A 58,347-nucleotide genomic window follows, 5' to 3' on the forward strand; every position below is an offset into this window, starting at 1 on the left:
GTCATTCTTTCTTCCTAATTTGTCTTTTTCTGGAAGCTCTGGTTATTTAAAATACTGGTGGCATAGCCTCAGAATCACAGCAACTCAAGCCACCACAGCACGACAGACAGACGAGTGGTGGCCATTTGGTTTTATGTTGATACTGACACTTTAAATTTCGATGTCAATCCTGATACAATCAAGATACAATCAAGATGTTCTCTCCTGATACTATCAATCATAATACAATCAAGATGTTCTCTTCCAAAATGGCGGCTGAATGTCTTGATCCAGAATACAATGGATTTCTGGATTTCCTTCAAATTCCCCAGCTGTAAACCCTCCAATCCTCCAAACATAGCTTTATATTTGTTTCAGAGTTCCAACACTATCTCATGAGCCCTCTTGGCCCGGTGTTCCATGTTGTTGTTGACTGAGCTCTGACGGAATTTAGGATTTAATTTTCAGCTTATTTCCTTTTTTTGTCTGCTTGTCCTGCCCCACAATCCCCGTTCAGGCCTTTTTTCTAGTGGTAAACAGTTCAGGGCCGACTGTGGCCATTTGGTTTTAATTGGAAACTGTCTCTTTAAATTTCGAGAAGATCTGTGCGCATGCGTAGTAGAACCCTCCAAGGGTGGGGCTAGGGTGCCCACTCGCTCAGGCACCCCTATAGTCACCAGAATGGAGGTGTGTGGACAGCAAGGGACCAATGAACAGCTACCAAAAGAAAAGAATGTCCACACCTTTATCTCTGCAGTTCTGCCAGGCGTCTGTGGCGGCTCCAATCCTTCCCCCACGTGGAAGCTATATATATTTTATATATATAGCTTTTATACATACATACATATATATATATATTGTTGTTGTTGTTAAGTGTTGTCGAGTCGATTCCGACCCATAGCGACCATGTACAGGGTTTCCGAGGGTGTAAATCTTTACGGAAGTAGAAAGCCTCATCTTTCTCCTGCGGAGCGGCTGGTAGTTTCAAACCACTGACCTTAAGGTTCGCAGCCTGATTCGTAACCACTACGCTACCAGAGCTCCTTATATGTTGTTGTTAAGTACCGTGGAGTTCTAACTCATAGTGACCTTGCACAGGGTTTCCGAGGCTACAAATCTTTACGGGAGCAGAAAGCCTCATCTTCCTCCCACGGAATGGCTGTTAGTTTCGAACTGCCGACCTTGAGGTTAGCAGGCTGATTCGTAACCACTATGTTATATATAAGGAGCTCTGGTAGCGTAGTGGTTACGAATCGGGCTGTGAACCGCAAGGTCAGCAGTTCAAAACTACCAGAGGTTCCGCGGGAGAAAGATGAGGCATTCTGCTCCCGTAAAGATTTACAGCCTCGGAAACCCTGTACAGGGTCACTATGAGTCGGAACCGACTCCACAGTACTTAAAAACAACAACAACATGCTATCTATCTATCTATCTATCTATCTATCTATCTATCTATCTATCTATACAATTTTAAAATGTGCAAAAAATTCAAATAGACATTTTCTCCAAAGAAAATGTATAAATGACTAATCATCACCATCATTATTAGTCGTTGTTGTTGTTGTTAAGTGCCCTGAAGTAGATTCTGATTCATAATGAACCTGTATAAGGTTTCCAAGGTGTGGCTGGTGGGTTTTAACCATGGACTTTTCGGTTAGCAGATAATGCCACTGCACAGTCACTAAGATGGCTACAATAGAAAAAGACAGATAGTAACAATTGTTGGCAAGGATGTGGAGAAATTGGAATCCTCATTCACTTTTGGTAGAGCTGTAAAACGGTGCAGCCAGTTTAGAAAATGGCCATTCCTCAAAGAGTTAAACATGGAATTACCATGTGATTCAGAAATTCTACTCTTAGGTATATACCAAAGAGAAGTGAAAACATATGCCCACATAAAAATCTTGTACATGTATGTTTATAGTGGCATTATTCATAATAACAAAATAAAGACATTCTAAGATGAAGAAAAACTTAGAGAATTGATATCAGACCTGATCTAAAAGAAATACTGAAGACAGTTTTTCAGGTTAAACATGAATGATGCCAGAAAGAAGATTCAAACTTCAGGAACATGGAAGGAGAACTGAAATGATAAATATTCTAGTAGATTTTTTTAGGCTAGTTTTCTTCTACTAATTTCTTTAAAATATGTGTGATTATTGAAAGTCAAAACTATAACATTTTCTGGTAGGGTTTTAAATGTATTTAAATATACTTATGATTTAGGGTCCATGGGTGGTACAAAGAGTTTTTACTTGACACTAACCTAAAGGTTGGTGGTTTGAAATGTCTGGTGATTTGCGTCCATAAGCTTTATAGCCAAGAAAACCCTATGGAGTCTCAAGGGACACTATGGTCAATGAGTGTAACAAAGTCCACAAAGACTGTTCTGCATCCTACTTTGATGAGTAGTGACTGAGATCTTAAAAGCTCATGAACATCCACCTAAGCCACAACTCTTGGTCTTTCCCTGTCTAGAGGAAAGAAGTATGATGAAAATTGAAGACTCTTGCAAACAATTAGTCCAGTGGACTAATGGACCATGTGATCATCCATCTCCAAAATCCTGAGACAAGAAGAACTAAATGGTGCCTGCTGCCACTACCAAGTGCTCTGAAAGGGATCACATTAGAAGGTCCTAGACAGAGTGGGAGAAAATGTGGAACAAAATTCATGCTCATAAAAAAAGATCAAACTCACTGTTGTAACCCGAGACTATGGCCCTGAACTCACCCCCATGGTTCAATTTTCAGCCCAACAATAGATAAGTCTGTAGGTGGGACAACAACGCTAGTGAGGCACGTACACCACAGATAAACTTGTCAGCCATTTGAGATCAAAATGGCAACATTTACCCAAAGACAAAGTTCAGTAGAATTGGGAAAGGAAGATGGAAGCAAGAATCATAGGAAAGAAATGGAGTAACTGATGTTACATGGAAGGAACTGCAATCACTGAGATGAAGAGAAGTGTATGATTTGTTGACTGTAAAACTGATGATCTACACTGTAGACCTCCACTCAATTCACAATACAAGGTCAAAAATAAATAAAAAGATCTGGGGTTATCATGAGTTAGAATTGGCTTGATGGCAATGCGTTTGTATTTGTATTTATATTTGATAACTGTAACGAAAACATCAGTGGGAGGGTGTTATGATTGAAAGGCCTCACTTTACAAAATGTATATGTAGTAGTAAATTTCACTCTTTAATGTGCGGCTCTGAGTTTTGACAAATTCATGCAGGTCCAAAATAATTATCCCCAAAAGTTCTTCTTGTTGTTATTGTTAATAAGTGCTGTCGAGTCTGTATAGGGTTTCCGAGGAGGGGCTGGTGAATTTGCTTCGCTCCCAACCTTGCATTTCAAACCAACCTTGTGGTCCAGCTCAATATCTCACAGTGCCAAACCAGGACTCCAAAGTTTCCTTGGACCTGTTTGTAATCCTATCATTTCTCTCCTCCTCTTGTTCCGCCTGGCAACCAGTTATACACTTTCTGTCACTGTATGGTGGTGGTGGTGTGCTTTGGAGTCGGTTCCGACTCATAGTGACCTTGCATAGGATTTTCGAGGCTGTAAGTCTTTACGGGAGCAGAAAGCCTCGTCTTTCTCCCGCTGAATGGCTGGCAGTTTTGAACTGCTGCTGACTTTGAGGTTAGCATCCTGCCTCATAACCACTATGCTACCAGAGCTCCTTTGTCACTGTATAGTAGCTTTCATTTTCTAGATTTTATATAACTGGAATCATGCATGCATGCACTCTTTTACTTTGGGGTGGGGGTGGGAGCGGGGGCGGGGAGGATCCTGGAGTCTGTCATTCAGCATAATTATCTTGAGATTAATTCACATCAGTGTGTCTATTAAAAAAGATATACTGATCCAGATTGGTGCTTTGGATTTCTTTGGGAAAAAAGACTATGTCTACCTACAGGTTAATGCGCTGGACTGTAAAGTTATTTGAACAACAAGGTTGGCAGTTCAAGCTCACCAGCCGCACCTGGAAAACCCTATACAGGGTCACTATGGGTCGGAACCGACTCGACGGCATTTTACAACAACAACAACAGTCTACACATTGGAGTCCTGATATGGCGCTGTGGGTTAACGTTCTGGACAGAAAGGCTGTCGGTTCAAGCTCGTTAGTTGCTCCTCAGAAACCCTATATAGAGGGTTGCTATGAGGTGGAACCAAGGAGCTCTGGTAGCTTAGTGGTTACAAATCTGGCTGCGAACCGGAAAGTCAGCAGTTCGAAACTAACAGCTGTTCCGCGGGACAAAGATGAGGCTTTCTGCTCCCGTAAAGATTTACAGCCTCGGAAACCCTGTACAAGGTCGCTATGCGTCGAAACCGACTCCACGGCACATAACAACAACAACAATGAGTCGGAACCAACTGGACGGCATTCAACAACAGTAACAACACCTACGCATTACATGTGCACGTGAGATTTAAATTAGCGATGTGACGATTACGAAAGCATGACTCCTCTTCTTGGAGGCAGCATGTTTTCATGGACAAGATCCAGGTTTGGGAGTCCAATAGGCATGATTAGCCTTGATCCATCACTTAATGGGTAACTGGTAACATAGTGGTTACGAGGCAGGCTGCTAACCTCAAGGTCAGCAGTTCGAAACTACCAGCCATTCCGCGGAAGACAAATGGGGCGTTCTGCTCCCGTAAAGATTTACAGCCTTGGCAACCCTATGCAGGGTCGCTCTGAGTGGGAACCGACTCCACGGCACACAACCACCACCATAGCAACTGGATGTACCTGGCTCTCGGAGGGCTAGTTAATGACTGGATGTGGCGCTGTGTGTTAATGCGCGGACTGCAAAGTCGGTTTGGACCGCAAGGTCGGTGGTTTAAACTCACAAGCTGCTCCTTGGAAACCCTCGACAGGGTCGCTATGAGTTGGAACTGACTCAATGGCACTTAACAACAACAACTCTTAATCAAGGTAAGTTTTTCTGTCACTTAGTATCCTTATCTTTGAAAAGCCTAGCTAATGAGTAGTAAGTACTCCCTATGGTTGTTATGGACATTAAAATGAGGTCGTGTATGTGAAGCACTGAGCATGGAGTCTGACACATAGCTAGTTCTTTAAAAAAAAAAAGAGTTCCTTTCCTTTAGATGCGTTTTTTATTTAGCAAATAAATTTCTCATCCATAAAAGATTTAAGTTCTATTGTAATATCATAGTGCCATCTGGTGACCATATTAAACTATTACATTACCTATATGGGCTACTTGATTTCTAACAGAGATGGGCAATATGGAAACATGGCAACATATAAGTAACTATATTCAAGATGGCATCTCCTGTGTGTTCTGGAGACAAGATTGAGGATTGGACTACTAGCTTGGAGACTTCTCCTCCACCTACGCATCGTTTCAGGTCAGGAGTCAAGGCTCAATGAAAAATGAGTGTAGCTTCCCCCATAGCCTACTTTGTCCAAATATCCGCAGTAAGATTGAACAGAGGCAGGACTAAAATCAAGATCTCTGTACTTCTAGTCGTGATGATTCTGTTAACAATCAAAAGACTTTTATCTTTCCTAAAATGGGCAGATGGTAGCTTAAGCATAGAAACTAAATAAATGACTTCTTCACATTCATTTGGGCCCAAGGGAGACACTGGAAGGGAGGAGTTGAGGTTTTCTCGTGTTGAAAGGTTTGACCTTTGCCCAGAGGGGTTTCAAAATTGTGGTGCCCAAATACTACCAAATGGCCCCTAAATCCAGAATAAAAGAAGGTCTACCTCTATGTCCCCAGTAACCCCACTACTCGGACAAAGAACAGTACGATGAGGAGACCATCAAGTTCTTTAAATCCAGCAGACCTGTGCCTAGGTCCAGGTTTCACAAGTTCCCCACTCCCACCTCCATGGCTACGGAATAAGTCTCAAGAGATGGCCTCTCTTGCAATTTCTCCTGTGTCATCAATTCATGTCAAGACAAGTTAATTGATTGAATTTGAACTTTATTATGCTTTATATAAGACAGTGTGAGTTTTCATAGAAGTTACAGAGTGAAAGACATAGTAAGAAATGAGTATAAAATGTTTTTAAAAAGTGAATACATGGCAAACTAGACTAACTGCTACAGCTATAATTCTTTTGCATCATGGCAGAAGCATTGAAAAATTATTGGTTGGAGAGGAGGAGTTGGGGTGCAATTAGGGAAGGCTTCATGGAGGAGGTGGTATTTGTGCTGGGCCTTGAAGGACGAGTAGAATGTTGATAGATGAAGATGGAGGGAAGAACATTTCAGCTTCACTGACTCTAGAGAAAAATTCTGAAAACAAGAGGGCAAACAAACACCCCCGGGAAGTGATGCTTCCCAACTAAGGGGAAAACCTGAGGGGCCTGGGCTGGGACACAAGGTCTCAAGCCCCCAGATGGGCCTTCAGTACCAATGATATTCGGAGGCACAGGACAATGGGCTTGTTTGTAAACCTAGCAGCAGCAGGAGGTTTCACATTGCAGTCAGGGGCCCCAAACTGGCTGTACTTTGCCCAGATGTAGTCTCTCATCCTTTTAGGGAATGGCAATTCCTCTTCCTTTCTTTTGCCCACTGACGGCCTGAATGGTAGTTCATGTGCGCCCAAGTGCACACGTGTGAGTGTATGTGTGTGTGTGTGTGTGGGTGGGGGACTGAGGTTATGTCTCCCACTGTAGCTTCTTCCATGTTTCCCTCTTGTGGCACACAGCTGGCTTCCAATGAACTGGAGCTCGGGCCCTTTGAATCATCAAGGCCTTGTTTGCCCAGAGACACTGGCTGCCGACTCTAATCTTACATTGAACTCCAGTTCCTGATTAAGCACCGAGGAAGCGTCCTCAACATGAAGGGAAAACATACTGTGGGGACTGACTTGAGTTAAGACAGGACTACATTTTCTGGAGGTGGTGGTGGTGAAGATTGTGTGGTGGCAAGGGTTGGGTACTTATGAGCAGGCTCTGGCTGCTGGTTGAAATGCTGCTGGGAAGTCTGCAGGGTTCAGTCAGGAGCTGAGATGTCAGGCTAGACCAGCTTGGCCTTGATCACTCCTCCTCCTTCCTCAACATGCCCTACAGGGAGATATAGTGGGCATGTGGAAGCAGCAAAGACATCTGTAGAACGCCCAAGCCCTTGTTATTGTCCTGCTTGAATCTCACCCCCGGAAGCCCCAGCGATCTTTTGTTGTTGTTAGGATCTTCAGATAGGACTGTCTCCTCACCCTGACCAGCTGCTGGAGGTATATAGGTTATGTAGCTACGGATGCTACTTGGATTGGGAGGTATGGGGGACTATTCAGAAGAGAGAAAAAGTTACTATTACTATGAGTTTGTTTCTTTCTAAAGATTGTAAATCTGAGATAAGACTAGACACCTGACAAGAATTCAATGCTCTATCAGGATTCTCTGGCATGAGAGATTTAGAGCTCAGTGAGATCCTCGCTGGAAATGACTCTGAAGCTGATATGGCCTTGTGTGACTTTGGCAGTTGGACCACCCTTCTTACGCAGGTACAGAGACTTCACATCACGGCAGTCACTGGGGTCAGCATCCAGAGTAACCTGCCCCAAGAACTGGTCACAGAATTTACGTTTGTTCCACACCTGGGGAGACAAGTCAAGGGAATGAAGAAGAGTCACCTTCTGTGAAACTGGTCTTTGACCAGTGCTGTCTAAATCCTAATGCTGAGCTTGAAAAGGCCTCTTGAAAAGTCAAGAGAGTATCTGATGCCTTTGACTGAGATGAGGATACCTCAAAGAATACAGACACAAAAGCAAGAGATCAGAGCTCGGGATCATCATTGACCTGTGGGATGGTCAGTTAAAGGCAGCTGGTTAGACACATTCAGTCAGAACACTATGCCAGTCAAAAGCGATCCATCCTGACCTAGCAATATGAGTGTCTGAACTGGCATATATTTCCCCTCCTGTGGTGTTGTGATATATGCCCACAATGAAAGGGAAAAGAGCATATTTAGGGTGAAGATTAAGGAAGTGTCTGTGCCTTATGAGAAGTGTCTTTGAGTACAAAACAAGCAAACAGGATAACCCTTGGTCCGCATCCTATTCTTAACTGAGATACTTGCAATAATCTAGGATCTGCTATTGAATATGAGCCATCCTGGGGTCCACTTTTGGTATTCTTACCTGTACTATAATAGGAATGTCAGTGGTCCTTCGGTAGAAAATGGCCTGGATGTCAAAAATGGCATGAACAGTATTCTTCTGGACAGGGGAACGGACTTCCTCCTTTCCACACTTGATGATCAAATATGGGTTTACAGCTGAAACAAATGAATGTTTGTTTTTAATATAGTGATGACTAAAGTTCCCTTTCTAGACATGCAAAAGACTATCTCAATAAGTCTATTCTGGGACTTTCTAAACACCCCAAGCACCAGTATAACTTAGGACTACTTCCCTTCCCTTTCCACACCATAAAGATGAATATTATGTAGGCCATGCCCAATGAAGTTTACATCCCATTCTCTGCCATAGTTGATATCTACCCTCACCTCCCTAGACTGAAATACTATAAGAGAGAACCATATAGACAAGAAATGAAGCTGTGTTTGCTTTCCAAGACTCTTCTGCAGTTCTTACATTCACTGGCATATTTCCTCTCCAGACCCTCAGCACTGTGAACGGTGATCTGGGTAATAACCTTAGGGTAACCACGAGCCAGGTTCCAGCAGGACATCTTGGGCATGTCCATAGTCAGTTCCCTGGAACATCAATAAGAAGATAAGTTATCTGATGATGAATGCCTGATGAGGCAACAGGTCTACAAAAGCGACACTGTTGTTAAAAACAGGAGATGCCGAGGGACCTAGCTCATTCCTCCCAAGACATGGCCTATATTTTATGAATACGTCGTCCTTTCACCTTACTTTTAAAGGACCAACAGATAAAGATCTGACTAAGCCGAATGAGGTGAGAAAGTAGCACTAGTGACCCAGTACCTACAACATAATGGAAGAGCAGTGAGGAGTAGCAGATGTTTAAGAAAAGGGCGAGTCAACCAGACAATAGAAGATAAACTAAGTGAAAGAGTTTGGGCTATAGGCATGCTCCATAGAAATGGCAGCGCAGAGCTCTAAAGCTCAAACCTCCACAGGGGAAGGTTCCAAAATCCCACAGTTAAGTATGACTTGAACAAAATGCCCCTAAGGGCAGAAGGGTCAAAGGAGTTGTGACTGGAGGCAAAGCAATGAGTAGGAGTTGGCAGGGGCTGGCCAAGGAAAGAACCTGAGCTTGACAGGCACTTCAGAGAAGATTCTCAGGAGAAATTCGCTGGTGCGGCCATGCTGGAACATGGTTGGGACAAGCACATAGTTGCCCTTCTTCAGGTACTTGCTCAGAAACACAGTGCGGGTGTCAATATAGGTGGAAGTCCCAGCCCGTTCCTGGATGTAGAGGTGGTGAAGGCGGAATTTGCGGTTTATCTCCACCTGGAAATGAGATAGGATGAGATACTCCAACCTGTTCAAATCAGAGAACGTTTATGGTGGACAATCGGCCTTTTTATAATTCCTCCAAAGCCTACACCTTTCTAATTTGGATTCTGTTTGCCATCATGCTCTCTGTTCCAAATGCCCAATCTTACCTTGAAGAGTTCAAAGCCAATGATGTAATTGTCAGGTCTGCCCAATCTGCGATAAGTACGCCGGTCCTTTTGCTGCAGTGACATGATGACTTTGTGCTCATCATCCGGCACAGTGAAGATGTACTAAGAGAAAGAGGTCACCAAAAAAGCTTACTTAGAGCTTCCATTTCAGATGTAGATTTCAGGGAAGGAAACTACATTGGGAAGCATAGAAACTTAGGTGATTTTTCATGGTTTTGCTCTTGACCAGACAATGAGACCTTGGATAACCAGTGACTTGCTAAGTGTTAATCATAGCACTTACCCCTCCCTAAGGCATTCAGGATGTGTTGAAGGACAATTTCATATATAGCTCTTCAGTGCTGAAGAGGGCATGTTTTGTTTTAGTATGTTCCTCATATGATCTTGTTTTCTTATAATTTCCTCTTGTTCTTAAAATTTATATTAAAAAATCCCAGAATCCAGACAAACCAAAAATGTTCTTGTTTGATTCAACCTGATGCTAGTCTCCTACTGTCCAGATGCGTGGTTTGTAGAAAGGCTCAATCTACTGCCTCCAAAATTTGATGCTCTCCTCAGTAGGCATTTTAGAGGAGCTGCAGGCCTGGGCCAGAGACTTTGCAACATGGTGTGGAAAATCATGCTGCGATTAGGAGCTAAAACTAAAGGCATCATCTTTCTTTGTTTCTTTTCCTCTTCCTTTTCTCTCCCCCTCTCTCCTCCTTTTCCTTCCCCTCCCCCTCCCTTTAAAAAGAAACAGGAAACAGATGCAGAGCCATAGGCTCACAAGCCCCCTCCCCCCAAAGGTAAATCATGTGAAGCTTGAAGGGCCATTTCCCCAGTTTGGTATCTATGCCTGATACTTGAGACATTTCCAGGGTTGTAAATGTGAGTGAGGTGTGGGAATAATAGGAGTTGTTTCTGTTCTTTAGGGACAATTAAAATGGAAGAGATGGAAGGAAAGCGTGAGTTAAGTAAATCAGCTAGCCAGCCTTAAAATCCTCCCAAATGCCTGGCCAATTAGTTCCATGGTTAGTGTCTTAGTTATCTAGTGCTGTTAGGATAGAAATCCTAGGACAGTGGATGGCTTTAGCAAACAGAAATGTATTCTCTCATGGTTAAGGAGGCTAGAAGTCTGAATTCAAGGCACCAGCTCCGAGGGAAGGCTAGGGGGAGGGTGTCATAACGATAAAACTTCCAAATCAATGAGAATCATGACACTGCCAAGTCGACACATATTTGGGGTGGGGTGGGGGACATAGTTCAATCATGACAGTTAGTAAAGCAATCATACAGTCAGGAGTAGCTCCTGTAAGTTGACTCATTAGCAAATTTGGATATAAAACCATCTAGATACAGGCTTTGGACATTTCGATTTTTGTTTTGTTTTGAGGTGTGCCTGGGCTTGATGGCTAATGTGACACCTGAAGTAGTACTATAAGAGGAGATGGACAAGATAGAATCAAAATCCTAAAAAAAATTTTTTTTTAATGACCTGGTTCAAGATGAGAAAAGGGAGGCCTAGTGAATGGGTTTCAGAGCAGGCACTTGGCTTGAGAAAGAGGATACATAGAGCCAGTGTGTACTCAAGACAACAGTTGGGTGGTAAAGAGAAGGGAGAACATATTGAGAAAGTGTCTGGGCACAGAACTTTTCTCTCCAATATGGAAACCATTAGAAGGAAGTAAAGGATGTCAAAGAACCAAACCAGGCAATATGGCAGGGAGAGAGGCAGCCAGAGGAGGTGACTCAGATTTAATAATATTGCCAAAGTATGTCTGTTAAGAGATACAGTCTCTGCTGTATCCCTAGGGATCCTGATAGATCAATATTACACAATAGCTGCAAATGCAAGAACAAAAACCAGCACTAAAAAAAAAAAAAAAAAAAAAAAAAAACCACCCTTAATGAAATACTCCAGAGAGGACCAGGATGAGACCTGTTTTCTGAATAACTCAGAGGCAAAGAAATACAATGGATTCAAACCTGGGGGTTCTGCAGGAAGGTTTCACGATTGTTATAGCATCCCCCAGAGCGGTTCATCAGGGGATCATCATCCACAGTCCAGCATCCCACCATTGATACCAGCATCTTGCGACCACAAACAGGGTTGTTCACATTGCGGCAGACATACAGTTGATGAAAGTTGCGGCAAAAGTCCTCCAGGCTTATCCTAAATGAAAGGAACACAGGAAAGAAATGAAGATGATAGTTAGTTAATATCTACTCCTGTAGTTCCATGTAGAAACCCCAATATCTGAAGTTCAGAAAACCACTCCTCACCAGAACTCTCCATCATCAGACATAATAAGACCCAGGGTCTTGCGATCTGCTGCAGTCAGTTGCTGCCATTCTTCAGAGCTAAAGGGAAATAAAGGGCAAAGGATTGAACTCTTCTGCTTGTTGCTGACTTTCTACAGCAAACGCGGTGCTAAAGGAGCAGAGTGTATGAGGATTAGGCCTGTTTTATCTCACTTCTGGCTGAGTCACAGATCTGATGGCTGGCAAGAACCCACTGATGTCACTGAGCCCTCTAGATGTTTGGAGGGCTTTGGAGAAGTAGTGGTCAAAATAGAATGCTACTTACATTTCACTCCAGGGGCCACTCCATTCCTGTCTTCCAAAGGGGTTCCTCAGGCGAATCATGTAGAGCTTCTCAGTACTGAAGACCTCCACAAGTCTCTCTCCAAGACGGATCTTACGAATATCAGTCATGGTATAGGTATGACCCTTCAGCAGACCCCAATCAGTTTCAACTTCCTGTTCCTCCTGAGAGGGAGACTAAGAGCAAAGAAAGATACATACATCAGGGCACAGGAATGGGGAGACTCAGACCCCCGTGTGCCCTCTTTCTAAGTTTTCCTATGCAGATAAAAAATTGATCCTGATACCTAAAGCAGACACAAAAATAAGTGAAGTAAAGGAAATTATAAAGAGTGTACCATGAAAACCTCACTTAAACAATTCCGATTCAAACTACCCACAGTTGTGCATTGATACAAATGGCCTCAGAATTTGATGAGGTCGGTTCATTCCTTGAGGAAGCAGCTGTAACTTCAATGTGGAGCAGAGAACAGGAATCAAGAGGACGGGCTATTTACATCAACTAGGATGCTGTACTACCCGGGGAATGATTAGTACAAAAGAACATAATGACTTTTCATGGGACTCGAGGTTAAAGCTATGATTTTGACTAAAATGTCTAGCAGTCTCTGCCAGGAGTGAGCATCGAGTGGCTGTTTCTTGTTGAACACAAACCTCAATAGTACAGCAGATAAGACCTCCTTTGGTAAATGTCTTGTATAGTTCTTTGAATAGGGTGTACTTCTCCTCAACAAGCTCAGTGTATCTTCCCTTATGCATGTCAATAGTTTCAGCCAAAGTGCCAGTGAAGTCCGTGATGATATCAGTGGTGGTCAAACTATCTAGGGCTTCATAGCAGCCAAGCAGCCTGGGTACAAAAGATGCAAGGTTATCTTTCTGAAATTATTTTTACAGTTCAAGAATGTTATGTTCCTAAGAATTAGAACAGCCCCTCCCCATATTTTACCAGCTGGATTTTCTCTAGGTATGGCATGAGAGCTTTTGAGATCCTAATCAGAGAATTCTAGGTTTAAGCTATCTATGCTGATTAAAGATAGGCCCTGAAGAAATGCCTTTCTACCAGTAGGTGTTAGACCAGAAGAAAATTTGAGGCCTTAATGCCACGTGAAAGAAGGCAGGGATTTAATAGAATTCTGAACAGCAGATTTATTTTAGCTTGGATTTCTGATGGCCAGTCCTAGGCACAAAATAATGCCTCAGATCTCCCAGATTCTAACTAATTTAAAATCAGGGTTTGTGCTGGAAGAGAATGAACTCCTAAGGATGAATGTAACTTTCCTTTTTTCTTGTGCCCTGACCACAGACTGGTCAATGTCCCTCCTTACTTTGCATAAGCTTTTTCCAGTAGAGCATTCCAAAACTCATTCATGGAGGTGGAGAAGGAGAAGACCAGATCTCCATTGATGGTGGGCAGCAAATCATCAATCACCACTTCGGTCCATTCTCCAAAATGCCAGAAACGGAAGCGAAATATTCCAGCATATTTATTTGGTTTTCGTGGGTCCCATTCTTGCTCCTTAGGGTTAGGAATTGTCTGGAGAAGTAGAGAACATTTCATCAAATGTTATTCAGCAGACCATATCCAGACATTGATATGATTAGCTTCTGGCAAGTCCATGTGGTAAAAGGAAGCACACCAAACCTGATTTGGGACTGCCTTAGCCAGTTTTAGGTAGCATATTTTCTCCACAACTTTTACTTCCCCAATTCAGTTTTGCTAAGGATGCTATTACCATGCCTGTCCCAAATGAACAAGGGAATAGATAGGGTAACTGAGGAAGGTCAGTAAGGGGTAAATAATTCCTATCAACTAAATAGTGAGAAATGGACTGACATCATGTATTTATCAAAACCCATAGTGCTGCAAGAGAAAAAGACTGAGCCCTAATGGTAGCTATGGATTTTTGTTAATAATAATGGATCAATATTGGCTCATCATCCATTGTAGAAAACGCACTACACTAATGCAAGATGTTAGTAATAGTTACAGTGAATGGACGAGATAGGGGGTATATGAGAACTCGCTGTACAAATTTCCTGTAAACCTAAATCTGTTTTCTTAAAACAGTAAAATCTATTAAAAAGAAAGAAGAAAAAAAGAACGAGTAAATATGGCAAAGTAAGTAGAGTACAAAATTACTGGTAGAATCTAGGTGGGTATATGAATTTCCAATATAAAATTCTTTCAACTCTTTTGTAGTTGTGAACGTTTTCAAAGTAAAATGGAAGAGAGAGTTGCATATTCATACCTCTGCCATCAGGAAATAAAACCATCAAAGAAAATCATGAGCTGACTTTTCCTGAAGTTATTTAGGAAGACAAGAAGTTGGAGGAGAGGGGATACCTTTGTCCAGTTGGACTCTTGAACAGCCAAACAGGAAAATGCAGCGATCATTGGCTTGTGTCCCAGTCTACCTTGGGTCAGCTGATGGTTGCTGATGTTGCCCACAATCAAATGGGGGTCATCACAGATGTCCTGTGGGTAGAATAATAGATTATAAGAGAATTTCCCAAGAGTCATGATGAGCTGAGCTAGCCATGGCAGGCTTCATAGAGGACATGGAGTTTGAAAGATGACTACGATTTAAGTGGACTGAAGGGAAATTTTAGGAGGTTGTGAAGAAAAGGGTTATGTGGGGAAGTGGCAGAAGAAATGTAAGAAGAAGTAGCTTGGAACCAAGGGATACAAAGATAGGTTGAGGCTTGCTAGTGGGGGCCCTTAAGTGTAACTATCATTGAGGTTTGGAAGACTGTTTGCCACATCAGAGAGCTTTTAAAGTAGAGGACTAGAAATTATTACAGTGCATTATGACCCTATTTTGTTAGGATGAAAATTTTTTGAAGCGTCTCTGCTTGGAAAGATAATTGAATCTAAGAGACAAGGTCTGATGGAGGTGAACATTAATGCTTTTTCCCACTAGGAAAATGAGTAAGGAGACCTTACACATGAAGCCCTTTTCTAACATAAAGCAAAGGCAACAGTGGTCTCCATGACAACCAGATTTTTTTTTTTTCCACATCTTTGGATGAATATAGATGGTAGAAGCATTAATGGCAGCTAATAATAGAACACTCACAAAAGTACTTCAGCCGTCACTCTTTTTCGTATAGGGGATGCTCCAAGGGTTCTGAGCAGAGAGAAGGGGCAGTATTTGTTTGGGGTATATGTGTGTGACTTTCACCACTGTACTATTTCCACCATGAATAAGAAAATGAGATCATATAATGTAATTTAATCCAATTTGATGAGAGCACAGTAGAGAGCAAGGTAGTCAGAATAGTTTCCACAGAGGTGGTGATGCTTGAGTTGAAACTTTGAAGCTTACGAGTTAGGAAGTTGGACAAAAGAGGGAGATAGAGGCATTAACAGAGACAAGCATGGATGAAGACATAGTAGTAGTAAACATGATGCCATCTAACTGAAGACAATGATTGTGTTACTCAGACTATCAGTACTTGCAGAGTTCAATGGCAGAGAATAACAATGAAGTCTTGAGTAGATGGAGAAAGTTTCATGGAGGAGGCCTTTGGCTAGTACCTTGACATTCTGCTTATTCGGAAAAAAATAAATCCTAGTCTCAAATGAAAATAGAACCTAGAAAAATATCCTTCTTAGAAATTATTAAATCAAGCCAGTGATATTTTTTTTCATTCTCTTTGATGAAGGGTCTGGTTTACAGAATGAAACATTCCATATGTTCTTTAAAAGCCAAAATCACTCTGGAAAGGAATAGGCATTCTGAGCAGGGACAATTTCAAACTGAGGATTAATTGGGCATCCCTCTGCCAAAAGGCAACGGTTAGGTAGGTTGTCAGCTTAGACTTTTCTGGTCTTTTATATATATATATATATATAATTTTTTTTTTTTTCTTAAGGTGTCTAATCACTTCATTTAGTTTGAGGAGAAGACTGTTTTAGAGTTTGGGAGTGTTGCCTGTTTTTTAGCTTACAGGACATAAAACAAGTATGTTGGGTGAATTAGACCCTGATAGTCTTGCTCTTCTCGTGGCTTCTTTGCCTTTTCTAAGATCCTAAGCACAGTTTTTCCTCCACCGGTCAGGGTGTTACCATTTTATTTGGAGCAAGATATAAAGTTATACAATGATTTCTTGGATCTCAGTGATGCATAGCATCATTTCCAAGAATGGAAAAACAATAAAGTGGACATTTTATATGTGAAAAAGTGTGCTTTTGGATGATTAAGGTAAATCATTTGCTGGTTTTATGTAGAGTTACTAGTGGCTGAGTTTACATTACAGTGTCTTATATTTCCACAAGGTTTTCATTTCACAGCAGGGATCTAGGCTCAGCCAACACTCTGGCATGTCAGCTTGTATTCAAGGCATAAAATCTTACATAAATGAGCAAAAAGATATATAAACAAAATTCAAATCCTGGAATTGGGTAATTATTCTCATGTGGACCTAAGTTGGATGCGGTTGTGTGTGTGTGTGTAATCATGTGTGAAATCATGGGAGAATGCAAATTTGGGTAAAAACTCATTTTTCCATTCTAAACTATAGCCCACGACCATTTTACTCCACCACTCCTCATATATGATGCCTATGTAACAATGGGTTTAAGCATAATGAATTTAGTCATAGAATGCCAAAGTTGGAAGGAATCTTAGAGATCATCTAGTTCATTCTACAGATGAGGAAGCAGGCTCAGAGAAGATAAGTAACATGCCTCTGGTCATCTTGCTAGTTAATAGGAGCCACTGGTAGCGTAGTGGTTACGAATCGGGCTGCGAACCTTAAGGTCAGCAGTTCAAAACTACCAGCCGCTCCGCGGGAGAAAGATGAGGCTTTCTACTCCCGTAAAGATTTACACCTTCGGAAACCCTGTACAGGGTCACTATGGGTCGGAACCGACTCGATGGCACTTAACTACAACAACAAGAGGACTTAAGTTTACAGTTCTTCAGAACCACATACAGTTAAAGACACCTCAAGGCCTCATCTGACCCATCCTTCAGTCTCTAGGCTGATCAGTGAAGCTCTGTGGGGACAGAGATACTATAACACCTCTCTCCGTCACTCCTGCTGCTTTACTCACCTAAAAGCTCTTCCACCTTTCGAGAAGACTTTCTTGAGTCATCTGTTAGAGTACTCCTCCCCCAAGACTCACTATTTTCAATAAGCTTCAATCTTCTCAATTAAATTCACTATGTAGCTATCAATCCCTTGCTATATGTCACCATGATGTGAAATATGGGAGATGAATCCTTATTAAGTTACATTTTTTACATCTTTAATAAATTAAGGAATTAACAGACTAGACATCAGTGAAGGAGGTAAAAAGGGTAACGAGCCAATGAAAATCTAACAGCCAAACAGACTTTTTGGTGACAAATTTGGAAACAATAAAATGGATGCTTTATTGACTTTCACCCTAGATTTGGACACACTGCATGGCTTCCTGTGGAGGATAAAGAAGCAAGACTGGAGAAATTCTTCTGTTACTCAAAACTAAGATGCAGAGTGCAGATGGGACGTTTCAGCCTGAGCTCTGCTGGAGTGAGGGTGGGGGAGAGGTCACAGCTCATATATTCACATATTTGGGTGGCTTGGGAGGGAGGGGAGATGCTGAGCCCCTAATGGCTACCAGCTGTGTTGGCACAGTTAAAGTGATCCTTGAACTGGGCTGTTTGTCAAGGAAAAATAATTTCTTAGGGAAACATACAACTAAGAAGTTAAGCACCAAGAGTAAAGCCAGGAATGGCCTATCCTGTCCCCACCCCCACCCCCTATTCCAAGCCAAAGTCTTCTACAAGCAAAGCAAAGCAGTTTCTCTAGCAAGTCTGTTCTCTTAGTTGCATTTGAGGAACCCTCCCAATGTCCTCACTTAATTACCCGTCCCAGAGACCTTTGAGGGGCGTCCATTACAAAGCTGGGAGCCCTGCACAAGTCACTATTAAGTGTCTCCTTTTCACACCTACCACATTCTCATCTTTAGCTTTTTTTTTTTTTTTTTTTGGTTTCTTTCAATCACACCAAGGCTGGGTGGGGGTGGGGGTGGGTAGTGGGGAATGATTGGTAATGCATATGGTTTCATTTTGGGATGATGAGAATGTTGTAAAAGTCAATGTGATGATAGCTGCACAACTCTAATGATCACTTGAAATAGGTGACTTTTATAGTATATAAGTTATACTTCAATAAAGCTGTTAAAATTTTTATGCAGGATTAAAATAAATAGGACAGATGGAGGGAAAGGGTGTAGACCTATTTAGCTCTCTAATTATGTCGAAAGACTATTTAGGGAGGGGGACATGATCACTAGGAAGAAAAATTCATGAATAGTCTAGCCCAAAACTATTCTCCAGAGAAGGTGCCACATTCAGCTGGGAAGTGTTTCCTCCTTTCCCAGTTCTTTACATGCAATCCATCATCTAAGCCTGCTTTGAACGTTCCACTGATCAGCCCTTCCCTACCATTCCTACTACCATAGATTTAGATCAGAACCTCAAGAGCCTTCTCCCATGAAGAAAGTGTAGCAAAATGACCCCAGTGGAGGGTGTTTTTTTCAGAAGTGGGCCTGGGAAAAGACAGTAGTGGTAAAGGCTGAACTCAAAACTCTGACCAGAAAAGCTGACAGAAGATCTTGCGCAGATGCCCTTACTTCCTATAGTTGGCAGTGTAAATTTCCATGATGCTTTGCTCCATTTTAGTCAGGGGATATATATATATATATGTGTCTGACTCTATTGTAGGAACCCTGTTAAAAGTACTTAGCTGCTAACCTGAAGGTCAGCAGTTCAAATCCACCAGCTGCTCTGTGGAAGAACAATGTGGCACTCTGCTTCCATAAACAAAAATAGGGCAGTTCTACTCTGTCCTTTAGGATTGCTATGATTTGGAATTAACTGGCAGTGAGTTTGGCTTTTGTTGGATTGCGTTATAGCTGAGTTGGAATCATCAGGAATGAAGGCCCAGAGGGGTTGGGGGAAAGAGGGATTAGGTGAGTGGGGAGGGGGGAAAGGAGCTGGAGAAGAGACACTTTTTATGGGAATTTGGCAGACAGATTTCAGGCTAAAAACCCTACCTGCAATCTTATGATCACACTGTAACTCAGTATAACTCAGCTCTTAGAAGTTATGAAGACTTTATATCTTGAGACCTCAGGAGGACCCTGAAGTCCAGGAGCATGTGGTCTCAGGTATAATGACTGTGTACCCAGGAAAGTATGACAATATCTGGGACCAGTGAACCACTGGAGAAGTTAAGAATAATTTTCCTTATGTAATGAGGAAACAGAGGATATGAGCAGATGACCTGGCTTTGAACACTCAAAACACTCTCATAATTCCTGTCTATATAAAGTGGCTCTTTAGAACTCACCAAAGCAGTGGTAAGTAAGAGGGAGGGGAACCCAGCCATGGTTCATTCAACTATTAATTGTGTTTACATGAATGGAGACCTATAAATGGAGGCTTTTCAACACAGGAGAAGAAAGAGAACAGAAAACATCAGGTTAATCATGCTGCTTCCATCGTGGAGACGTTAGATAATAGCCCTGGTTGTGTATGAGACTACGTGGCATGCTAAGGGACAAGATGTCTACAATGTTCTGCAAATCAGGATCTCAACCCTGCCAATGAAGCGAGTGAGGCCAACGTCCCATCTGGTCTTCCTGAGCCAATTCAGAGGCCCACACTGTCTCTCAGGTTTCCTGAGGGGAGGCCAGAGAACTTTGACGTGGTTCTTGACCACAGGCTTGGCCTCCACTCTGGCTGGAAAGGAATCCACAGCTTTTAGAAGAGGCTCAGATGGTGGTCCAGAACTTTTTTCTTTCCTATTCCCCACAAGAGGCCCCTTCCCCGACCACTCCAATCCACAATAATCTCTCCTTCTTCAATACCCTAGGAAATTTATTGTCTGTATGTTGAAAATAGCATGTATTTTATCTGGCATTTATTTATGATTTAGCTCTTTGAAACTTCAATATAAATATCTCCAGCTAGAATGCGAGTACCTCACCACAGGTCCCTTAAATGATACAGGTCTGTGTTTACACAGAGACTTGCATAGAGTTGGTGTTCAATACATGTGTCTGGAGAAACTCTCCCTTTTGGCTTCCTAAGACTAAGTTCACAGTATGTTCTCAAAAGACATACTAGCAATCAATTAATGGATACACAGCGCAGTAAGGAGGAATCTGAGCACTGGTTGGAAAGAAGCTACATATTTCAGCAAAAACAAAAACAAAAAAGTGACACTAACAACTCCATCTTTCCGAAAGGGTAACATGGGAAAGTGAAAAAGAATGTGGGCTGTAGATTCAAACCTGGGTACAAATCCCAGCTGGGCTACTGGTAAGCAGTCTGACACTGGACAAATTTCTCACCGTATCTTTGAGTCCCAGTTTCCTAATCGATAAAATGGGCATAATAATATCTGCCTTTCTTTCAAAGCTAGGAAAAATAATTACAATCAAATTGATTTTAGAAGTATCTATTTTGCTAAGTCCTGATAAATAAGGGTGAAATGAACGGAGATAACATATTAAAAATTCCACATAAGTAGTACCTTGGTTATAGTAGGCATGCAATCACTGTTGATTCATTTTTCTTCTCATCCCTGTTCACCCTCTCTTTAACATCCTCTCACCCTGAAAGGTGTATTGCTTGCCTCAGAGGTATGAGGGACTATTGCCATGGTTATTAAGTTTTTCCTTCCAGGCTAATCCATCTAGGATTCTGTCCACCGAATTTGAAAGGTGAAGGCAAAGGACAAAATATTGAGCCAAGACAGAGGGGAAAAGATGTGTCTAAAGACTAGCCAGTACAGGAAGCACTGCCAGCTTGGCTCACATCCGGGGAATGGCTTCACATTGACTTGCTTCTCCTGGACCTCACCCTATTGACCATTCCCTCTCTAGCCTGTATCTTCAATTCTGTCTTCTTTACTGATTACTCCCCAGCTTATAAATATGTCCAGGGCTGTCTTATTTTAAAGACACTTTCCAAAAAAACCTCCCTTAACTCCCTGCCTCCCTTTTGGTTACTTCTGCCCTTCATCGCCAAGCATCTGAAAAGAGTGATTGCCCCTAGTTATCACCATCCATTCCGAAGACAACATACCTTTATTCTCCCAGTGGATTTCTTAAAGAAAGAAAAAGTCTTACCTCTCTGCATATTCAATTAGTGGTTACTGAATTTTGCTCATATTTTCCAGATTTTTATTGCAGGTCAGCAAAGTTGATCTGCAGGGATGTCAGCAACTGAAGCCACAGAAGGCTGGAGGAGAATAATCTTCCTTCTGATGGAGAGAACTTCTCCAAGACTAATACTTTCAATGGCTATCATTCTTTGGGGTTCTGGTGTGACACTGTAGGATAAGCAATGGACTGCTAACTGCAAGGTTGGCAGTTCAAGCCCACCAGCCACTCCTCAGAGCCCCTATACAGGGCAGCTATGAGTTGGAATCGACTCCATGGCACTTAACAACATTGTTCTTTAGGGGCATAAACTGAGGCATGGACTTTGACATAGAAGACAGAAGTATCTAGGCACCACCTAGTGGCCAATGTACAGAAACTGAAGTGGTTTTTAAACTCCATTTATTAGCTTAAAATGTGGAAACTGCAAACTAGAAAATGATAGCTTGCTCTCGTTGAAGAAGACAAGCCCTGAGTTGGTGGCATTTGAGGCAGTTTCATCATGTTCCTGTTGGAAGGATTCAGACTCATTACAACCCGCTATGATAGAGTAGAACTGTCTGCTCTTTCAGGGTTTCCTAGACTATAATCTTTACAGAGAACCATAGTAACGGTTAACAGATGATAAGAAGAACTGCAATTCTACTTGGATCCTACTTTGGTAATTATGGGAAGATATAGGTGATGGTATATCCAAAGAGCAGCAAAGAAGTATCCCTCCCACAATGCAAAATCCATCTTGTTCGGGTGGAGTCCATTTCATTTATGCTCAATGACTCACCGTGTAAGGAGTTTTTCCTCAGTGATCTGAGATGATCTTGAAGTTGCTATGATAGGTAACCCAGTAGACAGACAAGAATATAGTTGCTTTTCAAGTTACCATAATTATCTGATATTTATTCATTTATTACTATTATTTATTTATTACTAAATCAGACAAATTTGGACTAAAATGTACAACTCCTCAACCTATAGCCAGAAGCACAGACCCATGAAATTTTCCAATGGAACATTGTCTCCTAAATTGGTCTACACACAGTAGTCTTTGTAAGTGAAATAGCCAGACAAGTAGAGAGCTACGATAAGGTCAAGAAGGAGATAGAAAATAGAAAGTTACCTGAGGACGTTTCCATACCACCTTTCCAGGAAGCAGTCGATTGTAGAAAAGAGAATCATTCTCAGGCAGAAATGTTGGGTCACAGAAAAGTCTGCCAACACTGATGCATGCCTGCTTCAAGTCCTGGTATTTCTGGTTTTTGTATAGCTTCATCGAAGGAGCCATGGTATCAAACTATGCCTAAAATGATTTAAAATATGATTTTTATTGGAAGAAGAAATTTTTAAATCTTGCAAGGATTACTTGACTTTAACTTTAGAGGAGTGTCTAAAAGTGTCTAGGCTATCAATGGTCTCGTTGGAAAATGATTTTTAAATGTCCAAATTGCTAGTAAAATGAGTCATTCTTCCATTTTACATTGATAGGGGGAGTTCAAGACATAAATGTAACAATTCTAAGTTTGAAGACTAAGGGGGAAAATATCACTTTATCCACAATCACTTTATATAGGAGGGAGAAAGGAGACCTTTTCAACCCTAAAAAAAAAAATACAAAATAAAACTTTTACACAGTTCTTTCCCTTTCATCATTTAAAGAGTTCTGCATTTATTTATTTTTAAAATTACTGGCCGCATAGGCTAATGGAAGTAACAGAGCTCAGCAGATGGCCCCCAAAGACAAGGAAAGTTGGAAAGAGTGTATGAATCTTTCTTCTTCAAAGTCTAACGTCCAACCATTTGCCCATATAAAAGCCGGACTCTGAAATTCAATTACACTAATTTGGTGGACTATAGAATGGTATCCTATAGCAATACAGTGTTGCTTTCTTTTCTTCAAAAAAGACAAGAAACAACAAAACAAAGCAAAAAAACCCCAACCCTTCATGTGGTTAAACAGAGAATATAGTGGCTCTTCAAGCAAGGGCTTTCAGAGTGCCCCACACTCTAAGGGCCTGAACTGGTTTTTGGAGGATAATTTGAAAGGCAAATTTGATTTTAAATAGCTTTGGGGTGATAATAGGGTTTCCAAGGCTTTTGCTTGATTCACAAAGGTAGATTTGTAATGATTTCAATGATCTCCTCACATTCAATAGTAAATAAAAAGGGGCTGTGGGATTCACATGGCATCAAATATTTAAAAAAAATGTCTCTATTCCCAGTCCAGGAAGATCTCAGTAAGGCTAAAACAAAAATCTTGACTTACGGTTTTAGAGTATCTGCTAAAAAATGGACGAGATTAACAATAGCAACAACAAAAACGGAGTAAATCAGCACTTTAAAGTCTAATTATGTTAGTACCAGAGCTCTAAACTGAGTTAATAGATATGGCGCTGTGGATTAATGTGTTGGACTGAAAAATCGGTTTGAATTTCAAGGTTGGCGGTTCAAGGTCACCAGCCACTCCTTGGAAACAGGGTCTCTATGAGTCAGAACTGACTCAACGGCACTTAACAACAACAACAACAACAACAACAAATTAACATGTAATATTAATCAAACCTCTCCCTAATAGCTCATTTCATGTCCTTTCAGTGTTACGTTGAAATGTTTTATTGGTCAAGAAATCTCTGTATTTTAAAACTATAAGTTGTTTTTAATTCAATGTTATTTGCAACCTACCATATATGTTCAACAAACTTATTCTTACTCTGAGTCTGAAAATAACCACAGTTTTGCCATAGCCTTATTTATTGATAATTGCTTTTCAAAGTGATAAATGCTTTCGGTCATCAATTTCAAGTCTGTTCATAGGGTTTAAATATTAAAGTGCATTTTATTGGATTTGAAGGCATAGGTGGTGGTAGTTGTTTTGGGTGCCATCAAGTTCATTTCAACTCATAGCGACCCCATAGGACAAAGTAGGGTTTTCTAGGTTGTAGTCTGGTGTGGCGCTGTGGGTTAATGCGCCAGACTGCAAAGCTGTTTGAACTGCAAGGTCAGAGGTTCAAGCTCACCAGAGCTGCTCCTAGGAAACCCTACACAGGGTTGCTGTGTGTCGGGATCAACTCGATGGCACTTAACAACAACAAGTCTTTACTGGAAGAAAATCACCAGGTCTTTCTTCCATAAAGCTGCACGGGAGGTATCTATAGTAATTTTCAGCTATTTTTCATCAGAGTCAACCAAGCTCCTTTTTAAAAACTGTTACAAATGAACCCCAACATTCCTGTGTGCTCAAATTTGTGAAAAACAAAACAAAACTGTGCCTTGTGCTTTTCCTAGAAGACTTGGTAGATTGCCTGAGTCTAGGGATTGTAGTAGCGGATGGTCTAAGACAATTAGAACGTTTACTTTGCCAGAACCTCCTGGACTGTCCATTCTAGATAAATGGGCATTTCCTGTTCTTGAGAAGGCCTACTACCCCGAGCAGTTTCTCTTGCTACTCAGTCAACCAGCAGACAGGAGTCTGCGAAGGAAATCCCTGTTATAAAGACGGCCTCTCGACAGGCAGAAACAACATAAACGGAAAAGAAAAACAGGTTTGATTTAAAAAACCAGTATGATCTAAGTAGATTCTTTCAGAGGAAGAATGCACAGCTGGTGTGTGAATAGGCCAAATCTTGATAGAATGCCTTTGGGAGGGATAACTGCTCTTGAGGGTACATAGTAAATAAGAACTAGCAAGCTGTCATGCACAATTGTAGTCCCTGGTCCTGTTGGATGTGCAAGAGCAGAATTCACCCCCATTTCTGACTAAGTCACAGGAGACCTGGGTTTTATTTCTTTCTGACCTTGTTCTCTTTGTGCCTCAATCTTCTAATCAGGAGAATGGAGTTATCTACCCTGACCTCCTCTTGAGCCTTGCTATACCCAGTGGGAAGACTAGTATAAAAGTATTTTGAACAAGTAACAAGGGCTCTAACAATGCAAGAATTACACTGTAAGCCCCTCATCTTCAATCTGTATCCCTCTTATTGCCTGGCACAGAGTTAGGCACACAACCATTGTTCAGAGAATAGTTGTCACATGGATGTACCTCTTTTATAGAAAATTAATGTTTTGGTTAAGTTCTCTGTTGCTACCTGAAAGTTCAGCAGTTTGAACACACTAAGCAGGCGAGAAGACCTGGCAATCTGCTTCTCTAAAGATTCAAAAACGCAAAGCAAACCCACTGCCGTCAAGTCCATTCCGACTCAAAGCAACCCATCCCATAAAGATTACAACCTAGGGAATACTATGGGGCAGTTCTACAACATATGGATTGCTATGAGTAGGAATCTGACTCAACAGCACACAACAATATGACAATTTGTTGTTTAAACTGTGCATTTGACGTTTTCGTTCATCTCCTCTTCGTGATAGTCAGGATCAGTTGGTATTACCTTGGTTCTTTATTTTCCATCTGTAGAAATGGCATCTCAAAGAAGTGGTAGGTAGACACTGGCAGGGAAGACTCAAACCTGGGTCTGTCTAATGCCAGATTTGGCGTGCTTTCCATCATTCCACACTGCTTCCTTTGGCCACTGCCTTCTTAAAGAAGGGACCCCCACCCCCACCCCCACCACCAAGCTCAAACGAGGAAAGCCTTCCAAAGCAAACACCATACTCAACTATGAGGCATTCTGCCTAGAATTTACTGCCATACTTGGCATTGAAAGGATTCTTTATTTTCATGTCTTCATGGCCATGGGAGAATACAAACCTTTGATGTTGGAGAACTCCTTGGTTAGCTCTCAGAAAACATTTGAAAACCCAGAAATTTAAAAGTTGGTTTGTCATAAACAATGTGCTTGGTCACAGTGTAGGAGAGTGGAGAAATGAACACATCTTCCTTGCTGTCCTACTCACACCCAACAGTGAGAGGAAGTTAAATATCATATTAGGCATGTCCTAGTGTGGTCTATAGGATAAGCACTGGACTGCTAGCCTCAAGGTGGTGGTTCAAACCCACCAGCCGCTCCTCAGAAACCCCATACAGAGTCGCTTTGAGTTGTAACCGATTTGATGGCACTTTAACAGAAGTCTTGGAGTAAGTTGTTTACTAGTTAACAAAGGGAATGTGGACATATAAGAAGAGGAATTGTGTAGTCTGTTGGCTTGTGCCACACATGAGTGTTTGGCCGAGGCAGAGTGTGGGATTAGCACTACATGGAGCAACACCATTTAAATTGGACCTAAAAGCTGGAAAGAGGCTATGAGGAAGGCCATGTAGACCAGGGCAAGGGGGGAGGGTGGATGCAGAGGAGGGAAAGTTGGGAATTGCCACAGGAAGTTGAGGGAGCCTGCCATGTAGAAAACAAGAAGGCCATTAGAGGAGAGAGCTTTTGCTACTTCCTGGACTATAAAGCTTGAGGGGATCTGGGCAAACTCCTCAGAAGAAAACCACTTACTTCTTTACCTGTGGGTCAGCCTTAGGGTAGAAACCAGCTTTTACTCTAAAAAAATGATCTGATAAAGAAAATCCATCTGGTGGGGAGAGTGGGAGGGGAATGTAGGGAGTTTCGAGGGGGAGGGGAAGGGAGCATGGCTCTGGGGGCATTGTTTCTCCCTTTCCCCAGTTTCCCCTGTGTTCTAGACCTGGAGTAAAATCAGAGGTAAAAACAATTAATAGTTTAATGGGCAAATTGACTACAAAAGACCCAATTCTGCCACTTTAGCTCCTCTACCCCTATACCTGCGGGTGGGATGGTGAGAGAAATGGAGCTTGGATAAGAAGAAATAAAAATTCACCATTGGTATGTTACACAGGGAATCGTGCTTTCCATATTTCCACAGGCAGAGCGGAATTTTACATCTATGGACACACATCTACCAGGGAACATATGGCGCTTCAATTTTTCTGAAAGACACCACAAAGGTCCTTCGAATCTGGCCCACTGCCTTATATAGGATGTACCCACTCTGCCCAGAAAGAAGATTCTATTCAAAGGCGTTCAAAGATTAAAACAAAAAACACACACCCTCTTCCCCCCTTCCCGCCCCCGCCAATATTGTTTAATTCCATTGCGGAAGAACTCTAAAAAAAACCAATCAAAAAGCGGCTCACCATCTCTGTGTCTCAGTTTCCCCATAAGCATATTGGGAATCTGATGGCTTCCTTGTCTATGTCACAGTGATATTGGGAGATCCTGGAAACCCTTACCAGGGTCGTTATGGGTCGGAATCGACCCGACGGCACTTTACAACAACAACAAATGAAATTAAATCTGTGAATAAGCTTTATACCTGTAAAGGGCAAAGACAATGCAGAGCAATACTTATAGGAAATGCTTGATTATTGGCATTTAGTAAATTCAGTAAATCCTTTTTCTGTCCTTAGTGGAAACCATTCCAGTGCTTCGAATAAGACACACACTACCACTTAAAAGATCTTTATCAAATGGCTCTTGCATCATCCTCAGTCCTTGCTAGGTGCCTAGGGTCAATTTTGTACTCATACTTACCCCATGTGACAGAGTAGAACTGCCCTGTAGGGTGTTTTTAGGCTGCAATCTCCCTCCTGTGGAGCTGCTGGAGGGGTATTTGAGCTGCCAACCTTTTAGTTTGCAGCAGAGTGCTTAAGCATTGGGCCACCTGGGCCCCCCGGCCACCATTCCCTAGCCCCTCCCCATTTCACCTCCCCTTGGCCGACTTGCCTGTTGCCTGATTTTTTCCCATTTTGCTGAATAAGCTCATCGCATTAAGTTTTATTTCACAGCCTTACGGGAGTCTAACTCTGATTTCCAAAGAACGTTAGGCTGGAAGAACACTTAGAAATCACTCCATCCAACTTCTTTATTTGACGGAGAGGTGAAGCAACTTGCCCAAGGTTACATACAAAGTTACAGAGCTGACACACATAACCTCAAGACATTGGCGGAAAAAAAAAAAAAAAGTCTTCATTGCCCACTTCCTAAAATAATGCATTTAGAAGTTTATTTTTTAAAATTGCAAGCTGTCAGAAGGTGAGATGATTTCAAATCAAGGCTAATCAAAGAAACACTGTTTTGGGGTCACAAAGGGGCTTTTTCTGCTTTTAATTTAGGAACTGAAAACTCCCAAGGATAAGGAAAGCCTGCTTTTTAACCTATTCTTGACCGTACACGTGAATGTGCAGGCTTTTCCCTAGCCTGCCCTGGGCGCTAAGAACAAATAAAGAATGTTATCCTAATCTAAAATACACACACACATAACTGCCAGAGGAATGAGAGCATTAATTATCAGGCTCCACAGACTTACTCCTGGTGGAGCAAGAGTTAAGTGGTTGGCTGCTAACCATTAGAAAGGTCTGTGGTTCGAAGTCACCCGGCGGCTTTTCCAGAGAAAAGACCTGGAGATCTATGGCTGTGAAGTTTACAGCTTTGGAAAACCTATGGAGCAGTACTGTTATATCTTGTGCCGTCTCTATGAGTCAGATTCCACTCCATGGGCAGATAACAACATAGTGTCCTTAATTTTTTAAAAAACAAAGATTAGCAAATGAGACATTTCATTCTGTTTTACATAGGGTCTCCATGGATCGGAAACGACTTGACGGCACCTAACACAAAGTGGCTGTCAGAACAGCAGAATTTGTCGAATTTTCCTGTGTGCTTTCCATCAAATTTAAAGAGTTTCCCATTTCCGTTTTCCAGCCCGTTTAGCACCTGGATTATGAGTGATTGGGTAACTGGCAATTCGACAGAGCCCCCACTGCAAAGCAAAGTTGCATCTAAAGCAAGAATCAGAGGGGGAGAAAAACCAGGCTAGGGGCTAAAAATGAAATAGACAAGAACAACCTGTCACTAGGCAGGAGGGCCCCCAGGGCCGTGCTTTCCAGGAGCACAGACAGGCAGCCTTAACTGCCACTCCCTCCGTGAAGCAGCGCAAGGCCCTGCTCACCACTGCTGGGGTTTTCGGCCCTTTTGCACACAGTGTGGTTCCAAATTTTTGCCCATGTTTCAATAATTTGCCCACAACTGCTGGTCAGCAGGAGCTAGATGGAAGCCCAAGCAGTCAGTTAGTTTTCTCCCCTGCCCCGCTCCCCTCCGGGGTTTGTCCTTACTTACCAGGTATTTCAAGTAGAAAACTAAAAACAAAATAAAACAAAAAACTGACCAGATACCCCCCCCCCCAAATATCGTTGCTCCCTCACTCTTGTTTTTGAAATTCCCAAACTGCTTTTATGCATGCACTTTCTATCCAGATAAATCATAAAAGTCTAGCTGCAGAGTTTGATGAACTAGAAAATTCAAGTTTCTTCACTGTAGTTAACCAGCAAAGAAAACTCTGGAATAAGTTTGTGGCTGGGCCCCTCTACTCACCTGAGCTATTCAGGAGTCTTACTGCTGCTGCTCTTGGCCAGGTAATCCTCACCAAGTCTGGTCAGTAAGTGCTGCTGAACAAAGATTCAGGCTTTCTTAACCTGAAAACTATTTGGGCTGTACCAATCTCTGCTCACAGGGGGAGGTGCCTTGCAGCAACTTCAGGAGCCTTTGTCCCGCCCTGCAGTCAGAAACTGATCCTGAGTCATGGAGAAAAGCTGGAAGGCGCCCCTGCCAGATGTGCAGACTGGATGCCCACTCCAGATCCACCCACCAGCCAATTGGAAAGCTCAGGAAGCTACATTTGAAACTTTCTCTGTTCCAAGGTGAAACAGGACTTTCAAGGAGGGGGTCTGATAGATTTCAGACTTTTCTGTTCCAGGGTTAATAGTGCATATGTGGACATTACTCAAGAGAGAGTGTGCAGAGAAAACTCTTGAAGTGTTAGCAATGTTCTTTTGGACTAGGCTGTAGACATGGCTGCTGCACACACAACTCTGTCTGTGATAGTGGGAGTGAAAGAGGAGCTAATGAGGTGCAGGGAAGAAAAGGTCACTTTGTGAAGTAACAGGTTATATTTGACTAAGGACAGAGAAAAGGAAGCATTGCAGAGGGAAGTGAATGAAGTTTGATTCCATGGCAGCTGTAAGAAGCGTAATTTCTAGCAACAGGGCTTTGGAGATTCTTGGCAGTGTTGTGTGAAAAGCAGAGCAAATAACTGTGTTTGTTCTGAAAGGCCAACCACAAGGCTTCACTGGGGTGTTCAGACCACTGTGAAATCCTACACAGCATCCCAGTCAAGGTCCTGCTCCCTTGTCTTGAGAGCTTTACTTGGACACAGTTTTAGGGACATGATTCTCAAGTGGTTTGTTTCATTTTTCCAAACAGTGAAAGCTTCTACCCTCATTTTCTAGCTCTCCCAAGCAATAAAATGGTAACCATTTTATCTAAAATTATCACCCTTTGCCCATACTGCCCCCACCCCCACCCCCAAGTCTACCCCTGCACCTACTGCTGCACTAACCTTCTGACTAGGTTGAAGATTTAAGAATTAGGAAAGACACAGAGAGAGAGTAAGAAAAGGCTTAAGAAGGAAAGAGGGTATGTTCTCTCTCATACTGATATTTTCATGGAACAGATCTGAGCAGGTTTAAAACTCTGGTTTCTGAGGCCTCCCGTGTAGCACCGTTACATGTCCACATGTAACATGTGCCTTCTCATCCTATATGCTAAGATAGAAATTGAGCTAGAGATAGGGGCAATATACAATGCCAGAGCCCAGGAGAATTAGGCTTTAAAGATTGATACTCCATTTGGTTCTGTAATGACAGACCACTCAAGCAAGTTGCCACCATGTTGTGGTTTTTTTGGCTTTGAAAACAGAGAGGGTTTTTTTGTCTGGGCTCATCTTCTTCAATCATCCTTCCTAGCATCATAATTGTCAAGGGAGTGGGGAGTTGCAGAATTTGAGAATTAACAAAAACCTGAGAGGCTTCTTGCTCAGTGCAGAAATATCATCCTACTAATCTGGAAAGTTCACCTTTCTGTAAAGCAGCTTGTTCTCTGCTGGGACATTCCTATTAGTTACAAAGTTCTTCCTTGGGTTATGCAAAAACTAGCTTCACGAAAACTAGTTCTAATTCCTCTTTCACGGTGACTGCCTTCCGAAGTATGTCATGTACACCCCAAGCCATTCATCCTCCAGGCTAAAAAAATCCTCCACTGATTTCAATCATTCCTCCAAGGACATTGTTTGCCATTCTGGTTGCCATTCTGATCTAGACTTGCTCAATACATAGCTTCAAAGTTTCAAAGTCCAACTAAAAACTCCTTTGGTTTCTTGCATGGCACTCATTGTCTGTTTATATAATTGACTTCTTTTGGGGATAAAAATCTAGATACCAGGCTTTATGTTGTTGTTGTTGTTGTTAAGTGCCATCGAGTAGGGTCCTACCCATAGCGACCCTGTACAGGGTTTCCGAGGGTGTAAATCTTTACGGGAGTAGAAATCCTCATCTTTCTCCCGCGGAGCGGCTGGTAGTTTCGAACCGCTGACCTTAAGGTTTGCAGTCCGATTCGTAACCACTACGCTACCAGAGCTCCATGTTTTATAGTCATCCTTAATAACCACTGCCTTGTTTATTTTGATCTATCTTTTTGTGATCTTTCTGGTTCTCCATTCTTTTTAACTTAGGATACCATATTTACTATATCAATGTTCCTCAACTTTGTTTTTCCTCCAATATCATACTTTTAAGGGCCCTTTTTAGAGTCCTGGTGTGGCACTTCAGGATAATGTGCTGGACCCCAAGGTTGCTTTGAACTGCAGGGTTAGTGGTTCAAATTCACCAGCTGCTCCTCAGAAACCCTACAGGGTTGCTATGGGTTGGAACCGACACAAAGGCACTTACCAACAACAACAAAGGAGACTTTCTGGAGTCCTGTTGTGGTGCTGTAGGCTAAGCACTGGACCAAAAGGTCGGTTTGAACCACAAGGCTGGCAGTTCAAACTCACCACCTGCTCCTCAGAAAACCTTTACAGGGTCACTATGAGTTAGAAATGAGTTGCTGGCCCTTAACAACAACAAGGAGCCCTTTTAGACATTTTCTTCTACTCTTTCCTGATGAAAATTTAAAACTGTAGATATACTATAATCTGTTTATTTACTGTATGCATTTGTTGTTGTTGTTAAATGCTGGTGCATTTGAACCGCCGACCTTGTGGTTCAAAATGACCTTGCAGTCCAGTGCTTATCCTACAGCACCACACCAGGACTCCAAAGATTCCTGTATATATATTTGTATGTGTATCTGTGCTTCATACATAAAAAGTATTTTTACCCAAGAACCGGTTTTTTTCATTTTGAAGTTCATATCGCCACCGTTGAGAATGCGTGATCTATCTTACTGTCTTTTATCTGCATATTTGATCACCCCAAATGAGAAAACTGTTGACTGAAATAGGATCCAGGACAGAATCCAATAGCACGGCCTTACAGCACAGCCTTACAGTCTTCCCTTCAGTAATGATCATGTTTAATAAAGTTGTTTAAATTTGAAGAACTTCACGTAACTTCTGCTACCACCCACCCAGTTCCCATTTGTCCACTTTCTTTACAAGGATATCATGAGACTTTTTCCAACGTCTTGCTGAAATCCAGATACATTATGCCTATGGTGTTCCCTTCATCTCCTCTTCTAGCTATACTTTCAAAGAAGGAAATTGGGCTTAGTTAGGCATGACTTGCTCTTTGTGAGTTCATGCTTACCCCTACTGATTTCCGTTCCCTTTTTAAAGCCTCCCAAATGACCTGTTTAATAGTGCATTCTATATTTTTGTCAAGGATCAATGCTATCTCACTGTTTTGTAGTTTCAAGGACTTACATTTTGCACCCTCCCACACACATACTATCCCCTCCTCTGAAAATTGGGACAGCATTTGTCTGCCTCTCTGCATCTCTCACCCCTTCCCATTTGCCATAATTTCTCAAAGGCTACCAAGACTGGCTCTGTGATCACATCTGCACATTCTCTCAGTAGGCTCGGATGTAATTTGTCTGGGCCTGGAAACTTGAACTTATTGAAGGCAGCTAAATACTCCCTTATTATCTCCTCATCTATCTTGAGTTTTAATTCCCTTTCCAGTTCAAAGATCATGCTCCTTGATGGCGAGGTTAAGTAACTTGCTCACATTCACACACCTAGTAAATTGGCAGAGCTGGGATTTGAATCCTGCGCTATCTGATTCTAAACTCGGGCTCTTAAATATCATGCTATGTAGCTTTTGAGTACCAAATGAGTGGTGTGACCCATAAGCGCTACATGAGTTCCAAAGTGGAAGAGTGTTCTTCTAGCAAAAACAATCAAGGCAGACTTCATTAAAGAGGTGAAATATGAGCTGTAGCTTGAAGAATGAGTTGGTAAGAATGATGGAGGAGTTGTGGATGGCATCCCAAGCAGGAGAGAAAATGAAGCATAACAAAGCATAAGAATTGTCAACTTGGGTCTGCCTCATAGTTCACTTGGTTGATCATTAAAAACATTAAGAGACCATGAATGATCAAGATGTAGCCAGGATACTCCTGCCTTCCCTTAATAGCCATTCATTCAAGCTCTGCTACTTGCTAATGGTATGCTCTCTAACAAGGCACATTCCTCCTGAGTCACTGGTTTCCCTCTCTATAAAATGGAAGTAATGATAACATCTATGTTAGAGGATTGTTGTAAGTTTCAATGAGCTAGTTAATATATGCACATTCAAATTGTGCCTGGCATGGGGCTTAACAAATATTACTTGTTGCCATTGTCACTATTAGTGTGCTTTATTTGCTTAGTCAACAAGCATTTATTGAGTTCTATTATATGATAAATCACCTGTTAGGATTTAATGGTGAGCAATAAGAAACATGATTTCTGCCTTCAATGAGTTAAATGTCCGCCATCCATATACTTTGTGGACATTTTCAGCTTGTACTTTCCTTTTGTTCCATATTGTGAATATAGTTTTACTTATCTTGAACTGACCTCTTTGAAAGTTTGTTAAGGAGACTTTGGTTCAGTAGCTTAGGGTTTGTGGGATAATTTGGTGGAAAGTCTTTCTCCAAGATGCTGTTTAATTCTATATCAGCCTTCACCAAAGCCTTGGGTTCTGCCGTTTTGCATCCTCCACCCCTATTCAAAGCCGAATAATATTCCTGGTCTTGGGCATTTTCCATCACCAGTTTGTAAACTGGAGTACGTTGTGAAGAAAAGCTTCAGTGTTCCAAGGTAGCTGCCCATCAGTGTCGTGTGGTGCAGCAATATGGTGCCATGCCATTTGATCCTGGCCCTCTGACTGCAATGAGTTTGCAATCCCTTAAGGCCAAGAAGAGTGTGAACAGAAGCCACAGAAGGGAAGGGACTGGCAGCTTCCAAACTAAATAGCCTTGAACGACCAGTTTGGGGTGGAGTTCAACCAAGACTTCGGGAGGGGGTAAATTGGATGTATTCCCTGTTGGCCTGGTCAACACAAAAATTAGGGGAAGCAACTCATTTGCCTTGTCAACCAAAGAGCTCTAGTTTCTCAATATTAGAGGAAACTTATGGCCTTAGAAATCGGTATAAATGGCTAATGTGTCTCCAGTCTCCAACTATATCAAATCCATGCTCCTATTCTTAGCTGGCAAGGCCCTTCCAACCCAAAGGAATGTCATTTTAGCCATTTCCCATGATTGGTTTAACCACTATTCCTTGGCTCTGGTGTAGCTGGCCTTTGTGCTCCATTTCTGAGGACTGGACGAACATTTCAGGAATATAGCCACCTTTTGACTGTTGCTGGGTAGGTAACGCATGGTTGGAAAATGTTAAGTAGGGCCAATGCTTTGGATACAGATGCCAGTCAAAGCTTAAGCATAAACTGTAGTTGAGAAAGAGTCTATCCAGATAATTAAGAATTGAGTACCAGGTGAGAGTGCAAAAGACCGTAGACAGATGACAAGGCAAGAAGTCAGGGACTGAGGTAATCTAGAACTCACAAGTAAGGACATTGTACACAGTTGGATAGAGGCAAATAGCGCAAGGGAAAGGTAGAAAACAAATGAGAAGATCAGGTATTCATTTTAATTAGGTGCTAGATCTATGGCATGATTTAATCTTATCCCTACACTTTTGCTCAAGATGTCCCCCCACTGGGATTATCCTTTCTCACTCTTCCATCTTGCTTATTCTCCAATCAGCGATAAAGAAGGAGACCCCCAGTGAGATGGGTTGACACTGGGGCAGCAGCAATGCAGGACCAGGCCACGTTTCGTGCTGCTGTACATAGGATCGCTATGAGTCGGAGTTGACTTGATGACAGCACCTAACAACAACAACTTTCTCCATGAAACCTTTTGCTTCCAACCTCTGAATAATCATCTCTTTGAGTCGCTATCATACTACCCAGGTTATTGTTGTTGTTGTGTGCCGTGGAGTCGATTCCGACTCATAGCGACCCTGTACAGGGTTTCCGAGGCTGTAAATCTTAATGGGAGCAGAAAGCCTCATCTTTCTCCCGCAGAACAGCTGGTAGTTTCGAACTGCTGACCCTGATGTTCACAGCCCGATTTGTAACCACTGTGCTTAATCATTTTTCAACAATTTCATGTGTGCACTTGGGGTTCCTCAGACTTCAAACTCTTTGAGGACAGTAGTTGCAGCTTCTGCACTCCCCATGGTATGGAGTACAGGGCTAGGTACTAAGTAGGTGTGCAGTAAATATTTGGGGATGGGTTTCAGAAACATTTAGAATAGAAGCTAGTAGTAACTTAACAGGCTCCCTGGGTGATGCAAATGATTTTTGCTCCACTACTAACTAACCTTCTGGTGTGGCGCTATGGGTTTATGCACTGGACTGCAAAGTTGGTTTGAACTGCAAAGTCTGTGGTTCAAACTCACCAGAAGCTCCTTGGAAACACTATACAGGGCTGCTATGGGTCAGAACTGACTCAACAGCACTTAACAACAACAACAACAATTAACCTTGGAGGATTCCTGGTGTGGCACTGTAAGGTTAGCACTGGACTGCAAACTATAAGGTCAGCAGTTCCAACCCAATAGCTGCTCCTAGGAAACCCCATATATGGTCACTATGAGTCAGAACCAATTCAACCACACTTAACAACTAACCTTGGAAGAAAGGGCTGGTGATCTGCTTCTCTAAAGATAATAGCCCCCAAACCCTATGGAACAGTTCTACTCTGTAATACATGGTGTTGCCATGTGTCAGAATCAACAGACAGCAATGGGTTTTGTGTTTGTTTAGCGAATTTTAGCAAGAGGTCCTGAGGTGGACCCATTACACACACACACAAGAAAAGTGGTTAGAAAATCAAATGGAACTGTATGCTGGAATTTCAAAACTTTAGATAATATAGAGGTCTGAGAGAAAATGATATTATCTCTGTCAGAGCCACAGATCTATGAGCAGCCCTTTGAGACTAGGGAAAACTTATATAGACTTAGAATAAACTGGGAGGGGCACCCTTGAGATGTCGTTGAATCTGAGGCTGAAATAAAGATAGGAGGGGGCCTAGAAACCAACAGAACTATGAAAAATTTTCAACATGAGTGCAAGAAACTCTTTTCCATTCCAGTAAAATGTCACTAGTTTAAGTTTTTTTTTTTTTTTTTAAATAAATGGACTAAGGGAGGCTATAGCGTGTTATATCTGGATTTTAAAAGAAAAGAGTTGCAAACTAATTAAACTGCCTCGAAGTTAGGAGAGGGAGTGGGGGTGGGGCAAAGTCTTGTTTGACTTAGTTAAAAAAAAAATTCCCAGTTCCCTCCTAAAGCTCTTTAGAAGCCTCATTAAGCTAATTGTAAGTCCCAACTGTATAGTCCTTCTTGTTCTATTTTCCCTTATTGTAAATACTTAAAGAGTATTAAAAATGCACATTAAAAATCGACACTTCTGATTTTTCAGTATTTTAGACTCGCTCCCCCTCCTCAGTTTGTTGCCAAGAAGAGATTACACCTATATGGAATTCTCCAGTGTACTGGTGACATTCATATGCTATCTCATTTAATCTTCACAAAAACAACTCTGGGGCAGAGGTATGGTTTCTCCTGGTTAATAGAGGCAGAGGAGGGAGGAGGGGGAAGGGGAGTTAAGTAAGCAGCCTCAGGCCACCCAGGAAGTAAGTACTGGAGCCCTATTTTAAAAAAAAACAAAACAATTTTTCCAACTCTAAAGCTCTTCTGATTTTTCCTGGACTATGCTGTCTCTAAATTGAAAATAGCCGTTGACTGATCATGTCTTCCAAGAGTTTTCTAGGTGATTCCTGCATTATTTCAAGAGGTTGTGAATTAGTGAGAAGGACATTTGTTCAAAAATATAGAATATATTTGAAATAGCCACTTTTAGGTTAGTTGTTGTTTCATGTCTTCGAGTCAGTTCCAACTCATAGAGACCCTCTATAGGGTTTCAAGGAGCTGCTAGTGGATTTGAACTGCTGATCTTGTGGTTTGTAGCTTAGTGCTGATCTTACAGTGCCACACCAGGAGGTTAGTAGTCTAGCACAAACCATTTGTGTCACCTAGGAGCCTTAGTAAATAGCCCAGGTGTCCTATAATTTTAGAAATTAAAAAAGATGAGTGGCTGCCCGAGGCTGTGGGGCTGGGGTGGGTGTTGCAGGATAAAAGTGATATGAAAGAGACAACAGCACAGAAAGATTTTCGTGGTGATGAAACTGTTTAGTATCTTGACTGTGCTGGTTAATAACGAACCTATATGTGATGAAACAAAATAGGTACAGAACTAAACACACACACCAGAATCCAATTGTGGTTGAAGCAGCGCTGACTCATGGTGACCCCATGTATGAAAGTGTACAACTGTGCTCCATAGGGTTCTCAATGGCTCGTGTTGTTTTTTTTTTCCTAGAAAAACAGCACCTCTAGGTAGGCTCAAACTTCTAACCTTTGGATAGCATATTCATCGTTTGTACCACCCAGGAACACCACTAAGTATAAAACTTGGAAAATCTGCATAAGATTGATGAATTGTGTCAATGGTAATATCGTAGTTGTGATAATTTTGCAAAATATATCCACAGGAACTCTGTATTATTGCTTAAAATTTTTTGTGAATGTACAGTTATCCTTAAAAAAATTTCCATTTTTAAAAGGGATGATATTTTAGTGGGAAGGTTTAAATTTAAATCAAACGTGTTCTCTCTAATGAGACAGAAATCTCTTTTGAAAAGAAAAAGTTGCAATGATCTGGTAGGTATGTTTAAGCAATCTAGCCAAGAACAGGGAACAAGGTGGTGGTGGGGCTTGCAGCTCACAGAGCGGTTCCCCAGGGGCAAATACAGGTCGCTGAGCCTGACTGAGTGCAAGGGAATGAGAGCATGGTGTAAAATTTGAAGGAGCCGATTTCACGCTCTGGGGCCTTTCATCCAGCACCTTCACCTCCCAGATTCCCCCTGCTCCTTGTACATAGATTCGATGGGAAAATGAACCCTGCTCCTAGAGACCTGACTATAAAGGACTCCGGCCAGAACCAGATGTGGGGCCCGGTGCAAAATAAAAATGAGAGGCCTCTTGTACACAATTTATTAAGAATTCCAAGAAGGCTATAGCAGAGCATTAAGCCAAGTGCAGGGCCCCTCTAAGCACAAGTCCTGGCCCCTGCTAACATTTTTGCTAACTCTCCACAGCTGCAATTCCTCAGAGATTACAGACCCGCACTCTCAGCCCAGCCCCTCCCTACTGATCTAGATTGACTGAGACCCAAGTGGCCCTTTGGGCCTCTTCACTGCGGAGTCACAGTGCTGGGTTCTTTGAAAATCCCTGCTGACTGATTGATTGGACTGCTAAGATGTAGGTCAGAGCCAGAGCAGGAAAGGGAGGAGGGTAGAGCCCAGAAGTAGAAGACAGGCCAGAAAGTCCTGGCTGACCATTGGCAAAAGGGAGACTGATGAAAAGTAGAACAGGCTGCTAGCCATTCTGAATATATGTGATTTAAAAAAGAAAAAAACAAAACAAGTTGCCATGGAGTCCATTTCAACTCATGGTGACCCCATGTGTGTCAGTAGAACTGTGCTCCATAGTATTTTCTGTCTTTATTTAAAAAAAAGCGGAGTTTTCTACTCAACAATTCATATACATTTTGTTCCATGACACTGACTGCAATCCCCATACTCCAATGACACTCATCCCACTTCCTCCTGTGTTTCCCATTTTCATTCGTCCTACTTTCTTATCACTTTTTGCTTTCTGATCTTTTGATTTGGGCAAATGCTGTCCTTTTGATCTCATATGATTGCTTGTTCTCAAGAGTGAGTACCTCCTTGGAGTTCTTTTTCATCTTATAGGCCCATCTATTGTGTGGTGCTGTGGGTTAATGCACTGGGTTGCAAAGTGGTTTGAACTGCAAGGTCAGCGGGTCATGCTCACCATCTGCTCCTCAGAAACCCTATCTATACAGGGTTGCTATGGATTGAACCTACTCAACGGCATTTAACAACAACAACAACAGTTGTTTGGCTGAAGTTGAATCATGGAGTGACACCATTGAGTTTTTCATGGAAGAGTTTTTATTGCCAAGCCTTTTTTTTTCTTTCTTTCTTTCTGAGGCTCATCTGGGTGGACTTGAACTTCCAACATTTCAGTTAGCAGCCAAGTGTGTTGCCAAGTGTGTTAATGGTTTGCACCACCCAGGGTGTCTGTGTGTGACTAAGGGAACACTAAACTATGTGCTGGAGGCCTGAGCTCAAATGCCCGCTCTGCCACTGCAAGGCAAGTTAATTAGCCTCTAGGTGCCTCAGTTTTCTCTTCTATAAAACAGGAATAATAAAAGCAGTGCCTTCCTCATTGGATTGTACTAAGGATCAAATGAACTCAAGGCTTTGAAAGCCCTGTGAAACTGTTCCTGCTGTATAGAAATGTTGTTTGTTGTTATTTGCTGTTAAGTTGGCGCTGACTTGTGGTGACCCTTGTGTATAACAGAACGGAGTGTGGCCATTCCTGGGCTATGTTTATTACACAGAAATCCCTACCCCACTCCTATTAGTTGATGACTGATTTCCAGCACCTGAAATAAGAAATACATAGCCCAGTTCTGGCTTAGATAGAGTAGCTCTGTTCCTCTCTCTACCCAGGTCCTCCCTCCTACAACTAAAAAAGAGTGGACATGACAAAACAAATCAGATGAGATGTTGAATTCTCTGGGTCTCCTTATTGCCTCCCATGAATCCACAAGGCAAAGCATTGCAAAAGCCCATGACCCAGAACCACCAACAGACACAGACAAAAAAGTTCCAAAGAAAACCAAAGGGCAGAAAAAAGGGTGACTTAATTGAAAATCTATTGCCAGTACCGTCTCTATTCCAACCAAACACTAACCAAAAAAAACTGCAGGTTTTAATAGGTTGTTTTAATAGGCTCAGAGGAGCTTATATTTTCCCTCCTGCCCAGCAGAAATAGTCATGATCCAATTCCCCAACTAGAGTTGTGTCAACTGGTCCATAGATAAGACTAGCCTCCACCCTACTCATCAGCTAAGATGCTGAAATAGGCTATGTGAGGCAGGGTTAGTCTGCTTCAACAAGTAATGTTGAATTCTCTCAAAATGAATGCCCCTGCCCTCCTGGAGATACAGGGAAACAGACACACATAACTGTGTTGGAAAGGAAAGGAACTAAATAGATTAGTGTCTATTCAGATACAAACGTTCCCCAGAAAAAGATCTTACACCAGTCTCCTATTCATTCAGTCAATATTTATGAATCACTGATGTAGCACTATATGATAAGCACTGAGCTGTTAAATACAAGATCGACAGTTCAAATCCACCAGCCATTCCTTGGAAACCCTATGTTATTGATAAGTGCCATTGAGTCCATTCCAACTCGTAGCGATCCTGTATAGGATTTCCAAGGAGTGGCTAGTGAGTTTGAACTGCTGACTTTGTGGTTCAAACAAACCTTGCGGTCCAGTGCTTATCCTATGGTGCCACACCAGGACTTCTGGAAACCCTATTTAGGATCACTATGAGTTGGAACCAATTTTACGGCATTTAACAACAATAAGAAGTATTCACACAATCTGAGAAACTGCCTGACCTTGGGAAAACAAAGATACAGCCCCTCACCTCAAGTATTAAATAGTCTTTTTTGTATGACCAAGTTTTTCCGTCTCAGCACTATTGATATTTTAGGTAGGTTGATCCTTTGTGAGGGCAGCCCTGCACATTTCAAAGTGTTTAGCAGCATTCCTGGCCTCTGCTGGGTAGTGCCAATAGCATTCTCCCAATAATGACTACCAAAAACGTCTTCCAGACATGGCCAAATGTCTCCTGGAGGGCAAAATTGCCCCTGGATGAGAACCACTATTGTAGGGTAAACTGAGAAGTAGACAAATAATTGATAGAAAATGTAATAACTGCTTGGATAGAGAAACCTCCCTTGGGTCTCCATTGCTTATGGCTATGATTTAAGGTCATTAGCTTTAAGAACCCGGCCCTCTTGAGAGTGGTCTCACTCTCCACTTTCAGTCTTACCGCCTAATGTCAGGTCCGTGCTCTTACTGTATTGCAATTTAATCCTCCTCAGAACATAGCCTGCCCTTTTCTTTCCACAGGCCTTTACACATGCCAACTTGAGCCCTTTCCCCCCGGGCCACTCATTTCAAACCTATATTAGAGGGGTTTACCCAACCTTGAAGGAGCTCTAGTAGCGTAGTGGTTATGAATCAGGCTGCTAACCTCAGGGTCAGAAGTTCGAAACTACTAGCTGTTCCGCAGGAGGAAGATGAGGCTTTCTGCTCCCATAAAGATTTATAGCCTCGGAAACCCTGTACAGGGTCACTTTGAGTCAGAATCGACTCTATGGCACATAACCACCACCACCACGACCACCACCCAACCATGCGGGTTAATACGTTAGACTGCAAGGCTGATTAGAACCACAAAGTTGCCGGTTCAAGCTCACAAGCCGCTCCTCGGAAACCCTATATAGGGTCGCTATGAGTCAGAACTGGCTCGGTGGCACTAACAACAACAACAACAACAACAACCCATCTGTGGAATCCATGGGTGGAGCAAACAAATAAGCACTGGTAAATTTAGTGCTTAATTAACAATTAAGCCAGTTCGAACCCACCCAGAGACACCTTGAAAGTCAAGTCTGGCAATCTGCTTCTGAAAGGTCACACACAGCCTTGAAAACCCCATGAAACAGTTCTATTCTGCACACGTGGACTCGCCATGAGTAGGAATTGTCTGGACATCTACTAACAACAATCCCATACTAGACTTCCAGAGCAGGCAGGGATTGCACCAAGTGTGTCTCTGTACTTAGTCCCAGTTCTTAGCATAATGCCTGCTCTTTGTAGGAATACAAGGATACAGAAGGAAGAGAAGACTTGATTGGTCCTAGCATTCAGGTTGTTTCCATTCTGCCTGGGAAGGCAAGGTAAACGGAAATAAACTTTTTACACTGTATCGAAAGTCATGTGAGAAATTAAATGTAAGCCTGTGCAGGAGTCCTGGTATGGTGCTGTAGGGTTAAACTTTAGACTGCTAACCACGAGGCTGATGGTTCAAACTCACCTTGTTGTTGTTGTTGTTAAGTGCCGTCGAGTCGATTCCGACCCATAGCGACCCTGCATAGGGTTTCCAAGGAGCAGCTGGTGAGCTTGAACCACCATCTTGCAGTTCAAACAGCTTTGCAGTCTGGCGCATTAACCCACAGTGCCACACCAAACTCACCTTAGAAATGCTAAATAGGTCGCAATGAGTTGGAAACTATCCCATGGCACATAATAACAACAACATGTTCGGAATGTACTAAAAGTGATAGCACATGGGAGAAGGACTCATAGAATGAGGAAATTGAATTCAGCTTGAAGCATAAGCCTGGCTTTGACAATAAATAGAAAGGCAGTGGGAGGAGTATTCCACGAAGTGGCTTTTGGATATGAACCACCCATTTTGTGGTTAGCAGCATAATGCCTAACCCACAGCTCCACCTGCTGTCTGGCTAAATCATGGTCCTTTAAGGCAGGTAACAAAGGCGAGGTGAGATCTGTACTCCTGTGTTACACTCAGAATAATAACAGATTCAGAGGATGAACACAGGCAAGCTACCTTCAAATGAGTGATATTAAAAGGGTAGGAATCAAACCTTCATTCCTAACTTTGCCTGAGCACCTTTTGTGTGCAATGTGCTTCTTGTGTATTGTCTTATTTAGTTCTCTCAACAGTAAGATGGGTCTCTCAGTTGCACAGCTGATACTCAAACCCAAGGGTTTTGTTTTGTTTTTAACGTGTTTATTGTGAATTGAGAGATAGTTTACATGGGGGAACATCAGTTTGGCACTCATCTTATCGCATTTTGTTTCATTGCAACAATTACAATCCCCTCCCATGCATCATCATTCAACAGCATTTGCTTCTATTCCCTCTGGGTTTTTTTGGGGGGGGATTGGATGTACATAAAAACACTCAGGATTATATAATCATTTAAACAAATCAATTACATCTGAAACTCATAAAATGCATATTATCTGTGGTCTTTGTAATGACCCGATAATGTTGCCAAAAGATACTTTAAAATCTGTAGATGTAGTATGATCACAAGAGGCAAAATATAAAACAGGGCATAGAAAAGGAAGACTGGAACACAACGAACCTGAAAGCTAGTGGAAGTTGTACTACGGAAGAGAAATAAAGACCAAATCCTGTCTAGCTGAAGAGAGGAAGGGAACACATTAATAATTTTTTAATTTCTAGATAAAAAATCTAGAATTCAATCACCAAGCAGTTTGGATGACTTGTCCTTTCCACCCTAGGAGAGCCCTTGGAGTCTCAGGAGTAACACTGGGCAGTGCAGAATATTGGAAGCATTGATTCAGGGGAAGAGAGTTGATCTGCCCTCTTCCCTGGTACACACAAAAGGGCCACCCTAGAGGGGCAGCTGGAGACTGCGGGCAAAAGCAATGCTCAAAGAAAAGGAGATGAAATGATGGAGCGGGAGATAGAAGAATTCTTCGGAAAGCCCGCACAACTGTGTACCTGACCGTGAAGACAGGAGGCTTGGCAGGAAGAGGTGAAAACATAGAAGTCTAATGGAGTTAAGGGGCAGGGAGCATGTGGACATGGACGGTATGAAGAGGAAGGATGGAGTCAAGGAGAGACAAGAAAGAAAGACCAGGAAAATTCAATAAATGTGGGCAACAATTTGCATCTGTCTAGCACAAATTTCTTTTCAGAGAGAGAATTCACCAAAATCTGTAGTGGATAGAAGAGCAGGCTTTGGAACTATATTGGTTGGGTTCCAACATGTTGCCTCAGTTAGGATGTAAAATAGGGTTAGCATTTTCTAGAGTTGTTGTGAGGGTTCAGTGTGTTACCACAAGAGTGAACACTGCATGGCACACAATAAGTGCTCAACACATATTACCCAGTGAGTCTATCATCATCACCATCATCAACATCATCAATATAGCATCAGCATTTTTTTTTTTTTTTTTTACAAGACAATACGTATGTCTTTGTAAAAGATGTAACTGTCAGTTGGTCATACTGTGGAGGCTTGCATGTTACTATGATGCTGGAAGCTAAGTAGCTGGCATTTCAGAAACCAGTAAAGTCATCAAGGGGGAAAGGTTTCAGCAGAGCTTCCAGACTAAGACAGACAGAGGAAGGAAGCCCTGACAATCTACTTTAAAAAAAAAAAAAAAGAAGTTTTACTGTGAATTATGTGATAGTTTACGTGGGAGAACATTAGCTTTGCATTCATCCTATCGTATATCATTTCAATGGCATGGCTACAATCCCCTCCATGCATCATCAACCAACCAAAGGATATACCCTGCAAGCCTGCTCCCTGGTTGCCAGCACACAGCCCCTCTCCCTCTCTGGGTCTAAAGTTCCCAGCCGCTCCATCTCTCCACGTCATCATCTCTTACTCCATCTCTGGCGTCACTGCTTCACTGTGTAGTGTCCCACTCTCCACTTTTCTCCCTTGATGGTCCCAGGGACCTCTGCTCCTAGACTGCAAAGTCAACCACTCCTCTCCTTTTGCTTCAAAACGTCTACTTTTACATTTCCACCCCGCAACAATCAGTCCTGATAACAATTATTCACTACTGTATCACAAGAGACCTATCCGTATCTCATTTCATCAGCCCCGCTCAGACTGGATACTACTCAGTGGAGAGTCTACCTTCTTCTATGCCCTCTGGATCTAGGCTCCCTCTTGAAAACTTGTAAGTCAGTCACTACTTGCTTTTGTATCTTACCCCCCATTTTGGGTAGCCAATGTCCAAGTTGCCCACCCCTGTCTACTCTGTGTATGGAGAGGGTGGGAATGATCCTCATTGTAAAGATTTGTTCCCTCTTTTGAGCTACTTTATCCATAGGTGTAGGTCAAGTTCATCAAATTGTATCAGATTACTCTTTTTTTCCTCTTCTGGTTGAGCTCTGATCATCCAGTCATTGAAGCCAGGTCAGGTGGGTATTCTCTGCAAGTGTGGGTGTTCTTATGCATAACTCTTCCTTCGGATACACCTCTGTATGGACATAAACAGTGAACCAATCAGTTAGCTGTTGAAAGTGTTAACTGTTTGAACCACCCAAGGGACTCCTCATAATAAATAATCCAATAGAAATTTCTTCTCCTGAGATCTCTTGCTTTCCTTGGGGTGAGTGGTGGGGTTTGTCCCTCAGTAGGTAATACCCTTAAGGCCTCTGTAGTTTGTACCTTACAGAATGTATATATGTGGATTACTATATCCAAGTGGAGTCCTGGTGTGGCACTATAGACTAATGCGCTGGACTGCAAAGTCAGTTTGAACCGCAAGGTCGGTGGTACAAGCTCAATAGCCACTCCCTGGAAACCCTATACAGGGTCTTTATGGGTCGGAACCGACTCGATGGCCCACAACAACAACAGCAATCATCCAACTGCTGCCTCCCCTAGGCCCTGAACTCATTTCCCAACGGCTCCTGAAGTCTGACCTGGACCAGAAAGACCTCTTCCTTCCCCACTCTTGTCCTCCAGCCCAAGTCACTTTTCTTGAGCTGTGTACTTTTGCTTTTCTGCCAAAGTTTTTCCCTACAGAGTCTTCAGCCTGAAGAACCGGGAGCAAGTCATCCTTTAGCTCTTACTACCTTCTGGATCATGTCAAGACCACAATTCCTGGAGCAGAAAGGAGCAGGACAGCACTAGGTTGAGTTATTCGCATAATTTCACTGAATTCCCCATTAACCCAAGGAAGTAGGTGTTGTTATTTTCCCCAACTTTAAGATGAGGAGACAAATTCAAAGGAGGAATTTATCCATAGCCATGCACCTAATAAATAGCAGGACTAGGACTTGAACTTAAGTGCTCCATCCATCATACTTTATTATGATTGTCTACTTCATTGTCTATATTGCCCACTAGAGCATGCATTTTTTTCTTCTTCTGATTTTTCAGGTTTAGAGTTGTCAAGGAGCTTCGTTGTGGAATAGGTGAAGCTGGAGTTAGGCTTAGGAGGATAACAGGGTTTCAAAGAGAGCAGGCATTTCAGGATAGGATATGGGGGTGTAGAGATCTGTAGAATTTAAGGTTTGATTTAGGAATAAACTTGGTGTTTTGGGAATAGGGTTCAAGGAAGAACAGTGAGGAGGACTGGTGAAGCTGGGCTAGAGAGTTCATGATGGCAAATAATGAGAGATCAAATCATCTGGAGAAGGTAGGAGTTTAAGTGAGTTCTGCAAGTTGTTATGTGTGGTAGACACAGGAGTTTGCCTTGCCAAATATAACTGTAGAGACAGTCATGGATTAGTTGACTGGGGCAGCTGAGTAGGCTGCCACTTGGGGTGGGTAATAGTATTGAAATGTCCTTCATGCCAAGCCTGGCCTCTGGAATCAGGTGTAATGGATAAGGTGATCAAGGGTCCACCTGTGATGAAATTGCATACCTTGGCTTCCTTCACTTCCAATTTTGGCTGTCCCTTCTTGGATTTCAATAGCACCATCCTGCCCTTTTTCACTAGCAGATTTTCACCCACAACTCTTTTTCCAAGGAGTCATCTTTTTCTCTTGCAACTCGTACCCTTTGTTGTCTCCACTCAACCATATCACTTTTCCCAGGACTCTATCATGTTGCTAGCACAAATTTGATAGACAAATTCATATGAGGCAAATATTAATTTGTTAAATTCCGTCGAGGTTGAGTCTGCTGTGACTCACAGTGACCCTGGTAGGGTTTCTGAGGAGCAGCTGGTGGGTTTCAACTGTTGACCTTGTGGTTAGCAGTCCAGTGCTTATCTTACAGATCCGCAGCACCAGAACTCCAATAATGCCTTGTTGTTGTTGTTGTTGTTGTTGTTGTTGTTAAGTGCCATCGAGTTGGTTCAGACCCATAGCAGCCCTGTATCGGGTTTCCAAGGAGCGGCTGGTGAGCTTGAACCACCGACTTTGCAGTTCAAACCAACCTTGCAGTCCAGCGCATTAACCCACAGCACCACACCAGGACTCCAATAATGACTTAATGATGTTTAAATTTGAATAGGGGTTAACAATGCCTATGCTAGACACAGGAGTTGTAGGGGTACTTTAAGCTTAAAGAGAGGGATGGATTAAAGAATGGGGGTAGTCGGATGGGAATTTGAGAAGGGGGTCTATTGATCATCTTTGCATAAGGTTGTTGTTGTTGATTCTGATTTAGAGTGACCCCATGTGACAGAATAGAACTGCCCCGTTAGTGTTTTCTAGGCTGTAATCTTTATGGGAACAGGCCACCATGTCTTGTCTCCTGCAGAGTGGCTGGTGGATTTAAACTACTGACTTTTTGGTTAGCAGCAAAGCATTTAAGCATTGTGCCACTAGAGCTTCTTGCATGAGGCTGTTGGTGGTGGCTGTGACTGTCAAGCTGGTTCCAACTCATAATGACTCTTTATAGAATTTCCAAAGCCCTTGGAGCAGGCTGGTGGATTTGAACTCCTGACCTTGTGACCAACACTTAACTCACTATGCCACCAGGACTCCTTTGCATCAGGATATTCCTGGTCATAGCTTAAATATTTGAAATGAAGCTTGCCTCTATTCCCCTTGCTGCCCGCTCTGTGTTCAGCCCACCTTGCTCCAGCATTCCAGGATCCTGCCAGAAATAACTGTATTAATGAAACAGCACTTCTCAGATGCAGAGAAAATACCCAATTTGGTTTGGGGATAGAAACTCTTCCTGAGTTGTCAAGGACCCCACAGAACTGAAGCTGCTGCTATTAGAGCTCATGTTCACAGTTCCCTAGGACACTAAACTGAACAGATGGGACACTTCAATCTAGGGCACAGTTGTCAAAAACCACAGTTTAAATCAGTCACAGACAACTGTTTCATTCCCCACACTTGCCTGGCTGTAACAACTGCAAGAATGCCTCTGCTTAAATTACACCCAGTGACACCGCAGGGAGAGACATGTCTAGGCTGTATTCATTCTCAGTCCCTTCTGAGTTTCTCTTATGGTGGGGGTCAGTGCCCTTTCTAAAATGGGGTGCCAGGGTTCTGACCTGTGATCTTTTATCAGACTAGTACATGTGTATGCATATATGTGCATATAATCAGTGCCAAGGTGGGGAGGGTGGCGAAGTAGGAGGGAAAAGAAGGGAATATACTGAATCTCACAGAAGGGGCTATTAGGACCAACTCTAAGCCCCAACCAGGGCAGCACTGGGTGATGAATTATAAAAATACTTGGTGAGGAGGGGGTGGTACCTGGTGCTCCTAATCTTGGTGCCTGTCAAAACTAGTCTATGAGGTATCACTTAGTGTTCAGCTAAAGGATACCAGCCCTTGGACTATGGAATCCACGTGTTCATCCATTCATGCAGGCATTTTTTGAATGACCACACGGGTCCAGGAACTGTACCAGACACTGAGAAAACAGATGTGTGTGAGTCTCTGTCCTCAAGGAGCTCCTAGTCTAGTTTCATTCCTATTTCTTCAACTATTCATCCAGCCTAGAAACTCACCAGCATTCATTCCACCATATTTGCTCAGTGTTAGGCACTGCATGGCACTGCACTGACTGGCAGTGTCTAGTATCTCCTGGAGGTTTGTATACAATCAATTTAAATATTACTCAAGGAGTTCTGGTATGGTGCTGTAGGATCAGCACTTGACTGCTAATCACAAGGTCGGCTATTCTAACATACCAGTCACTCCTCAAAAACCCTATACAGGGTATCTATGAGTCAGAACTGACTCGGTGGCACTAAACAACAAGGAATTGTATCCGCTATCAATGCTCATGAAAGTAGCAGTTAAGATCAAATGATGTATTGCATTGGGTAAATCTGCTGCACGAGACCTCTTTAAAACGTTAACGAATAAAGCATGAAGATATGCCTGACCCAAGCCATGGTATTTTCAATCACCTCATATGTGTGTGAAAGCTGGATAATGAATAGTAAAGACCGAAAAATTGATGCATTTGAATTTTGGTGTTGGCAAAAAAATATTGAAAGTATCATGGAATGCTTAAAGAACAAACAAATCTTTCTTAGCAGAAGTACAGCCAGGATGCCCCATAGCAGGCAGTAAACTTTGGTTTTTGGACATAGGCCAGAGCAAGACATTGAAAGGGGAAGCAACCCAATTTAGGGCAGAGGTGATTGAAGTTTCAAGGGCTCCCGAGGGAGGAGCCCTATCTACCTTGATTACAAATAGGCAGTCAACTTTTGAGTGGAGTCCTCAGCTGCACGACTGGAGATTCACTGATGTTGTGAGTGGTTTGGCAGACTGGTGGTGAGCAATGGGAGGGAGAAGAAGTGAGGCTGCAGCTATGGCCCCAAAGCTCTAGGTTTACTTCAGGGTAACGAGATCTTTTCATAGCAAGTTTGTTTACAGTCTTGGTGTGGCGCTGTACGATAAGCACTAGACAGACATCAAGGTTGATTTGGACTGCAAGGTCGGCAGTTCAAATGCACTAGCTTCTCCTTGGAAACCCTATACAGGATCTCTGTGAGTCAGAACCGAATTGATGGCACTAATCATCATCATCATCATCAACAACAACCATAGATCATGCACATTAATTTATGAGTCCTAACCAGATTTAAATTGTGTCATCTTATTGCATCAAACAAGTAACATCAAAACATGTTTTTTTTTTTTTTTTTACACAATGGGTTCTTGTGATGCAACATCAAAAGGATCAGCAACAAAAGGCAAAATAGGTACATTGGACTTCATAAAAATTAAAAATGTTTGTTCATCTAAGGATTCTCACAACCCAGTAAAGAGACAATCCTTACTGGGAGAAAGGTTTTGAAAACCATCTATCAGGTTAGATTTTAATACCAGGAATATATAAAGTACTTCTACAACTTATCAACAAAAGGGCAAGCAATCCAATCAAAAAAAAGGTGCAATGTACTTATATAGACATTTCACCGAAGAGGATGAAAAAATACTCATCATTAGCCATTAAAGCCTACAGCCATCAAGCTGATTTGTACTCATTGTGACCCTATGTAGGGTTTCTGAGACTGTAAACTTTACAGGGGGAGACAGCTTCATCTTTTGCCCAAGGAATGGCTGATGTCTGAACCACTGAGCTTGTTGTTAGCAGCCCTAATCCTACCCAGAGCACTACCAGGGTGCCTGCTGTTGCTATTAAGTGCTGTCGAGTCAGTCCTGACTCACAGCTTACCCTAAAGCACTACACCAGGACTCCATCAGAGCTCCTTGCAGTTGTTGTTAAGTGCCATTGAGTCAGTTTTGACCCATAGCAACCCTGAATAGAGTTTCCGAGGAGTGGCTGGTGAACTTGAACTTCTGACCTTGCAGTTTAAACTGACTTTGTAGTCCAGCACATTAACCCACAATTCCACACCAGGACTCACCAGAGCTCCTAGAAAGATGCAAATCAAAATCACTTCATCCCCAATAAGATGGCGAACTTCAAACAAAACAAAACAGAAAACAACAGATATTTAGCAAGGATGTGGAAAAGTTTGAGCCTTTATCCATTGCTGGTAAGAATGTAAAATGGTACAACCATTGTGGAAAACAGCTTGACAGTTCCTCAACAAGTTAAACATAATACTACCATTGTTGTTGTTGTTGTTGTTGTTGTTGTTAAGTGCTGTCGAGTCAGTTGTGACTCATAACAACCCTGTATAGGGTTTCCAAGGGCCAGCTGGGGAGTTTGAATCACCGACCTTACAGTTAGTGTAGTATAAGTATACTTACTTATACTACAGCACCACATCAGAGCCACACTGTTGTTAAGTGCCGTCAAGTTGGTGACCCAACAATTCTACTCCTAGGTATTTTTGTAAGCAGCTACTCAGACACATATACACAATTATTCATTGCAACATTCTCCACAATACCCCAAAAGTGCAAACCACCTAAATGTCCATCAAAAGATGAGTGGATAAATAAAATATGGAACAAACGTACAAGGGAATATTACTATGCCATAAAGGGGAATGAAGTACTGCTGCAAGACATAACATGGATGAAGCTTGAAAACATTATTCTGAGTGAAGTAAGTCAATCACCAAAAGGACAAGAACTGAATGATCTCTAGACTAGGTGAAAGCATAGAGACCAAAGTTTTATTAGTGGTTATCAGGGTGGTAGGGAAGAGGACAGGGGAATCATTGTTTAAGAAGCACTGAGTTTTTGTTCATGGCAATAGAAAATTTGGCAATGATTATTGGTGAAGGTTTCCCAACGTACTTGTAATTGATATCATGAAATTATACACATGAAAACTGTTAAATTGGCAATTGTTGTGTTATAGATTTTCAAAACAATAAAAATGATTCAGAAGAAAAAAATTAATACATTACATTTACATTGTTGTTGTTAGGTGCCATCCAACAGGTTCTGACTCATAGCAACCCTATGTACAATAGAACCAAACACTGCCTGGTCCTACGACATCTTCACACTTGTTAAGTTTGAGCCTATTACACTATTTACATTATATTGTTCTATATTCAAACATGCTTTTGTTTTTTACATTCTACTTTATTATGATATTTTATCTGGTTATAACACTCTTGACATTTTTGTTTTCTTTGTTACATTTTATCTAGTTATGATAGGCATCTTGGTTCCAGTAAATATTTTCATCATAAAAACAGTCATACGATTCATTACACAACAGGTGGGCATACAAAGATACAGTGATAAATCAGGCAAGGTCCCTGACCTCAAGGGACTTCCAGATAGCAGCATGGACACGTAGACATGTTCATCTCTATTCTGTGTGGTAAGGGACTTATGGCTTAGATAAGTCTTTCAGATGTCTTCCAACCTAAAATTCCTGATATAGGTGGGGGACATACTTTAGAATTGGGGAGGGAGATGGTCTGAAGGGAAGCAAGACTTGCTTGTGTCTTACTCAGTATCAGGCACGTAGGTAGTTGCTCCATAACATTTTTGTTTTAGGAATAATTTCTTTCATCATTGCCTTTACATGGGAAAAATAAACTCAGGCTAGTAAATGTTAGTGAAGTGAAGCAAGGGGGGGTCTTCCACTTGTAGTCTATTGGTTTCAGAGCTTCTTAGACTGATAGTCATCTTGTCAATGTCATGCTACCTTGTATTGGCAATTCTCAATCTAGGGATCTCTAAAGGTAGTAACTTGCTTTTAAGCTACTTCTCAATATTGAAAAAGGTCTCATAGAAACTGTACATTCAGCCAAGACAAAGCCACAGAGAGCTAACTAAGTGCAATATCATATTTCTTTGCTTTTGACTGAAATTATGTTCGCTTGGTGTGGTTATCTCATGAGGATCAGAAGCTCCAAGTGAGTAAGAAATTGGGAAAATTAATTATTACACAATAAATGTAGCTTTACTAGATAAAAATCCTTCCAAACATGGAGCCCACAAGGGAAATAGTAATAAAAGAGATCCTTGGTGGTGAAAAGGTTGGAAATCATTGGCCTCCACGTCTGGATGCCAAAGCTTGGCTTCAGATTCAAAGTCTATGACCACAGAATCCTGGGATTATTGGCATCTGACACCCCTGATGTGGTTCCTGTTGGAAAAGCAAACATGCTCCCTGCCCAGCGCTCTAAAGTGTTATACATTAACCTGCTTACAATGTGCCATTCACGGGTGGGCAGGTTTTTTTTTTTTTTTTTTTGGATCGTGGTTTACTGTGTTTTCTTACCTGCAGTGAAAGAACATTTTAGAGGAAGCACAGACTTGCCCGAAATCTACAAAGTCATGCTACTGCTGGAAAAGTGCAGAGCTTCTTATAGCTTACAGAACTGGAACAAACTGTCCACACCTTTCTCCTTCTCATCAACAGCCCTCATCCAGTACCTCAGAGAACACACATTCCATGAACACACACAAAAGAATAGAATGTCTATTTGGTTTGTGCAAAGATGGAGGACTCTGCAGACTGGGGAGGGAGAGAGGGAAACCTTTTCATTCTTCCCATTGACTGAAAACATTTTCTGGACGAGGCTTAGGAGGAAGGCTCAGGAAAGGCAGTAGCTGACATTTCTGGAGAGAGGGATACTCACAGGAACATCTTTTAAAGATAAGGGAAATGTGCTAGAAGGAATAAAAATCCAGTAATGCCCACAGACTGGGGGCCAGATTTCTCTAAGTCCTTTGAGTTTGATGTTCTTTAAGTTCCAGCCATTCTGGTGCTATTTCTCTGGAGTCCCTCCTGAGTGTTTTTGGGCATAGCTATTCTCTTGCCCTATTAACTTCAGGTTGTTCCTACAGAGACCTTTGTTGTTGTTGGGTCCCATCAAGTCTATTACTACTCATAATGCCCCCATGTGACAGAGCAGAGCTATCCCATCTGTAATCTTTAAGGAGTCCTGGTGTGGCACTGCGGCCTAATGTGCTGTACTGCAAGGTCGATTTGAAAAACAAGGTCGGCACTTCAAACTCAACAACCACTCCGTGGAAATCCTATACGGGGTCGCTATGAGTCAGAACCGACTTGATGGCTCTTAACAACAACAACCTTTAAGGAAGCAGATTGCCAGGTCTTTCTCCTAGGGAGCCTCCGGGTGGGTCCAAACCACTAAGCTTATGGTTAGCAGCACAGCGCTTAACCGTTGCGTCACCATGGCTCCTTCTAAGTATCTTTAACACCCACAACTTTCATGCTGCTTTGCAAATGCCTGGGCCATCTGCTTTTTAAAACCACAGCATATTCAGTCTGAGGGTTGGTAACCACATCCTCAAATCTGCTTGTAACTTCCTTGCCATCCCAGGAAGAGAAAAGACTAAAATTTGCTTTTACGGCAGCCATAGTGTCAGGATTGAGTGCAGAGTCCTTTTGACGTATCAAAATTTATTTGAGAGGAAACTTGGTCCAATGGCAAGACCATCAGCTCTTATTTATTGGCTCTGTGAGCTTTTAAAAAATTCTTTATTGACTTTTGTTATTATTGAAAACATATATAGCAGAACATACACCAATTCAATAGTTTCTACATGTACACATTCTTCAGGTTGTGCAACCATTTTCATTCCCCTTTTTTGAGTTGTTCCTTCCAAGAACATCAACTCAGTGTCTTCTGAGCTTCCTATCAGACCTTTCAAGTTTTGATTATCACTTTGACCCATTATTGAGAGTTCTTTAAGGAGCCCAGGTGGCACTGTAGGATGAGCAAGGGAATACTAACCAAAAGATTGGGAGTTCAAATCCACCAGCCTCTCCAAGGGAGAAAGACGAGGTTTTCTACTCCCATAAAAATTTACAGCCTCAGAAGCTCTAGATAGGGTTGACTCGATGGCTGTGGGTTTTTAGAGAGTCCTTTAAAAAAAAAAAAACACTGTGCTGAAGGCAGACATTTACTAATTAAGCTAAACTACTGGTGTGGTGCTATAGAATAAACCCTGCACTGCTAACCGTAAGTTCAGTGGTTCAAACTCATCAGCCGCTCCTTGGAAACCCTATACAGGATCTCTGAGTCGGAACCAACTCGATAGCACTTAACAACACCATTGTGTAGATTATCCCTGGTGGTGCAGTGAATAAATCATTTAACTGATAACTGAAAGGTTAGAGGTTGAAACTAACCAGCCATTCCATGGGAGAAAGATATGGCAGTCTGCTTCTGTGAGGATTTACAGCCTTGGAAACTCTACGGGGTAGTTCTTCTTTGTCCTATAGGATTGCTGTGAGTTGGAATTGACTGGAGGGCAATAGTGTTGGTTTGTTGTTGTTCTTTAGTTTAAAGAACACTTCGGTGAATATTTTTGCTTTAAGGTTTAAACATTATTCGGAAATTCATCTGGTCTCAGTGGCTCCAGAAAGTCTGGATTCTGTGAGAACTTGAAATTCTCTACTGCATTTCCCCCCCCCCCCCCCCCCCGCCTTTTAATCAGGTTTCTTCTATAGGATCATTGATCAAAATTTTCAGTATGTTACTGACCGTTGACCTTCAACAGATTAACAAACTATCATCTCACTACTCTGAGACTCAGTTTCTTGTACTTGGCTGAGGTTTCATGAGGCCTGACCTAGATCAAACACTGCCATGCCTAGCACAGTGCCTGGCATATCAAGTGAGAACTTGGCAGTTCCTCCCACTGGACCCAAGGTCTCTAGCCAGAATAAAGCACTCCTAGTCCAAGTCCAATCCACTTAGAGATGGCGCATTCTTAAGTGGGAACACTAGTCCCTTTTCCGACCTTGCTTCTGGTAATCTCCTGCTTGCAGCCCAGATTCTGTGAGAGCCTGCCACACCTGGCAGAAGGACCCCAAATGCCCCTCCCTTGGTGGCATCTTTCAGTGGTCCTCAGGTCTCCCTGACTAGGAGTCAGGGACCGATTACCCAATAAGTAAGATAAGCAGAGACTATAAATTTGAAAAGAGGCTTTGATTCTGTAGGAAGGTGCTGAGGGGTTGGGAGAGAGACAGATGCCAGCCATATCCAGGAACATAAGCTGTGAAATTGTTTACTACAGATTAGTAAGTAAGCACAAGTAAGCCTGTGCTTACTTTGCTTATTGGCTAATCCGACACTGCCAGGAGTTTTTCCTAACCTCTGACTCGTTTTCCTCCAGCCAGAACAGAACACCTTTCTCCCTCATCCTCTCACAGATTTAATCCTTCCCCAAACCCTGCTGATTCCACCTCCAGATAGTCTCTCCAACTTGTCACCTCCTTCCATCTGCACTGCCACTACCCTTGTCCAAGCTGCTATCAGCTCTTGCCTGGATCGTGACATTGCACCCCCGCCCCCTCAAATGCATTCCTTGTCTCCTGATTTCATCTCTCCAATCCAGTCTCCACTCAGCAGCAGCAGGAGTGATGTATCTACAACATTCATCTGCTCATCTCACTTTCCTACTTAAAATTCTTTAACGACTCCATAGAGCTCTTGGGGAAGTTTATGTTTAAACTCATTAATGTGGTTTAAGGCCTCACGTGATATGGCCTCTGCCTGCCTCTTGGGTGTCATATCTCCTCCATCACACGCTACACTTCAGTCATATTGGACTGCCCTCAGTTACTCCAATGTTGTTTTTTTTCTTAGGGCTTTCACGTATTCTTTCCCCTTCACGTGGAACATACATCCTCTACCTGGCTAACTTTTATTTATATTTAAATTCCTGCTAAAATGTCACTTCCTCTAAAACGGCTTTCCTAATCCCCCTCATGTTGAGTTTAGTGCCCCTTGTTATTTCCCTGCCATTCTATGCTTCCTCCTGTCCCAACATTCAACACACTGTGCGGGCGGCTAGACTTGGAGATTTGTGGGGTCAAGGACCATGTCTGTATATCCCTACAAAGCCAGTGCAGTTCCTGGGACATAGCATGTTGCATGTCTATCAAGCGAATTAATCCCAGAATCTCTTTCCAGTGTCTTCTTCATCCGCCCCACCCCCACCCCCACCCCACCTCCCTGAGCTTCACATTCTAGGCTCCATCAACTCACTATAGGACTTTCTGATCCTCAGGCACACCAGGCATAGATTATACATACCCCTTTGCCTTTGTTTATACTGGCCTTTCTGGTTGGAGTATCCCTGTCTTCCCCTCCTCCCCTCTTTGCCTAACAAACTTCAATTTATTTTTTGAGCCTCAGCTCATGTTTCCTCAGGAAAACCTGTGCCTGAAAGGGACCATTAAAATACAGATTTATTTGAGGCAGGGTAATTCTTAGCTCATTCTTCATCATTAATGCTTTATTAAACTAACTCCAATACCTAGCCACCCTCATCACCCCAGCCTAGCAGTGAGACTGCCCCTTCATCTATAGCACTTACTCAAGGCTTTGGTTGATGGGTTTTTGTTTGTTTGCTTGGTTAGTTGAGTTCTTTTTTCTTTCTTTTCTTTTCTTTTTTTTTTATGTTTTATTTTTGTTTGCTTGGTTTTTTCTCTTCTCCTGGATGTGGTAGGAGGGTAGGAGGACATTGTGTGACCTTAACTCCCCTGGCTCCTTGTAAGGAGACCTTGACTCATTTCTTCAATTAAAATAAAGCATAAATTTTGCCCCTCCCCCACCCTTTGTCTTTTCCCTGCCAGTGTGCTAACTCTGCTGAGACAAGCCAGGGCTATTGCCTTTCAGGAAGCACCATTTTTCTAATTAGCTTTTGATTGGAAACAGTACCACTACAGCTAGACTGCTTTTAGTGCCTGCTGGTGATGGGCATCCTGGTTAGAGAAAAAAGAGCACTGGCCCAGGAGTCTGGAGTCCCCAGTGCTAGTCGTTGTCTGCCTCTAACCAACTGGTAACTTCCTTTACTTCCCTGATCCTCGGAGTCCCCCTTTTCTAAACAATAAGGGATATGATCATAGTATTTGCTACTCAAAGTGTGAAGCATCAGTGGGTAGCTTTGTTAGAAACACAAAATCTGGGCCCTAATCCAAACCTCCGAAATGAGAATCTGCATTTTAACAAGATCCCTAGCCGAGTCTATCTACAATCAAGTTTGGGAAGCACTGGAAACTTCCCAGAAGAAAGAATGGCTGAGACTCCTGTTAAATGCATAGGTTTCCTGGAGACTCTAGTGGGACTAGAATGGGGCCCTGGATTTTATACTTTTTAATAAGTAACCCAAGTGATTCACATCTGCACAGAAATTTGGAAAACGCTGAACAAGTGTTTTGACATTCTGGAATTCTATATGCAACTGGTTTATTACTGAGGATAGTATAGAGTTGTTGTTGTTGCTAAGTGCCGTCGAGTCGGTTCCGACCCATAGCGACCCTGTACAGGGTTTCCAAGGGTGTAAATCTTTACGGGAGTAGAAAGCCTCATCT

The 58,347-nt window shown here is 42.2% G+C and overlaps 1 protein-coding gene across 1 annotated transcript; it reads right to left on the reverse strand.

Moving 5' to 3' along the window:
* Positions 1-6,970: 6,970 nt before the first annotated feature.
* Positions 6,971-29,660, reverse strand: CAPN6 (calpain 6). The gene is made up of 13 exons (XM_006873250.1): positions 29,625-29,660; positions 22,463-22,642; positions 14,527-14,658; positions 13,508-13,716; positions 12,837-13,029; positions 12,166-12,359; positions 11,862-11,939; positions 11,565-11,751; positions 9,579-9,701; positions 9,221-9,423; positions 8,576-8,697; positions 8,120-8,256; positions 6,971-7,576 (listed from the first exon to the last, which is right to left on the reverse strand). The coding sequence occupies exons 2-13, from the start codon at positions 22,625-22,627 to the stop codon at positions 7,394-7,396; spliced, it is 1,926 nt and encodes a 641-aa protein (XP_006873312.1). The 5' UTR covers positions 22,628-22,642; positions 29,625-29,660; the 3' UTR covers positions 6,971-7,393.
* Between the last annotated feature and the right edge of the window lie 28,687 nt (positions 29,661-58,347).

This window comes from Chrysochloris asiatica, unplaced genomic scaffold (genome assembly GCF_000296735.1).
Source record: "Chrysochloris asiatica unplaced genomic scaffold, ChrAsi1.0 scaffold00231, whole genome shotgun sequence".
Taxonomy (NCBI): domain Eukaryota; kingdom Metazoa; phylum Chordata; class Mammalia; order Afrosoricida; family Chrysochloridae; genus Chrysochloris; species Chrysochloris asiatica.

Coding starts and splice junctions, on each gene's coding strand:
- CAPN6 (XM_006873250.1), bottom strand. CDS start 22,627: ATGGCTCCTTCGATGAAGCTATACAAAAACCAGAAATACCAGGACTTG. Junction 11,940..12,165: donor AGTGGCCCCTGGAGTGAAAT/GTAAGTAGCATT, acceptor ATTTCCCTTTAG/CTCTGAAGAATGGCAGCAAC. Junction 8,698..9,220: donor GAAGTGCCTGTCAAGCTCAG/GTTCTTTCCTTG, acceptor TTGATGTTCCAG/GGAACTGACTATGGACATGC.